Below are 70,628 nucleotides of genomic sequence, written 5' to 3' on the forward strand. Positions count from 1 at the left end.
CTGTGGTTTGTTTTACAGGAATGCCTCAGAAGTATCACAAACTCAAGAAATCATGACTTCTACTGATGGACCTTCTGCCCTCGATGATAAGGTATGGATAGGCTTAACGCATTCTCTTGGCCCTGTTAGTGTAAATTTTTGTTGCAACATGTAAGAGTTAAGCTTGTCATTATGAATTAGTACTGCCACTTAATATTAATTAATGTAAAAGAAAGGCCTTGGGTGTTTTCTCATACTTGAGTTGGATATGCTGTGGATACAAGGTAAAGAAGAACGAAACGGTTGATGAGAAAGTTGAGGCGAACGAAAACCAAGCAGATGACGAACCTTTGGTTTTTGCTACAAAGCAGGTATTAGACAATCATGACTTGGTATATGGTGCAGAATAGCTTTTTTTACCCTTATGCAGGCTATATGCCTTTTACATGATTAAAGTTTACTAATGCATGTTGACTAATCATCTTCATGTCCTCTTAGGAAGCAAAAGTTGCATTCAAGTCACTTCTTGAGTCTGCAAATGTTCAGTCTGACTGGACCTGGGATCAGGTAGTCTCATGTTTATGTTTTTGTTTTTGAAAAAAATCTGTGCGCTTCGTAATTATGGGCGTGTTTAATGCTGTGAATTTTGTCATCAGGCAATGAAGGCAATAGTAAACGATAAGAGATATGGTGCTCTAAAAACATTGGGCGAGCGAAAGCAAGCATTCAATGAGGTAATTTCTCGTTGTTTGCATTGATGTACTTTCTGTGAGCATTGATTAGGTTTCTTTGTCCATCTTTGTATTACCTTTCTGCTAATTTGTTGACTTTTGAGCTTCACAAGCTGTATCCATATTCCGTTCTGACAGTATGGTATGTTGCAAATTCTTAATAGTATTTGGGGCAACGTAAGAAATATGAGGCAGAGGAGCGGCGCATGAGGCAGAAGAAAGCTAAGGAAGAGTTTACGAAAATGTTGGAAGTATGTTGCTACTCTTTTATGTCCTTTCTCTCCTTTTTGTTTGGTTGCGGGGGTTGAGGTAATGATTTGAGACTTAATTTTTTCTCCTTTTTGTTTTGTCCCATAGGAGTCTACGGAACTTACATCATCCATGAAATGGAGGTATGTACTCTACAATGTCTAAACTTTCCCTTGCGTTTGTCAAGTTGCAACAGTTCTGATCAATACAATTCTTAGATTACTATTGTGTACTCAGTTCTTCTGATTAGAGTTTTTTTTTTTTTCCCATTCTGTATGCAGTAAAGCTATTACTATCTTTGAAGACGATGAACGGTTCGAAGCTGTTGAAAAGCCCAAAGATCGCCAAGAGCTTTTTGAGAATTACTTAGTTGAACTAGAGAAAAAGGCAAGTGGCGAATTAGACTTTTTAGGTTTCCCTTTTAAGTTCCATTTTTTGAATTTGGTAGTATACAATCTTTAGTTTGCACTCTGTTCCCATTTTTGATAGGAATATGTTAGTAGCTTGTGTTTTGACCAACTATCTTATAGCCACCCACTCGTAATGAAACTGGTTTTAGTGCAAGGTATACAACTCCACTATTTCAAAAATGTAGCATACACTAAAGGAAGCGTCATTCAATTCAAGACAATATACCATGCTATATGATATTTGAAGAAGATTTTGTGTAATATTCAAGGCTCGAGGCCTTATGGTCCAGGTGTCCATCCGTTGTGAATTTTAGTTTCCTAGGTGAATTAACTCTTATCAAAGGATGAGATTAAATGGGGAATTGTTTTTTTTGTCTCAACTGAAAATTTGTTTCTTCCTTTTGAACTCTTGGTATTAGTGCTCAGTGTTGCATTGGCAAAAATTTTATATTTTATTCTTAAAATTGTACCCTATTACTTCATACTAAAATAACTAAACTTGTGAATAATTTTTTTGAGAAAATGATTGCGGCTCACTAGTTCTTTACTCGTTCGAAGTGTGAACCAAGTAGGTAGCATTCTATAAGCTCACACCTGTTTTTCCAAACCCAATCAAACTCTACCGTGCGTCACTGATGTTAGCTTTGTAAACTCAACGAGTCAACGCATACTAACTGGAGACGTGTGGTCTAGGAGTATATCATTAGGGATATGGAAATGTGGGCACTCTAGTAAACATTAATCCAAGTGGTCTTTTTCCTCATGATGAGGCATGATTCTCTTCCATGAAGTATGATAGCTTTTTCAATGTAGGAAATTAGTCATACTGGGAGTCACTAGACAATTTAGTTAAGAGTTCTTTTGCTCAGTGTTTGTCATTTTATGTCCGACTAGATTACCAGCATGAGTTCCATGATTTCAATAATCAATAAGCTAAAGGTAAATGTTAAGTTAAACTGCTGATGGCTTGTTGTTGCTGTAGTGAGGCCGCTCCCACTTCTGCTTCTAACTAATCTTAATTGCCAAACCAGTTAAACTGTTAGCAAGACCATTTCTATAGCTTGCTAGTCGTTATTTATGTTTCTTGATTTGAAATTTTACATGATTTATGCCTACTAGCAACAGTCTTGCATAATGCATTTGCTTTGTGCATTTATGGCTATGAACGTATGATGAGATTTTCTCCTCTGGGTTCAATGTATGGTGAAGAGAATTTTCTAATAGTTATTTATCACCCTTCAGTTAGTCCTTTAGGAATTTCAAAATATATGTGTTGCCAACAATTTTTTGATGTATATATCTAGTGGCAGTCTTTATTCTCTGATGTTTTTCTATGATTAAGATAAGTTTAGCTAATGTCAGGGCAGTCAGAATCTGTTAGTATAAGGCTAATATTAACATGTCATCTTTTTTAGTGATTTTTTGTTTGTTTTAGTTTTAGCTTTAGGATCTAGTGAATTATTGACCAATTTGATAGAAGCACCATCAATATCTTCTCCTGGTTATCACCTACTTTGCTTTTAGTTTTTTGTCCAAAAACAATGATCATCTAAGTATTTCTCTTATCTTCCCTTTGCTCAACTTTGTGGATTTTGTTGTTAACTTCTTTCAGGAAAAGCAGAAGGCTGAAGAAGAGTATAGGCATAATAGAGAAGAGTACTGGAAGTTTTTAGAAACTTGTGACTTCATTGAGGTGAATTATCTTAATATCCCTGTTTTATCTGCGTGATTTTTTTCTTGTCTCATATCTCAAGCTATGCGATCATTTGGTCTTGATCAGGTGAACTGCTTGTGGCGGAAAGTTCAGGATCGCTTGGAGGATGATGAGAGATGCTCACGCCTGGATAAGATTGACCGCTTGGAAATATTTCAGGTTTTTGGCATATCTTATTTGTGCATTTCTGTGTCCAGAACTTGTATTTAAGTTTTTAATTTGGTAGGATTATATGCGTCTTTCTATTTTTGGTAGGATTATATGCGTTTTTTGGAGAAGGAAGAAGAGGAGCAGAAGAAACTTCAGAAGGTTTGCCTTTTTTTAAATGTATTTGTATTTTGTTTATAAAGTTTTATTTTATTTTTGCTTGCGTTACTCATATATCATACAATTTTTTTGGTTATAGTTTTCTCCGTGAAGTACTTAATTGTATTTTCTAATCCTTGTAGCCAGTAAAACATGTCTGAATTGTGTTTGCTTGCAATCAAATAATTACACCTGTGTAGGAGCAATTGAGGAGAGCTGAGAGAAAAAACCGAGATGAATTTCGTAAGATGTTGGAAGATGATATATTGATAGGTGCTATCACTGCAAAAACAAATTGGCGTGAATACAGTGCTAAGGTAATTCCTGTTCTTGTTAGAAATGGGAGAATGGAATGTTGAGATAGTACCGTGTTATATATTTTAATGTGTTTCAGGTTAAAGAATCTGAGGCCTATTTGGCTGTAGCGCATAACACATCTGGGTCAACTCCTAAAGATTTGTTCGAGGATCTGGTTGATGAATTACAGAACCAGGTATTAGATCTGTTACACTTTGATTATGTCCTATATATCCTTTGTTTTCTCCCTTCAGTGCGCAAGTACTTGAAACATTTGCTCTTGTTGATTTACATTTGTTGGGTCATGCACTTTAAGTGGGAGATTGAGCAGTAAGCCATAGAAGACCAAACCCCAGTTATTAAATTTCCTGAGATAAATAAGAAACATTTTCGATGTTTTGATTTTTTTTATTCGCCGTGGTGTTCTGTTTCATACATACAGAGTTATGTTCAGTTCTACACTTCTACCATTTTGTTGAGCCCTTAGGGCTACTTGTTTACTAAATATGTCATGGTTCTCTGTATTATCCCGTCTGCTCAAATCTCCCTTTCTGCATTTATCTACTCCAGTCTTTTTCCTAGATCTTGTGCCTTTTCTTTCTCCATGATGGCTTTTGCAGTGAAGCATTCTGTAAATGCTTTCTCCACTTGTGTGTTTTTGGTCTTGTGTATTGGGTTGCTGTGCTGGTTGTTTTACCTCCTAAGTATAGCTATAGTTGATTGAAGTGTTCGATGTACAAGCTTTAGTTGTCTCTTCAGCCCAAATTCTTCATGAGTTTTTCTTTCTCTGCAGTACCATGATGATAAACGCCGGGTAAAAGAAGCAATGAAAGTATGCAAGGTAAATTTTCTACTCGTATGTCTGTCCGCAGAGATTTTCTATTTTTCGAGGCAGGCAAAGACCAACTTTTCTTTGGCCTTGCAACTTGCAATGTCACGGTGTAAAGCAAAATGACTCACTAAATTATGTGCGTTTCCAATATTGTGAAATAGGAGTTTCTTGATGCATTTTCATTTTTCTCTATATATGGGAAGTTGGGAACAGTGCTCCTGTGAATGTGCTAGATAGCACACATGTATGATTTTGTACATCAGACCCTCATTTATTTTGTCAGAAGTAAGGATATTTGAGGAGGTGGGAAATTTGGAGAGAAAGGGAAGGAGGGATTTGGTGGGAGAGAATTCCCTTTGTTTGGTTAGCAAATTGGAAATGGAGGGATTTAAAAGAGGGGAAAATGGATTCTTCCATTTCCCACTCCATGGCAAATTACTTCCTTCCAACAAAGGAACTATTTGGAGTGAAAACTCCTCCCTTGATTTCCTCACCCCCTTCCTTCCCTTATCCCTTATCCCTCCCCTCCTTTCCTTCCATTTTTTTTATCCAAACAAAGCCTATAGCTCTAGTGTCATCAGGTTGAGACATGTTTTTCAATTGTTGCAGGTTACTATGTCATCAACGTGGACCTTTGAGGAGTTCAAGGCTTCCATTATGTCTGAAATTGAGTCCCAGCCAATATCAGATGTCAATTTTAAGGTATATGTCTGTTGATTTGGAATTTGGAAACAAACAACCTATAACATGACCGTTTCGTGGTCCCATTGAGCATGAACAAGTTGGATGTCATCTTGTAGAACCATTCAAATAGCAGATTGAGATATGAGACCTCAAGCTGAGATCTGTTAATTTTTTGGCTATATATTTTTTGGCCTTCTTAAACAACAGGATATAGAAGATACTTTTTTCCAGGCTAAATAAAAAATCTAGTTACACTGAATCGCGAAAGAATAAAATAGTGAAGATACACATGGTCATGTATTTTCTGACATCAAACCAGAGAAATTTCATCATGATTTCTCCGGCCTGCTATCCCTACAGATGACACTTTTTTGTGTTCACAATAATGTTATAGTCCTTTCTCAGATTCCAACATTTGCGTCATTGTTGCACACGCTACTGTATTTACTATCCTCATAATCTAGTACGCCTGTTTCATGTTGATGATTCATCGGCTTTTGTGCTTTAGATGTCTAGCTGATTGTCTCTTTGACTTTGGTCTTGCTTTGTCTATTGTAACTTGGTTGTTTGCAGCTGATTTTTGATGAGCAGCTTGAAAGAGCCAAGGAGAAGGAAGAGAAAGAAGCTAGAAAGAGACAACGTCTTGTTGAAGACTTCATTGATCTTCTGCACTCTCTTAAGGTACTTACTGATCCATATGACCTTATAAGATTGCTTTACAGGAACGTTGACAACACCAACAACATATACAACTTTCTTTACTTACTGATCCATTAAAAGCTGTGGATTGGTTTTCACTATCTGCGGCGAGGTAGAGGGGTTAGGTATAGACGACCTTTGTTCTTTTGGGTTAAAAGTGACGAAACATTTGTTTAGAGATTTGGGGTTAAAATAGGGACGAAGTATTTGTGTGGTTATTGCCGGACCCCTGCCTGTTTTTTCTTTTCTCTTATTTTCTGATCTGGTTTGAAGGAAATAAATGCTGCTTCTACTTGGGATGATTGTCGAGAACTTTTTGAAGATAGTGAAGAATACAGGTGCACTTTTGATTGCTTAATGCTTATGCTAGAAATTCAAGACTAATATGATTTTGTGAACTGTAAACTGAATTTTTTTACATCTCCAGAGAAATTGGGGAAGAAAGTTTAGCAAGGGAGACCTTTGAGGACTATATTACTGGCCTGCAAGAGAAGGCAAAAGAAAAGGAAATGAAGCGTGAGGAGGAAAAGGTAAACTTTCATTAAATTTGGATTATTCCATAATAAGCAAGAGTATTTCTGGTCGTATATCTTGATCATGGTTTCTTAATTCTTTTAGTTAGGTTTATTAGATTCTAATTAATTCGTAATTGCTCAAGACTCTAAATTCATCAAGAGATTTGGTCCTTTGATGTCAGATGTTGGGTAACACATTAACCAGGAGTTTGGTTTACGTTTTTAAACTATAGCTGTCCTTTTCTCGAAACTCGATAGGTTAGTTAATTACGAAAATTGTTTCTAGCTCTTGAGATCACTCATGATTGTATGGTAGCAAGGTTTATTAGTAGTTAGTACATGTCAATCACCCATCCAAAAATGGGGAAAGAATGCTGCTATGTGCTTTCAACTTTCTGCTGTTAATGTTTGCCACTATATAAATGCTTTGTAACTCATGTAGGGAAAACACTGAAACTTTTACCATTTTATGGGGTATGTCTTAATTTGACATCATTTTACATGTACTTACCTCAATATACTGCTAGTTACAGGATATCTGTTTAATGTAGTTTTTTTTTCATGGTGTTGTACTTATTCAGGCCAAGAAGGAGAAAGAGAGAGAGGAGAAGGAGAAGAGGAAAGAGAGAGAAAAGGAGAGGAAGGAAAAAGATAAAGACCGCGAGAGAGAAAAGCGAAAGGAACGGTCTAAGAAAGATGAATCAGATGATGAAATGGTGGAAGCAAGTGATGACCATGAATTTAAGGATGACAATAAAAAAGAGAAGGACAAGGATAGAGACAAGAAGCATAAGAAGCGTCACTATGATGGTTCTGATGATGTGAACTCCGACAAGGATGACGACAGAGAGAAGCGTACTCGGAAACGGCACCATGATACTGCAGACGACATTTATTCTGATAGAGATGATAAAGAGGAGCACAAGAAATCTCGTCGACATGGTAGCGATCGGAAGAAATCTCGAAAGGTATGGGTATATTGATCATCTAAGGCTGGGACATCTTTTGAAAGCCATGGATCATATGATTTTTTCTCTGCTATCATTTTTCAGCTTTGTTATCTTTTTTACCTGCCTATCTCTGTGTACTGGTGTTGGTTTCAGTTTCATGTAAATAAACTATATATATCTAGTCTATTTCAACTGCCTGTGATGATTTGTTGTATTCTTTTTCCCTTATCAGCATGAACATTCACCTGATTCAAATGGCGAGAGTAGGCATAAAAAGCACAGGAGAGATCATCGTGATAGTTCCCGAAAAACTAGTGTCCAGGATGACCTCGAAGATGGCGAGCTTGGTGAGGATGGTATGGTCTCATTGCCCTGGCTGAATTATTTAATCTTATTATGAAGGTTTATCAATAGCTTTTTTTTTTTTTTTTTCTGGTGTAACATTTACTCATCTTTGGAATGGCAGTTAAACAATAAAAGTGGAGGCCCATGTAGCTGGGGGCCTGGGGCTGTCGAAGCTGTTTGAATATATCTGAATGGTTGAGGAGACTGCTGTCCTGCTCATGTTGCTACTGATGATACGGATGAATGTAATGTAAGCATTTGTTTAAACTCACATATTTTTTTGATATAGAATGTTTACTAGGATGGTAGATGCTAGTTAGCACATCTGGCCGGAAAAATGCAAGCTCGAAAACTAGAATCAGTCTTTTGATTTGATTGTTATCTTGTCTTGTCGCCCAAAACATATGATTATTATTAGTAGGTCAATGATCAACTTTCCTGAAATCTTTTTATTTCTATGGAAATGGTGGCGACAAAGGCAAAATTCCTTAGTTTTGGATTATGATGCAATTTTCAGCACCTTTTTAATTTATTTATCTTAGTGATAGTTCACAGCACCGTTTAGTTTGGGTTATTCATCTCCGTGTTTCAACATGAGTAATGTTTCGTATATCTGACCCCGCATACTTTTGACCTATTATGGTAAATGTTGATAGTTGATGAAATCAGTTGGTAGTGGATTACTAACTACGGAGTACTACTTATGATAGGGAGGAGGCATCAAAATTCTTGAATCCCTTTTCGAGTTTAAGACAAAAGTAAGAGTGTTTGGAATCACAAAAGGCTTGTCTTTATCTTCCAATGGGTTTTATTTGACCCGTTTTGGAATGTCGATGGATTCTAATTCCAAATGAGAATTTGTGCTACTCATGATAGGGAGGAGGCATGCAAATTCTTAAATCCCATTTCGAGTTTAAAGATCCTTTTCCCGCATTTTTCACAAGTATTGCTTTCTTAAGAACACTTTCAAGAAATTAAGCTCCCGCCATGTTTAGCATGTCGAGAATTTGAGAGTTTTTATGAGTATTTGTTCTTTTTGTGCATCCCCTGAGTTGATACTTTTATGTCGTACTTGTTCTTTGTGTCCTCGTGAGCTGAATTGACCCGATCTATGACCATTCGACTACTAGAGAATCGTTTGACATGACTCAAACAACCTGACAATATATAACCAGAACAGAGAGCCGAAATGGCTTGTTACCCGTTCAAACGGGAAACGGGTTGGTTTTTGGATGTTTAAACATGAGGTTTGATTGTTCTGACCCATGAAAATAACTCAGGTTGGTGTGATTGCAATTTGATGTGCTATGTTTAATGGTGTTATGTATTGCAGAGTGGACCATTACCTTGAATGGTTGATTGAAAAAAGGAAAAGGAAATGATTGTTTGGCCAAATTAGTCTCCCTTAAGACGGATATTAAAACGGGTATATCCGTCTTAATATTAAAACGGGTCAAGTATCATTTTACTTGTGCATATTCGACAAATCTGTCGCTTTTTTCCCTATGAATTTTACTTTTATTTTATTCATAGTAATTGACCCGTTTTAAGTACAAGACAAATATACCCGTCTTAAATAAGAATTTGCGATGTTTGGCCAAGAAAAGATGTCAAATCTTTCATGTATTAGTTGGTGGTTGTGTTAATTGACATCAACATCATCAGAATTATTTTATCCTGTTAGGCTGATTGTGCCTTTCCTTGCTTTGGTAGTGACCTTATGCCCACGCAACCATGTTATTCCGCTATCTTACCAGATTTTGTTGAGGCCACATCGAACCGAGTACTCGTATCAAATAATTAAGAGCAATTATTTTATCTCTGTATAAGATATACGGAGTATATCAAATAATAAATCTCTGTGCTTGGGTGCCACCGGGTGATATATATACATTAGGTCATTACGACTTTGGGGGCTGGTTCAAAGCCCACTTGCGTTTCGTTACTCGTACCTAAGAAGCGATGCAAAAGCGGTTATAAGCCTTTGCAACTCATGTTTGTTCCGTATAGCACGTCGTAACACTTCTCAAATGAAGTATATATACTACTATGTAGCGGGTCAAATAGACCCGACCCGACCCAACCCGACACTCGAATTGAGGGTTTGAACTTGACCTGAACCCAAATTGACCAGCCCGATATGATCCACCGAATGTTTGTCAAGGTTGACCCGACCCGACACTTGAGTTGAGGACCCAAACTTGACCTAAACCCGAATTGACTCAACTCTATATGACCCGACGCCGCTGAATTTGATAAAGTTTATTGTTTACAGGGAGGAACAAAATCAACTCTATCTCTAATTAGCTTTATAATAACCACACAAAATTTTTTGATCCGTGTTTCATAACTCGAATGACCCGAACCCGACTCAAAAAAAAAGTTTGACGAGTTTGGAACCAACCCGAATATGCTCACCAATGATTGACTTAAAGAACATTGCATCACGGTGTGAGTGGTTACAGGGAGGAACAAAATCAACTCTTATAAACAAACAGTTGGTTAGTAATATACTATGTACAAAAACTCTGATCAACCATATCTCTAACAATCTCATCTATAATTTCTTCATATATACCATCTCCAATCTCCTTAACTAATTCGCGCTTCACTTCATCAAATCGTCCCCATTCTTCTTTCCCGGAGCTTAACAAATCCCTCGTCACTAATCTGATTGCGCTTCTTTTCTTACCCGGAAACTGTCCCCATATTTTCAAGTTATTACACATAATTTTACCAATTTCCTCAGGACCCATTAAACCGTTTTCTCGACTGATACTTCTCTGTTTTTTCCCATTGTTTTCGGTTTCAACGACTTCTCTAACACAATCAAATAACAATTGCCTAGTTTGTTGCAGGGCTTTCTTTGAATTCATGTATTTTGTGTATGATTTGCTTCCAAACTTGTTGGAATTTTCTTTCCTTGCTTGTTCTAGCATTTCCCATGATGAGGCCGAGAGTATCGAATCTTCTGACATTCTTTTCGGAAAATTGATTTTTGATGTTCTTGGTAATTCTTCTTCATTTTGTTTTACTGTTTCATCACAGAATGCAAGAGAATTAGAGGAAGAACAATTTGTGCATGTTTTTAATATCGACAGGTTTTGAAACCAGGTCATGAATAGCGAGTATTATCACTCGATGATTCCAAAATTTTGGCTTGATGTTAAATCTTGAGTTATTTTACCGTTAAGTCATCTAGTTATAATTATCGGTAAATTTTTAATACTGTGTCGTAAATTTTATACTTATTGAAAAAAAGGGTATTTCGGGAATAGAGTTTTGAAACCAGGTCATGAGTAACAAGTACTATCACTCGATGATTTCAAAATTACGGTTGGATGTGAAATCTTCGAGTTACTTTAGCACTAACCCATCTGCTTAAAAGATTATCGGTAATTTTTTTTAACTGTGTCGTAAATTTTATACTTAAATTGAAAAAAAGGGTATTTCGGGAATAGAGTGAGTATCAAGTAAAGCTAGTATCTTGAATTATTAGCATGTTAAACTTACCATTAAAAACAGGGATACCCTGAAGAAGATCAATTTCATCAAGGACCGAATTCGGGCTACACTGCTTGTTTTCTTCTGTAAATCTCCATGAACTAATCACTCTATCAGCAATTAACTGTAAATCACAAAACTAACTGTTATAATTTACATAAATAAGTTAATATTTCTATGTTTTCGATCAAAGAGAGACTCTATAGGGTGAAAAATACGCGATAATTCTCATAGTCACGATAAAACTAACATAATCTGTGTGTAATTATCAGGGCCGTCAAATAAATTTGAGAGAGTTGATTCATATTGAAATACAAATATAACAATTCTATGTAATAACTTTGGTTTTTTTTTTTTTTTTTCTTTTTTGCCATTTTGCGAACCTGGGAATTGAAGTTAGCAAAACAACTTATAGCTTCCGCATAAAGTTTAGTCCAATTACTGTCGATAATTTGAGTGTAAATCATCAAGGCCGTCAAATTAGTTTAAGAGAGTCGATTCATATTGAAATAACTTTGGTCCCCATTGTTTTCATTTTAAACATTTTGTCAACCCGGGAATTGAATTCAGCAAAACAACAATTCTATCACTTCTGCATAAAGTTTAGTCCAATTAATTCCGAACAGTAATATAAACATTTTTTTTCTTACCTCGCGGGTAATTCTGCTGTTTGTCGAAGATGAAATGCTTTCTCCATCTGTATCATCACTCTCAGACCAACTTTTCTCCTTCTTCTTCTTCAAACTATGCTTTGGTTTAACAACTCCTTTCACCAAAACAATCTTACTAAGCAAATTTTTCGCAATGCTCGAAAATTGCCCTGAATTTTTCCTTACACTCTTTGTTGGCTCCTTCAAGTTTTTACACCCTCTTTCAAGTAAGTATATTTCAAGCACAAATGGCTCTTGTTTTTCTTCTAAAATCTCGAAAAGCCGCCTTGGAGATGAAGAATCCGAATCCATAGGGTTTATAGCCATAATATACACAATATAAGTACCTATAACAGATGCTGGTTATATACACTGAGTGTAACCCTAACTTTTTCGCAACTAATATGAAATGAAAGTTGTGCAATTTTTTGGGATTATTGCAAGAGAAGAATAATAAAGATGAGGTTTGTATGAAATGAAGAATGGTAGTGCATTAATTGGGATTAGCAAAGGATATCTGTCAGTTTTGACATGACACAAAGAGAAAACAAAGAGAAGGTTGTGGGGTTGGAAAGGTGACCTTGAGTTTATTATGTAGGTTCTATATGGACAATGGACTTCACTTGAAGGCTAATTTAACAAGATTGATGTAATGTTTTGTAGTCTTCCCTATATAAATTAACCTTTTTATTTGAAATAACAGTTGCTCTCACTCAAGACGGTTATGGAGTATACGTTTAAGGTGTAAAGCAGGTTAAATATTGTTCATATAAATAGACGAGAGACGAGTTTGCCATTTTTTAGATATTCTGTTTTTTGGTTTCATCTATCTATTTGACCCGTTTTATTGTTTAAGATGAATGTGTCTGTCCAATCAGGTATTTGTGTTGAAATAATACTTTGTGAATAACCTTTTTATTTGAAATAACAGTTGTTCTCACTCAAGACGGTTATGGAGTATACGTTTAAGGTGTAAAGCAGGTTAAATATTGTTCATATAAATAGATGAAAGGCGAGTTTGCCATTTTTTAGATATTCTGTTTTTTTTTTTTTTTTTTTTTCATCCATCTGTTTAACTCGTTTTGTTGTTTAAGATTGTCCAATCAGGTATTTGCGTTGAAATAATACTTTGTGAATAATCTTTAGAGATATGAGTCAAATAGTAAGTTATAGGTTATTGGTGTGAAAATGGAGCTAATTATTTTGTTTTTATAATTCAAGAGGATTACATATCATGAAATAAACCAAAATCATACATTTAAATATTTGCACTTATTAAATTATTCTCAAAAAGTATGATAATCCAAATATCTACCTATAACACAAGGATAAGGCTACACACTACACACTAGGCCAGTTGAGCTAATAATCCTAATATGTTATTTTTGTGTGTGTAAACCGGGATGTCCAGCCACCATCAAAGTGTATAATCTCTTCACCCCGTATACTCAAAAAGAAAATAAATAATTTGTGGAGTTTGCTCCATTGATCCATTCCCATAGTCAAAAAAGTTGAGCTAATATATGAGGGTGTTGCACCTAATGTTTTGGATATATGTCCTCTTTAATCAATAGTTGGTGAATTCTATGCAATTTTGCTATGATTATATCTCATATTATTGTAAGGTTATTGCATTTGTTTCATGATTTCATCATTCAAAAGAGTAGATGACATTTAATAAAATGAAAATGGTCCCTTCAAAGGAGCTCTTGTCTACTAGTGAAGCATACATACAATTATAAAGATAGCACCATGCTTTAATAATGATGGGTCCATACAATTTGCAAATTGAATATTATATTATTGTTGTTATAAAACTTGTTTCTCAACTTTTTGAACTGAATTCTGTCAAAATAAGCCTTTCCAACACTAACATGAGGGCAATAATTATCACTATTCAACTTTTAAACTTGAATGTTTGTGCAAATTTTTGTAATAATGATGATTATTATCAACTACAAGCACTTAGATCAACAAGTAAGAGGTTGTTCCAATTTAATCAGAAGTGCTGTGTTCGAGTTCATGAAGAACAACTTTACTGCCCTAGTAATTATACCAGACTCGAATCATGAGTAGACCATCTGGTCTACACCAAAAAAAATGGTGATTATTTATTAAGAAATAAAGAATATGGTGTCTAAATATCGTTTACATAGATCTACATATACGTTTACACAGTGACAGTGACAGGATTTACGTTTAGAATAACAAAAAATTTCAGTGAAATGAATAAGTAACGTTACAAGATAAACGGAAAAAAAATTCAAAACCTTAAAGATCGAGCGGGGGAATACTGGCCTGACTATAAAAATTTTAAGAGATTTTGCATTTTTGCATGATGCAGCAAAATTGAAAACTCTACATTAAAGAATGTTTGCCGCACTCACGCCAAATACCTTTTATTTTTGTCTATTTTGAATCACTTGCTCTCCATTTTAGATTTTTTTTTTTTTTTTGACAATCATTTAAAAAAAAAAAGTAATTAGTGAAACAATTAGTCTCCCTTGTGACGGGTTATCATTTGTGGCGGATATTTTGTGAGTTAAAATGGTAACAAAATGGGTTAGTGGAGAAAGGGGACCACATGAATAGTATTGCAGAGAGAGAAAAAGTGGGTACTTTGTGAGGTAAAATGGTATCCGTCACTCAAGAGTGACGGATATGTGCCGTCACAAACAAGAATTTGTGTTAGTGAAATTGAAAACCCTACATTAAAGAACGTTTTGTGGAATTGTGTTGCATGTTATTTATTTTTCACAAATTCTCATTTGTATCGACACTTTTCGTTACAAGCTTGTAGACCTGACAAACGGGTCAAATGTGTTGGGTTCGGGTCAGGTCATTCGGGTCTGTAGACTTCAGGCCGGGTTATTTCGGGTTCGGGTCAGCTATTATCAAGTTATTTGTGGATATAATTAGTTTGCAACAATAAACATTCCGGTTGGGTTACATTGGGTGGATTCGGGGCTTGAGTTCGGATGTCGGTCATGTCGGGCCAATTTTACCCGATTTACAAGTTTATTACCTCTCATAAGCTGTAAACAGGAGACCAAGCGAAAGAGGAGTCACAACTCAGAAGCTCGAGATTTGTTATTTATTTTTTGCCTAAAAATTTGGTACAATTCACATCCAATTTTTTCAGAGATCCTTTGCTCCTAAAACTGAGAAAAGAAGGTTATTGGGCTATGCAAAATCAAAATAACGTGTCCATTTGCATGGGCCTAGGGAAGCCTTGGCTTGGAGTTGGGCTATTTCTCCTGGTCACCTCGACGACTTACCCTTCCACAAGCATACTAGAGCGTGTTCTTTCGGGCTTAACTTCGACTTATTTTAATTCAATTCAACTTTATTCAGTTTAGTTCAGTTCAATTTATCTCTTTACAAATTAATTCTTAAGACACTGTTCATTCTCTTTTAATTTCAGCTAATTTCAGTTCAGTTCGGCTCTATTCAATTCGGTTTAATTGAGTTATTAAGTTCAGTTATGCTCATTTCAGCCGAAAAGAACAGGACCTTAAAGTTAGTAACCCTCTTTAACAACACGTAACATAATTGAATGAGATTAGGCTTATCAAATTCCTCCCCGACCAGAAAACCAGATCCTTTTTTTGGGGTCATGATCCGGAAAATCTCAACCCGCGACTCGTTCGTCCTGAACTCGAAATGACTCGATAATTTAAGTCGACACCCGATCCGAATTTTTTTATACTTACTAATATTTATATTTATATTTTATATTTGAAATAATAATTAAAAAGTACTCCCTCCATTATTCTTTATATTTTATATTTGAAATAATAATTCTTAATTCAGCTATTGGGTTCAGTTATGTTCAACTCCTTTCAACCGAAAAGAACAAGACTTTAAAGTTAGTAACCCTCTTTAATAACACGTAGCATAATTGAAAACCAAATCCTTTTTTTGGGGTCATGATCCGGAAAATCTCAACCCGCGACTCGTTCGACCTAAACCCAAAATAACTCGTTAATTTAGGTCGACACCCGATCCAATATTTTATACTTATTAATATTTATATATATATTTTATATTTGAAATAATAAATTAAAAAGTACTCCGTAATTATTATTTTTTTGGGTAATAATTCGGAGGGAGTATATCACAAGTCTAACAGCCATATGAAAATATATGAATCCGTTTTTAAGATAAAACGGATATCTTCGTTTTAAACCAGACCGATTAGATCGATTTAACTTAGGATTGATTGTAATAATAATTTGAGTATATGGTCACCGTACTAATATAGTTGTGCGTGTGGTATTGGAAGAGGCGATAATAATCACGTTAAAGGCTTTAAAGGGAGTTTGACCAGGAGACATTTAGAAAGCAGTCCTTCTTCATAAAGCTGTATTTTTCATTTAAATTATTATTTAAATATTATTAAAAAAAGCCGTGAACACGTGGGGCAGTAGCTGCCTTGTCGCATCATCCATTACCTTTTGACCATTGACTCATCATTGTAATTTGTGTCTCCTTAATTAATTAAGCTTTTTACAAATTAAGATAAAATGCTGTTTAGTCTAATGCAACAACGTAATTTATCACGTATATTTGAGGGTTTATTCAGTATATACATTAAAAATAACGGTTGTTGGTTTATTAGTTGATAACGTTAGATCTTGCTTAAAACCTTCTTAAGTGAAAAATCTACAGTATTAAAAGTATTGTATCATTTTATTGTTGCTTATTTAAATTGACTGTGAATATGGTCTTAACTCAGTACAAACTTAACTAAGAATTTGTGTAGTTGGTAAGGCTGTAAGGGGGTAAATAAGCCAACTTCACACATCGGGTTTTATAAAAGGAAACATTACTTATTCAATCTCGTATCTTCTTTTTACGCTTTGTCATGACCATAATACTTCTTACTCCTAACCTAGTTCCGAAATCACGGATCTAAACACATCCCAGTTCGATAATTTAGTTTTAATCCAAACCAAGGAACGATTTTTTTTTTCCGCATAATTTCAAACAATTCACAAATCAATTCCTATCCATTCTACTTACTATCTTTGAAAAACCGGTCAAATATAAATCAGAAGATAAATTTATTGGCTAATTTCTATTCATTCTCTTTGAATCCAGATCAAATATATATCGCTAATTCCTACCCATATATCTCTAATTCTTACCCATAAAACAGGTCAAATATATATCGCTAATTCCTACCCGTTCTATCTTTTAAATATTTTTATTCAAATATATTCCGTATCACTCAGTCCGTTTTAATCTTAAAACGGATATATGCAGCGTAAACCCTCAATCTGAACACAAATTCTCATTATAGACGGACACTATCCGTCTATACGTATAGACGGATACCATTTCTCCTCATAAAATACCCATTTGCTATAAAGTGGAAAGCACATGGGGGTGCCCCACCTTGTCCCCCCTACCCATTTTATTAGAGGTCTTTACCCGTCTGTTCGCCCCACCCATCTATACCAAGACCTATTGCAATCTGAAATTCAAATTCAACTAGATTTACCTCGAAGTAAGTGCAGTAAAAATTGTAAACAATTGAAGAGTGAGAAAACAGCAGTACACACTCACACACTACTACTACTACTACTACACACACCACTGCCCTCTTCTTCCCTCCTCCATTAATTCCACTCCTTCTTCATCTTCTCTCTCTTCTTCAATCAAAATCCTCAATCTAATCAAACCTTCCCACATTTCAAATCACTAATTTCAATCATTTTTCCATCTGGGTTTTATCTAATTCACATTCTCCCCAAAAATCACCTCTTTTTACCATCAAAGATTCAATCTTTTTCTTGTTTTTAATCCATTTTTTTCATTATTTTTTCATTATTTCTTCATTATTCTTCATGATAATGAATAATCACTCCCCTTTTTTGCTTAGCCATAACTAATAAAGTAGAAAAGTTGTCTGCTTTTTTTTAGTTGATTGCTGTTTTATTGCTTGTTATTGTCTTTCAAAAATTAGTGTGTTATTATTAAAGTCAAAAATTAAAGTTACCCTTTAATTAAAATTAAATAAATAAATTATATCTTCACCTTTTTTTTCACCACATTTTTAGTACATAGATAGATAGATATATAGATGTATTTTGTGCATTTTCATTATTTTTTGTAATTTTATGCAAATATTTGTTGATTATTTGGGTTAGTTTAAAAGGGTATTTGTGAAATTAGAGGAAAAAGAGATGTATGATTCAAGAATGGGAGAAATAGGGAAAGAAGGGCAAGTAATAGATCTAGAAACAGCAGTAAAAGATGGGATATTAGGAGGATTAGGAAGTAATGTAGGTGGTGTTTCAGTATCAAAAACAATGGAGAAATTGGATCTAAAGAAGATGATAGAAGAATTAGATGGAGTAGATGTACCAAGTGTATTTATATGTCCAATTTCATTAGAAGCAATGCAAGATCCAGTTACACTTTGTACTGGTCAAACATATGAAAGGTGTAATATTATCAAATGGTTATCTTTAGGTCATTTAAGTTGTCCTACTACAATGCAAGAACTTTGGGATGATTCTATTACTCCTAATAAAACTTTACAACAATTGATCTTTAGTTGGTTTTGTCAAAAGTATTTGGTATTGAGAAAAAGAAGTGAGGATGTTCAAGGCCGGGTTTTCGAGATTTTAGATGGTTTGAAGAAGGTTAAGGGTCAAGCTAGGGTTTCTTTGTTGAAAGAACTTAGATTAGTTGTTGTTAATCATTTTTCTGCTAATAAGAAAACTATGATTGATAATGCTGGTATTGCTTTGATTACTTCTTTGCTTGGCCCTTTTACTTCTCATGTTGTTGGGTCTGAGGTTGTTGGGATTTTGGTTAATTTGAATCTTGATTTCGAGGCTAAGTCGAATTTGACCCAACCTGCTAAGATTTCATTGATAGTTGATATGTTGAATGAGGGTTCTATGGAGACTAAGGTGAATTGTACTAGATTGATTCAACTGTTAATGTCAATTCAGGATTTTAAGCCTGAATTGATTTCAAGCTTGAGTCTTTTAGTTGGGTTGTTGAGGTTAGTTAAGGATAAGCGCAACTCGAATGGGGTTCAACCCGGTCTTTCTTTATTGAAAACGATTAGTTCCCATGAAAGTTTGCGTGGTTCAATCATCACCATTGGTGGGATACCTCAATTAGTGGATATATTGCCTGGTTTGAATCCCGAGTGCTTGGAATTAGCACTCGGGATTCTTGATTACTTGGGCAGTGTCCAAGAAGGGAGATTGGCATTACGGGATTGCCCTCGTACCATTCCTAATTTGGTGAAGTTGTTGATGAGGGTTTCGGAGAGTTGTACACAATTGGCATTGTCGATTTTATGGTCTGTTTGTAAACTATCCCCTGAAGAATGTGCTCCTATTGCAGTTGAGGCCGGGTTGGCGGCCAAACTATTGCTAGTAATCCAAAGCGGGTGCAATCCCACTTTGAAACAACGGTCAGCCGAGTTGTTGAAATTGTGTAGTTTGAATTACACTACTACCACCTTCATTTCCAAATGCAAGCTTACAAGAACATTGCAATAACGACGGCTAAATGATGAGAAATGTGGTGTGTACATAAAGGAAAAGATCAGTTTTTCGCACCGGGAAAAGAGTTGTAATGAAGGTCACTAGTGTTGATGAAAGGCATATTGGAGATTCTAAAATACAGGTGACAATTCCTTTGAAAAGTATCCTAATTGAAGGAGATTTTTGTTTGGGAGTTCTAATAATTTCGTCATTTACGACGATAAAACAAAATTGTTGATTAGAGAAATTAGAACTTCCCTTAGGTCAAGGTTAGTCTGTAAAACATAGTCCTCAACATTGTAATTCATGCTAATAATTGCATCCTTTTTTCTGAGAAATAACATGTGAAAGTCTGTTCCTCCTGTTTTGTTTACTATGATGTGTTTCAGTCATTGTTTTCTGCTACATGTCAGAGTATGGCTGTATGGGCATTGTTTGTTGGTTTGGTTGAACTTGAACCCTCTTGTTGATACAGTTGGTCTCCATTGACCGTCTTAAGTCAAAACGTGTCAAATACTGTCCCATATAGGTAGATGAGACACGAGCGTGCCATCTCTAGGCATTCTACTTTTTGTCTCGTCCATTTATTTGATACAGTTGGTCACCATTGACCGTCTTAAGTCAAAACGTGTCAAATACTGTCCCATATAGGTAGATGAGACACGAGCGTGCCATCTCTAGGCATTCTACTTTTTGTCTCGTCCATTTATTTGATACAGTTGGTCACCATTGACCGTCTTAAGTCAAAACGTGTCAAATACTGTCCCATATAGGTAGATGAGACACGAGCGTGCCATCTCTAGGCATTCCACTTTTTGTCTCGTCCATTTATTTTGCTCAAGACGGAAAACAAAAATTAGTAATTGTACATTGGAGTGGTAGAGGCTGCATTTTTATCTGCAAGAACCGAGATTTTGCCCTAACGTCTATGAGCGGGTGGCCAAAATTGAAATTTGATGCCTTGAATGAACGAGATATTTGCTTTTGCCGATTAATTTGGGTGGCGATAGCCGATAGGTTCGGGAATGTGGTGAGAATGCAATTTATGCAGGTGTTTTCATGATGTTCACCTGTATCACATTTCAGAAAATATAGCTAGTAATTCAGGAGAGTCAAAGGCTTAACCAGAAAAGATGAGACAGTTATTCAATGACCCGCTTTTTAGGGACATAGACCCGTTTACTGGACCGTGTTTTATCTCGTCGCTTTCATACTTGCCAGTGCCAGTCACCTCCCTCTCAATCTCTTGCTCTTTTGATCATGACGGTTGCATCAGAATCTACATGGGCAGTAGGGTCATCACAAAATGGAAAGTGTCGTTCCATCTTGACGCAGCTGAGTCATTACTCAATACTCGCTCGTGGATATTTGGGTTTCAAGTGCAAGAAGGTAAGATTCTTTTTACTACTGTTGATTTTTTTACTGCCATAGCTAGAGTATCGATTGTGAAGTGATCTGAGAAGCAAAACTAGCTTCCTGGTAAAGGGTTTCTGATAGGCAGACTTAACTCCGGCATTCTTCACCATTCTTGTTACAGGAAATGAAGAAAGACAAGATCTTGATGACTCTTGAGAGTTATCTCCGACTAGGTTGAGAAGGATGAAGACGAGGGCGAGGATGAACTGGATTATGTGACTGACATTATGTTTACTCGTTGACTTCCGTCTGGTTGGATCTTTTACTGCACTACTGGGTGCTTCTGCGTATCAATGAGCAGCTGTGACTTCGCCTAAAAACAGCGCTCAGATGCACACACGGCACAACTGCACCTAGGCGCGCATTGGTTTTAAGTGCGCAAAAGTACACCTAGATGCGCCTTAAGTGCTCCTTGTTTGCAAATACAGTGGCGTATCGTGTCTGAGTTGTGCAAATAGGCAGTACCGGGATTTTTTCAAAATGAGATGAAGCATAAAACCAATATAGGAACTTGAATATGCAACATGATGTTCAATAGAATTCCGTCTTAACTACAATAATAGACTACAAATAGAAACTTTTTGGTGATTTACTTATTTGAACTTCGTCAAAACGAACAAAGTTACGAGGGTTGATATTCATGACCCGAGTTCAAATCTCGTAAGCAATATATTGTCCGTGTAGCTCCCTTACACTCAAAAAATAACTAGCTTGTCTAAAGTATAATTTATGACTCGATTTGATTGGTGTTGGTTTAACCCACATTTAATCAACCGTATATTCCGAACATAAACCATTTAATAGGTCTACTACTTTTTTTTTGGCAGCGGTAAAAAAAGGTGTCCTACATTTTCATGACCCTTTGTGCGAGGCCATGAGCAATCTTATTTAAACCCCTAGGAACATAACTAAAACATAATCGATGAAAAACATAAGAATGTCTTCAAGGATCCCTTTGATAAGGTGATGTCCAAGTTCAAGCCCGCAATTTGATTAACTAGTTGAAGGCAGTCCAATGCAACCTCGAGATGAAATTGTCCATTGTCACGCGCCCACAGTAGGGCTCTTCGGATACCCAATGCCTACGCTTACAAAGCTGACTCCGCCCTCGTCTTAATACCCCCTTCAATCATAATAACGCCTTCCCTACCAAAAGCAACCCAACCTATAGCCGCATCATAAGAATTATATAATCTAGCATCAACTTTAATCTTAGTACTAAGATATGAGTTAGACCCTCCGACAACATAAAATGGTTAGCCGCCTTCTCTACACCCTTGCTACGTAATTTCGCAGCATTAATAGGTATTCTTTTACACTAACCATTGATAGTTCATGCAACATCATTAGCTAGCCAGTAAGTCTCCCTTAAGACGACATTATCCGTCTTATGTTTACGACGGATCAAACATATCACTTGTATACATAAGAATGCATAGAAAAATGCAATTTATTTGTCTTAGATATACCAGTGGTATCATACTTAACCCATCTTAAACTTAAGACGGATATTACCGTCTTAAATAAGAATTTGTGTTGGCTAAAAAATTAATCTTCCTAAAATCATGTAATTCATACGACCATTGAAAAAATGTGCAACCAAATATGGTTGATTTTAGCTTTATTTCTTCTTACCAAGGACTTTTTTCCCAAGTACATAATGATGACTACTCCCTATTTAGAAATATGTTCTTAAACAATATGTCCTGGTTATAATAAAACCACTTTTATTAGTTGTTTATCCAAAATTTAATGACCATAAAAGGTTATTTCCATTATCGAGTTAATTTCGATATTAGTTATACAATAATAATCAACCATTATTATTAGGTGTGTAATTGGTATCAACTTTAGTATCGTTTCAATTTTGTTTCACTCTCTCATGTGAGACGTTTTTCTAAAAACGCAAAATATGAGTCCTCCCACATGACGAGTAGTTATTAACTTACATTACCTTTTATTTTATTTTTTCTTAGTTTTTGGTGTATTACATGGCACATTTCTCAATAACTTAGTGTTAGACGGTTATCACAACACTTGCTAATTTTGTTAAGGTATAAATGTACAATCACTACTTATCTGAAAAAATTATAACATAAGTGTCCACTGTATGCAGCAGGAGCCAAGGACCAGGCCAGTTCTAATCAGGAGTCAGGCCACAGCCTAAGCCATCCAAGCCACAGCCTAAGCCACGACCTCAACAACAATGCTCTGATAGCAACCATTGCCAAGCCTGTTTTAGAAGGCCACAAGTACCAGTACCTACTTAACCACCAGCTCCCACCATGGCCAACTAAAACCTTGTCTGGCCAACTGAAACCTTATCTAACTGAGCCCAAAAAAGTCCTAAGGAGCCAGGGCAAATTCACATTGCAAATCATAGAAATTCAAGCGAAATCAACTTGTAGAAAAATAAGAGAATGCATAAAGTAAATTGTCATTTCTGGCTAAACACGGAGGGAGCTGTTTGCACGGTCCTTTTTGCTTGTCTTACCATATTTCGGATATAACCTAGAGCCAAGGTCAAGGCCTAAACCAAATCAACGCTCTCAGCCAAAGAGGAACAACAGCCAAGACAGCAGCATGTCATTATCACTGCAATTTTTTTTGTTTTCATTTTAGTTTGCCTTTAAGTTATTTTATGACCGTTTGTAATATATTTTAAGACCTTTGTTTGTATCCTAAGAACTAATCATGTCCCTTAGATGAGATTTTCAGGGTTTATTTGTACTGAAACATTAAGGAGAGGCCTATATAAGGACCTCTACCTCACCTGCATTGAGGCAGACTTTTATGAATGGAAAACCCGAAATTTCTCTCAAATTTAAACCTTTTTAACTTGTGCTTAGTCTGGAGTTAAGAGCCATGCGTGATAACATTCTGTTCTAGGCTTTTGGTGTTGATTACCTGTTAGTGAAATATAGACAATCCTGCTATTTGATTTAGTTTAGGAATTATCTATGCTTAGACTATGATAATTCTTAATCTAAGTTGTCCAAATTGTTAACTTGCTTCCCTGTGAGTATTCTATGAGATTTGAGTTGATAATTACATCCCTTTGTTTGTTTGTTCAACACAAAACTAAAATTGCTCATAATCTGTCAAATGTCTTCCATCAGGTTAACTTTGGTAATTTATTAAAAATACTTAAAGTCTTCTAAATATCTTCAAAATTTAATCAGAGTTAGTTTACTCATTAAAAATAATTACCACAACATTTCATGATTTTATGAGATCAATTTCTATTTTATACAAATTTGTAATCTTTATTGCATTGTGACGGTGTTGTCTAAGCTCTTGTCAGCATTACATCAAATTTCTGTCAAGACCTGAACTTTACACTGCACCGTAATTTATAAAAAAGCGCCTTTCAATTTTGCTAATTACTTTATGTTATATTCATAAAAAATAGGGTTTTTTTGATAATTGTTACCACAAGTAAACCACTTTTTGATAACTGCTACCAAAGTAAAAAAAGTTTAAAAAATGCTACCATAATTCTTGCTTCGTTAAAAATTCAGTACCAATTCATTAAACGAGGTTAAATGAATCAATTTCAGCCATTCATTTCAAATGTTTAGTTTAATTTATATTTCTCATTCCTATTATACCCTTCCCCTATTCCTTATATCATTTCCCTCTTCCTTAATACAATACCTTCTACTCCATTAATGCCTCTTCAATCCCTCAATTGTTTTCCCCCTTTTCTTATTTCATCAATTGGATCTATTCATTCATTCCTCCTCTATTCTATCAGGTAACATTAACATTCAATTCAATTACCCTCTCTTCTTCTACTACATTAATCCTTGTTCAATTGAATCTATTCATTCATTCTCTCCCTCTCTTTTGTATAAAATCTGGGAAAAATTGTAATTTACCACCTATTATGTTTTATTTTTTACAAATTACCACCTATTTAGTTTAACTTTACAAATAACCACCTACTTTTTGTGTTTATCCCACCATTTTCACCTATTTTACATTGTATTGACGTGTTTGTGTAATTTTTGACTCGATTTCAGTTTAACGACTTTCGGATATTTATAATGACCAAATTACCCTTACTCATTTCACCAATCTATCTTAATAACAAAGCCCCCAACCCCTAAACCCAGCAAATAGTCATCTTCAATTGAGTACCTAGGTTCTTCCAAAATTTCTGACCAATTCCAAGGTTTGCTTACTTCCTAAGCTCGACATTTACCAATCTTCTCATAAAACTTGTATTAAAAGGTATAAAACCCTCCCAAGAAATTTCTGCAACATTAAGATGTTAAATGTGATTAAGGAGCTTAATCCTGCAGGAATTTCACCAGTTAATCTGTTGTTTTGCAATGATAATGTGATTAAGTTTTCACAAGTTGGCAAAACGAGGGCGCCTGAGTAGCAGGAAATTGCAAGCCAAATTCTTGTAATTTACCAAATTGTGAATGTAATATCATCATCATTGGGGTATTTTCCATGATGAAGTACTGCAGTGCAGGTTAACCAGTTTGGTCAAACCATCAGGAAAGTTGCTCTTTAGCTTAATTATTGCTCAACGCAGCAAAATTTAATGAATTTAGCTTCTCTATGAAATCAAGCTTTTGAAGTAAACCCAGTTGGTCGATTGCGGTCGGAATGAGCCCTGATAGGAATTATAGCTAAGATCAAGGCCTTGTAGATTCTTTTCAACGTATAATTGCAAAAATTCATCTACGGTTTGCAAATATCCAGCACCATTAAATTGTCAAGCTTGCTTAGTTATCCAATCATTATATATACAAGCCTGGTGCTTGGAATATGAGGGGTCAAATCTCACTGGTGTCGTTAGCTAAGGGCTCTCCTACCATTAAATTGTTTACTAAATTGAAGAGGCTTAGATGTTTTCTTAGAAAATAGTCTTGTGACAAAACAAAAAAATGGAATAAAAAGTGGAGTGATTTTGATAATGTCCTTGAAATTGCCCAGAAATTTAGAAGCAAACTTTGAAATTGCCCAGAAATTTAGGAAGAACCCTAGGTACTCAATTGAAGATGACTACTTTGTTGGGCTTGGAGGTTGGGGTTTTTGTTTAGAAAGGATATAAGATAGATGGGTGAAATAAGTAAGGGTAATTTGGTCATTATAAATATCCGAAAGTCGTTAAACTGAAATCGAGTCAAAAATTACACAAACACATCCATACGATGTAAAATAGGTGAAAATGGTGGGATAAACACAAAAAGTAGGTGGTTATTTGTAAAGTTAAACTAAATAGGTGGTAATTTGTAAAAAATAAAACATAATAGGTGGTAAATCACAATTTTTCCTAAAATCTGGGTTTTTTTTTATTTGAATCTTGGAGAAATGTTGAGGGCTCCTTATTCTGGGGCAATGACAAGGCTGAAAAGTGTGGATGTTGAACACAAGAGAACAATTTCTGCATAAATTAAAAATTCGAAAATTAAGGTTTATGAAATCTAATAAGGAATTCAATCAAGCAATCTAATAAACAATTAACTCAGAAAATCAATGAACATTTTGAATTTGTACTACTAAATTAAAGGTAAATTAAGAACAAAGAGTAAATAAGGATGAATAACAAACCTTACAATGAGTACGAAATGCCGACAAAGGGCTTTTTCAGGTAAATAAAGTTATATGATGCAGGTGAATTTTGTCAGGTTAAATTTTCCAAATTAGTAGGTTAATTTGATAGAGTATGAATGATGAATTTGAAAAGTTAATTGATGAAAATGAATTTGATAGAGTATGAGGGTTAAATTGAGTTTTATGAATGGGTAAGAGTGGAGAAAAGGTTGAAGAAGGGGTAGTTTTGTTTTTTCAAGTCAAAAATTGGGCTTCGGTGTTAATTGGTACTAACTTTTAACCGAACCAATGATTATTATGTAGCGATTTTAAACTTTTTTACCTTGGTAGCGATTCTCAAAAAGTGGATTCTTTTCAGAATAAAAAAAAAAAAACGCTAAAAAATATTACCCATTCCAATATTTTCATTTGCAGGGAAGGAAAAAACATGATACATGATACACATACACCGAGTATATACCCAAATCTCGTCCGGTTAATCGGCTACATTAGCTTCAAGCAAATTCGTTTGGGTCAATTCAGGTTTCAGGTTGGTCCTTAGTTTGAGTATCGAGTTGGATACGGACCGTGTCTTTCGAAGCGGATCAGTTTTATCGGGTTTATACCCAATTCCCATCCGGTTAGTCGGCTACGCAGTACGCACCAATATATTTTTTTTAAAAAAAAAAAATCGAAAGATTTCAAAAGAAAGAGCGTACGAACTACGAACTAGTCTCATTTTTTGCAATTTCTTCTTCATTTCTTTCATCTTCTCATACACGGATCTTCAACCTTTTATTACAATCTTTAAATCTGAAAACATCGTTTTCTTTTCTTTAATTCAGATCTATTTGATTACATTTACCAATATCATATTATTGCGTTGAAAAAAAGCTTTAAAAATGGCAACAATGGAGAGTTTGATTGGATTAGTAAACAAAATACAAAGGGCTTGTACTGTTCTTGGAGATCATGGTGGTGAAGGTCTTTCTCTTTGGGAAGCTCTTCCTACTGTTGCTGTTGTTGGTGGTCAGGTTAAATTCTTCATCTTTTTTTTATTGTTTTTTAAAATTTAATTTATTGTTTTTTGTTTTGTTTTGTTGGGTAATGTAGTTGAAATGTTTAATAGATTTGAAATGTTTGTGAAAGTTTGGAAATTGTGAATTGGGTATTGATCTAGATTGGAAAATATGAGTTGGGTATCGAACACGGTTTTAGATGATGATTCATGTCGGTCGACCCCAAATTGTTTTGGGATTGAGGCTTTGATGTTGCTGGTAATGTAGTGCAATGGCTTTGATATGGTTGTTTAATGATGGAATTTGTGATTTGAGTATTGATCTATATTGGAAAATATGAATTGGGTATTAAACAAGATTGGATTTTGTGAGATGGGTAATGTAGAGACGGTTTTAAATGATGATTCATGTCGGACGACACCATATCATTTTGTGATTGAGGCTTTGATGTTGTTGGTAATGTAGTGTTGAGCTTTGATATGTTTGTTAATGATTGGGTTTTGTGAATTGGGTAGTGATCTAGATTTGGAAATAAGAGTTAGATATTAAACAATATTGGATTTTGTGGAATGGGTAATGTAGAGACGGTTTCAAATGATGATTTATGTCGGCCGACACCATATCATTTTGGGATTGAGGCTTTGATGTTGGTAATGTAGTGTTGAGCTTTGATATGTTTGTTAATGATTGGATATTGTGAATAGGTTAGTGATCTAGATTTGGAGGATAAACATGATTGGATTTTGTGAGATTGGTAATGTAGAAATGGGTAGCCGTGGAGGGTTTGAAATGATGATTTTTGTCGGTAGACCCCAAAACATTTTGGGAGTAAGGCGATGATGTTGTTGGTAATGTAGTGCAATAGCTTTGATATGTTTGTTAATGATTGGAAATTGTGAATTTGGTATTGATCTTGATTAGGAAATATGAACTGGGTATTTTCCATAATTGGATTTTGTTTTGGTAATGTAGTCTAAGAGCTTAAATTGTTTGTAAATGATTGGAAAATATGAAGTGGGTATTTTACAAAATTGGATATTCCTAGATGGGTAGTTAATGTAATTGCTTGTTGTGGAAGGAAACCTGAGAAGGTGTTTACCCGTTTAGGTTGAAAGGTGATTGGAGTTTAAGCTCTGTGTTTGTGGTTAGAATCGCAATGTGGGGATATTTAGTGTTGATGAAGATTAATTTTGAAATAGTCGGTTTATAGATGTCAACAACTCAACATAGTATTAAATCTCGCTAAATGGGGCCAGTCTTGCCTCAAATTGCGGTAAAATGTGTTCACGGTGATCTTCAAAACCTTAACAAAATGGTCGCATTTCTGTGTTTGCGGCCATGATTTGGTCATCATGTCAAAGTAGGAAATAGGAAAGTATGTATTGAAAAAAGGATTTGGTTTATTTTAGTGATTGAATATCTGACGTTTTTGATGGTTTGGTGTGTTGAATGACATTCAGAGTTCTGGGAAATCATCTGTGTTGGAAAGTATTGTTGGGAGAGATTTTCTTCCTCGTGGATCTGGTAAGGCTTTTCATTGATGTTATGGTCTGTGAATTGTAAAATGATCAGTTCTACCAAGTATTACAGATAATCTAGGTTAAAGTTCGTTTTCTTATCATGTTAAGGTATTGTAACGCGGCGACCATTGGTCCTTCAGCTTCACAAGACTGAAAGTGGAAGTGAATATGCAGAGTTTCTCCATGCTCCAAAGAAAAGGTTTGGCGATTTCGGTACGTTACTTCTTTGCAACCTTGTGAATTGTCTCTTAGATGGTAGTTGTTGTTCACTCAACTGTTCTCTTTTACTCCTTTTACAGATTTGGCTGTTAGTATAATCAAGAATTGTGTCCTGTCTAGTTTTTGATGAGCTGTTTCTATTACTATATGCTATTGTAACGGAATACTAAATGAGTTTTAGATAGTCCTTCCAGAGAAGAGTTTTATTCTCAGTGACTGGCTTAGAGGTGTTGATTGGATCTCATAATGATACTTGTCCCGTCCCAGATTCTGTTTTCTGTGTTACCCAGTCAGTTGGATGTCAATTTTTTTTTTTTTTTTTTTTTTTTTTTTTAAATTTGTTAGCAGAGATTCCTTTTATTAGGTTAGTTTGATTAGACACCATCCTTGACCCTAACTCAACGCTTTTACTCGTAACATGCCTCCGTAACGCTGGCTTTTTATAAAGGAAGATTCGTTGGGAATATTTTTGTAAATAGCTTTGCTTTGCCATGCCTTGCCTGCGATGTCATCTGTTGCTTGTAGCTTTACGGTACAAGAGTTCTTAAATTACTACGGTTTACATAACTATTTGAAATTGTGTATTTTAAGACTCTTAACATTTGGTATGAGATACCAGTATGCAAACCCCTAATTTCATTGCCAAGGGTGTTAAATTGGCATCCCTCCCGAGGTTCATCCCATTCTTTTATGAATTTTTTGGTGTGTTTTGTATGTTTCCTCATTGGTGAGTGGATGAATATGGTAGGAGACGTCTTAGGCTGAGACTGTATTTTGTCATGTGACTCAAGTTCATTAACCAATTTCCAACTGCAATATGCAAACGGCAAACCGCGTACCATGTAGCTCCCATCCATTAATTTTAGGTATTGATTGTTTCCAAGGCTTGAAAATCAGTTGCCAAAAGCAATTCGCAGAAAATCCTTCAAGGCTTATTCTACCCTTTATTGACCGAGTAATCGCCGTTTTTGTTCTCTACTATTGTGAGCACTGAGGAGTAATTAAGATCATTTTCTTTTCTCTCATAACAGCAGACATACTACCATGGTATGGACATGGTTCTTACGTGCTCCATAGTCTTGACCAAGCTTCATTGCCACTGATGATAGTAAACAGCCAAACCATCCATATTACAAATTATATATTCATTTCTGATACAAATAGCCATAGAAATCTATGTAGCACATTGATGAACCATAAGCATAGAATTAGACTACAATTTCTGATTACACCAGCAATTAGTTTGAATGGCATGTTTAATCTGAGCAAATTGGTCAATAGAATTTTTTTGGCAATAAATATTCTGAATTGAACTGTTCATGAGTATTTTAAGTTAACATATAGGAGCAAGTTAGGAATGTGATTTATAATACCATATTACCTGGAAGAAAATTTGTCATCAAAATCGTTACCTTAGTGTCTTAAGAGCCTCATCTTTGACGGGGTTAGAGGGGGAGGGTTGTAACTTGTATGTATACGACTTTACCATCCTGAGAATAACTTTTACTTCTGGCTGATGTGGTAAACCTTTTGGGATTAATAACTCTTACTTCTGGCTGTGGCTGATGAGGTAACCTGTGGGCTGAGCCCTTGAGGCACCAGGGTAACATCTTTCTTGTTGTTATTGTATATTTGTGGGTTCATTTTGGTTGGCTATACAACCATTCAATTTACATTTTACGTTTTCTGTTCATCTCCCTGCCTTTGATGGCATTATTATCCGCATTGATTTAAATAACTGTTATGGCTTTTGAACAGTTTGCTTTTGTGGTTATGGTGGTGATAAACATTTGTTTTATGCTTATGCAGCTGCCGTACGTAAAGAAATTGCCGATGAAACTGACCGTATAACTGGAAAAACTAAAGCAATTTCAAATATCCCCATCCACCTGAGCATCTATTCACCACACGGTATGCATCTCAACTGACAGTTGTAATTAATGCATTAACATTGTCTACTGATTTTCAGTGAAGTGCTTATATTTCTCTCAGTGAAGTTCTTGTCCATTATTATATGCGACATTTTAAGACCATTTTTGCTTCTCGGTAGTAGTCAGATAGGATGGGAATTTATTTAGAATTGCTATTTGCTCCTGGAGTCTTCGGTAATGGGTTCTTTTGGAAAGTGAATGGATTAGCCTAGCCCTCTGCTATTCGTCGTCGTTAAAATTTTGTCATTATTCGATTTGTTTCTCTATCTTTACTGATTTTTAGTTGGGTTCTTCTGCAGTTGTGAACTTGACACTTATTGATCTTCCAGGGTTAACAAAGGTTGCTGTAGGTAATTTCCTTGACATTACTCAAAATAGAAGAATTATATCACTTGTCATGTTTGTTGCTGAGATTGCATTCTGATCACCTAATTTTCTTGTAAAAGTAGTTTGAATAATATAATAATGCTTGGCTTTATGCAGAGGGACAACAAGAAAGTATTGTTCAAGATATTGAGAACATGGTCCGCAATTATGTAGAGAAGGTGAGGAAATTTTTAGCTTATTAGGATATTAGGAAACACCTGATGAAATTTGTTTGTCTCGAGTATTCGTGCTCCTATTTGCTGCTGAATTGATCATCTTCTAAAAACTCTCTTCCTCGTTATATTTCTATTCTGAAGTGGGCTATCAGATCTCATGATGCATAGTATGAGCTTCTTGCTTCCTGCTATATCTCGATGAGCAAGGATCAGTTATTCAGATTTTTAGCGTGGCAAATCGTATTTAGTTGGTTCTGTACTACTGACTGTAGTCGCATCTCCAATGTTAAAACTTGGTTTTCTTGTTGGGGATCAAACCAAAAGATATGTTCTATGGATGTGTTGGATCTCCTTTCGCTCCCTGTTCCTCCTGAGGGTCAACTTTCTTCCTTTTCTTCTCATCCCTGACCTTCTTCCTCCTTCCCCGACGACCTCCACTGCTGGCCTTCATCCCATTTCCCTTCTCACAATCTCGTTTCTGACTCCTCAGTTCAACCGAACAAAATCTCAGATTCACAACAAAAAAATGACTTGAGTACAAAAACCATGGTCACCACATACCATAGTATTTAACGGGAATATCTGGTTTAATGTGTGATTGAGACCGGTGGTGTTGTGTCCAGTGGGGAATTGGGGATGGTGATGAGTTTGGCGGTCGTGGCTTTGTGGATTAGTGTTTTAACTTTTAAGTATGTTGGGATAAATCGTAATATGGACTCTATGGTACTCATTTGCCTTATTAAGTTTTATATTCATGTTCATAAGAATTGTGACCGTATATAGTTAGAAGAACACAAAATTATAGGGGGAGTTTTTCGTATGATTCTTTGCTCTTGTGCTCACTTGCTACTGAATCATAACGTGCGATTAATTTCCGATCTTAATATGATCGAATTATTAGTTGAACCAAATGTTTTGCTTCAGTGTTCCTACTTAGCTCTCATTTTTTTTTTTCTCTTTTGCTTTACAGCCCAACTGTATTATCCTGGCTATTTCTCCTGCTAATCAAGATATAGCCACATCAGATGCTATAAAACTTGCTAGAGAAGTTGACCCATCGGGTAACCCAATTTCATTTGTCCTTTAACATTGAAACAACTTGAAAATTTTAACACACCGTCTCGAATCTAGGATTTTAGGCTTGTTATTCACGCTTTCTCTTTCTTCTGCAGGGGAAAGGACTTTTGGAGTTCTGACTAAACTTGATTTAATGGACCAAGGAACCAATGCCCTGGAGGTATGTATACCTCTTGTCGTATGATTATTGGATATTGGTTATTTACGAGGATAGTTTTTCCGCCTCAAAAATAAAATGTTAAATGGATTATGTCTAATGTAATAGGTTCTTGAAGGACGATCATATCGATTACAACATCCCTGGGTTGGTATAGTCAATCGTTCACAAGCGGACATCAACAAAAATGTCGATATAAATTCTGCTCGTAGGAAGGAGAGAGAGTATTTCGACTCTAGTCCAGAATATTCTCATTTGGCTCATAAGATGGGTTCTGAGTATTTGGCAAAGCTTTTATCTAGGGTAAGCATTGTCCTTTGATGTACCAGCTACTTTTAATCTGTTTTCGTTCGTGCATTTATATTCCTTAAATTTTATAAATTGTTCATTGGCAAAAACTGATGTTGATGGTTCATTTTCTTTTCAACCAGCATTTGGAGGTTGTTATTAGACAGAAAATACCTAGTATCATTGCCCTCATCAACAAGTCAATTGATGAAATCAATGCTGAGTTGGACCGTATTGGCAGACCTGTTGCAGCTGATGGAGGGGTAACTTTGCAGTTCCACATGATTTAGCTCTCTATTAATGGTGGTTTGTATATTCATAAACTAAAATTTCTTTCCTTATATATTCAGGCCCAGCTTTATACCATATTGGAAATGTGCCGTGCTTTTGATAAAGTTTTCAAGGAGCATCTTGATGGAGGGTAATTTTCTTGATCTTTTTTAGTCAACTTATGCTGTAGATGTAAATGAAACGCCTTTCGTCAGGTTCTCCTTAGATTGTATCACTTGGTGATGTCAGTTTACATCTTAAAGTACTATAATACAGAGCAGTACTTTCCACAACTTGTGCTTTTCGACTCTCATGCCCAGTGTAGATTAATACTCAGTGTAGCTCCAAATAAAAGATTCTCTCTATTACTGTCTTGAAATCTTCAAACTAAAAACTCTTTCAGGCGGCCGGGTGGTGATCGCATTTATGGGGTTTTTGACCACCAACTGCCAGCTGCTATGAAGAAGCTCCCTCTTGACCGCCATCTTTCAACATCAAATGTCCGAAAAGTTGTAGCAGAAGCTGATGGTTACCAGCCCCATCTGATTGCACCCGAGCAAGGAATCAGAAGACTCATTGATGGGTCTCTTGTATATTTTAAAGGCCCAGCTGAAGCAACAGTTGATGCAGTAATTCTCCTAACTTCTCATTTTCTACATGATAATGGAAATGTTATGATTTTTTACTGGAATATTTTGCAATAGTGGTAGGATTTTACGTAAATAAGAGGGGGAATAGCTTTAGAAGAAATATTTTATTTGAAACTCCGGGTAACTTATCAGTTGAGATTTACAGACTAATCAAGTTTATCCACTAATTAGAATATACTTTGTATAATTACTTAAGATTCTTGCTTATGATACCGTTTATATTTACCACGGAGTTGTGTCGTGTTATAATCTTATGCCCAATAAATGGTTTACATAGGAAGCCTGTTGCTAAATTTTGTTTTCGAAGTAAGAATGTGTGTGTTACATATCATTTGCCACGAGTAGGGCCATTTACATGGGTTTGCTATATTAATTGCTTCGAAGCTCTTGTGCTACTTGAAGATAACATCGTGCATATGTGTCCTTCACAGGTGCACCTCATACTCAAAGAACTTGTGAGGAAGTCAATAGCTGCAACACTGGTGAGAATTACTAAAAACCTTGTTTGATTTTTAGCGTTTCTTTCCAATTCTTCCTATGTTGGATGGGTTAGAAATGTGGATGGGAGGGAGGGGGAAGGGACAGGAAAGGGAGCCTTGGTGTTTCTTCGAAAATCATTCCTATGCTTGCGGTAGTTTAAGTTGGCGTATAGGGCGAAAATGGATCCATTTCCCTCGAACCTAATTTACTAATCAAACAAGGGAATATGTTCCTCCCGCGTCCCCTTTAGATCCAGCCGCATCCAAGCAATGCGTTTTTGGTTATCGAGACACCTCAATAAGTCTTTCAGGGCAGAGAGTCAGGGAGAGTAGCTCGACATGCTGAGAAACTCTTTTTAAACATCGTAAGAATTGTTTCTTCGCAACACTACCAAAGGTTCTGTCTAACTGATATTTTCTGCTAAATTTTAGGAGCTTAAGAGATTCCCATCTCTCCAGAGTGATATTGCGGCTGCTTCAAACGAATCTTTGGAAAAATTCCGTGATGAAAGCAGGAAGACGGTGCTGCGTTTAGTGGAAATGGAGTCTACTTATCTAACAGTGGAGTTTTTCAGGAAACTTCAGATGGAACCAGAAAAGACCCCTGGTAATCAACCAGGACAACCAAGTCCAAATGCAGATCGTTACACTGATAATCATCTCAGAAGGATCGGTAAGTTTGCTGTTCTTGAGAAGGAAAACAATCTTAAAGTTTCTTGAGTGTCAGTAATGATGTATTTATTGCCTTTCTTTAACGGTGGCAAACGACCAAAAGCTAGCTCATGTGTGCATTCTGTAAACCCTATGTTCTTCCGAAACCACCACATCAAGTTAGCCACCTTTATTATCAGGGTGATATGCTCGGATTAGGGAAGCATAATGTAAGGTGCAATTGTTCCCGCAAGGGTTTGAAACTACGGCCAATGAGTTATTAGTCTATGCTTTAACCAACTGAGCCAATCCTATCCCGACACTTTTTAGTTTATTGTTTTCGAACTATTGCAGCAATTTTTTTTTTTTTTTTTTCGCAAATTGGTCTTCTGACATAAATAACATGAACAATGTAATATGGCTGTGTTTTGTTTTTCAGGTTCGAATGTCTCTGCTTATGTCGGCATGGTTTGTGACACATTGAAGAATTCAATTCCGAAGGCAGTTGTTCATTGCCAAGTCAAGGAGGCCAAAAGAGCACTTCTTAACCAATTCTATGTTAACATTGGTAGACGAGAGGTAATTATGCAACCAATTAGTCTCACTATAGACGGATATATCCATCTAAAGTGAAAGACGGGTCAAATATGCTTAATGTGGTGACATTTTTGGGCCCCACCATGCAACTTGTTGCTTGTCTTATGCTTAAAGTGGGTGGATATTTGGCTCGTCTATAACTATAGACGGATATCTCCCGTCTATAATGAGAATTTGTGTTATGCAACTCAGTTTCAATTTTTGTGATCGGTTTCTTCCTTGTCCTTTGTTTGCGTCTTTGCTTTATTTGTACCACGTGCTGCTGTGTCCTCGTTTTGTAACAGTAGTACATGTAATTCTGCTTATATGCAGAAAGAACAACTTAGTGCCATGTTAGACGAGGATCCCGCACTGATGTCCAGAAGAGAGTCGTTAGCAAAGAGGTTAGCTTTGTACAAGTCTGCAAGAGACGATATTGATGCAGTGGCATGGAATAAGTGAAAATAACAACGGGGATTGATTTTAGGCCACGGGTGGACTCATCTGCTGTTCGCATAGTTTTGTGCTTTACGAGGTTCTCATTCTACTGATATTTTTACGATTGTAATTCTTTTTACACACAAAAATGACTCTTTCGACGCTTCTCTTATGAAGAAGACGTTTAAAGAAGATATGAGGTAGCATTATTTGTGACTGTTGGCAGAGTATTTTCTGCGATATACGACACCATGTTCACAGCTTGTAATGATACAAAAGATTTACCAAGTTAAAACCAGTTGATATTTAGCCAGTTTGGTGGTAAGTCGACCTTTACAGCTAATACCTGTCTGATGCGCGATCTTTGCTAAATTATGAAGTTATCTGCTAAATTGCAGAAATATCGAATGGACTGAGTAAACTGAAATGTCTGTCATTACTAAATAGTCGAGATACGACTTCTAAAGCTCTCCCATGTCAAACCTTTTTCTATATAATCGATGTTGGTGGGATCGAAAGGACCTCTAATCCGGTCTATCGACTTGATCACAGCTCTTTGTGGCAGCACACTCTTGGATAGGTCTGGTGATGTCCTATAGCTCAAGCATGATGAATAACCCTACAAAAATACCATTGTAATTTGTCATTAAGTTCAAATTATCGTCACATTTTCACGTCTCATCTTGTATCACACTGTATTCTACTTTTGACACGTCATCCACTTAATATAATCAACACAATTTTTATACTTCTGAACGATAGATTATATAACACAAGATGAAACGTGGAAATGAGACAGATGATCTGCCCTCGTTATTTATTCGTATTCTACTTTTGACACGTCATCCACTTAATATAATCAACACAATCTTTTATACTTCAGAACGATAGATTATATGACACAAGATGAAACATGGAAATGAGACAAATAATCTGCCCTCGTATTCTACTTTTGACACGTCATCCACTTAATATAATCAACACAATCTTTTATACTTCAGAACAATAGATTGACACAAGATGAAACACGGAAATGAGACAGATGATCTGCCCTCGTTATCTATTCGTATTCTACTTTTGACACGTCATCCACTTAATATAATCAACACAATTTTTTATATTTCAGAACGATAGATTATATGACACAAGATGAAACACGGAAATGAGACAGATGATCTGCCCTCGTTATCTATTCGGAGTTAAAGAAGAGGTGGATAAAAGATAATGACCTTAAAGATGAGGACCTCAACTTCTTGATCATCAACCAAAGCAGTCACAAGAAGAGCTTCTTCTCTATTTGACTGACTATATAATTCCAATATCCCAATTTCTTCATTATAACCAAAATCTTCATTTTCATCCTCAATATCAATTCTTGCTCTTCTTCTAGCTTTACAACAACTTACGTCGATTCGGCTTTCGAAACTACTAATGACCTTCAAATTATTCCTCCTGATGCAATGCACTTGTGCATGGGTGGTGGTTGTTGTTGTTGTTAGAGGTGAAAAATGAAGAATATGGCATAGCTTGTAAGAATAATTGAGCAACATAAGGCAAAACTATGTTAAAATAGATGTGATTAAAATGCTGTGTACCTAATTCCACTACTTGTGTGGTTCAAAAAAAGAAGATAAGTTTTTGGTGGTTTGTTTAGTTTATAAAAAGATAGTATAGTATTTTCTCATTATTAAATTGGGTTGGATATCGAAATAGGTGAAAAAAATGGTTTATTTTTTTGTGTGTTATTTGTCCCACATTGAAAAATAATGTAGGTGTGGTAAATATACTACACATAAATAGTTGAATTATCCCAAATCAGAAAATTATCATAAGGTAGGGTATCCTAAAAATTAAATAATATTTTTTGATGTAAAAAATAAAATGGAGAATCTTTTAATTATTATAATATTTATTTCCTATATTATATTCAAGTGATGTTTCTAATTTTTATAAAAAAACTTTTACATTTCATTTGGCAAAAAAATATCGTTAAAAAAAATTATGAAAATAACATAATTTGATTCGTGGTAAAAATATTATCATTAGCGTAAAGATTTCATATAATTTGTATATATATAAAATTGTGTACCACATTGAAAAAGAATGTCCACATCGAAAGATTAACATAAGATGTGGTGGTCTTATAATTATAAATATGAGGCATCCTTGAACTTAGATATCAACCCAACATCTTTTGCGTCTCTTAAATAAGATGTTTTGACTTTTGATCATATCTAAATAAATGATTAGACATAAGATAATATTAAGACCTTATAACCATTTTTGTTACTAAGTTAATTTCCTCGTTGCAACGCACATGCATTTAAACTAGTTTCACATGAAATGGTAATTCATGTGAATTGCATAAAAAGTGTTTGGTTGACATATGGGCATTGAAATTCATGTTGGAAGTTATGTGGGAATTGCCACTTACCTTGGGGGCTAGATAAGTGACTTCCTCCATAATGGAGGAACTTAAATTATATGGGAAGTTCCATTTTCCAGATTTTGGCAACCAAACAAGTACATTATATCGCAATTCATGGGATTTTCAAAATTCCATGAATTTAAAGAGTAACCAAACAAGCCCTGAGTACTCTAATTTGTTGCTAATTCTCTGCTTTGTCTTTCAGTTTAATTTTCATCACTACGACACATGTTAGAAACCTGAACACATGTTAAAAAACACAGTTATTTTAATTAAGTTATGTTAATCCCATTGATTAAGCTAACATATGTAATCATTTGGTTTGGCCGAGTAAGGTGAGAATAAGGTCGAGTTTTAAATCCATTTTGATAAGAGCATCTCCAATGGTTTATGTTTAGGGACTTGCTTGCAATATTTACAAAATTATAAGCATGTAGCTTACCATTGGAGTGGGAAAATTCAAGAGTAGTTTGCAAGCATGTAGCTTTGTCAAGCTACATGGCTTGGTTTTTAAAGAAAAAAGCTAAATTATCCTATTGGATGAAAATAAGAATGTGGATCCATGCAAGCTACAAGATGTTGTAGTCCGTCATTGGAGCGGTACGTAGCTGAAAAGCAGCGTAGCTTGAAAAATCGATTTGGCAAATCAAGCTACATCATATTGTAGTTGTCCATTGGAGTTGCTCTAAGGAGAGACTCAAATGACAAATATCCTAAGAGGATATCTAATAAAATCAGGCCGTGACGTCCTTTAACCGCTTTCATCTCGTTTTTTTAGTAGATCTCCCTTAAAATGGAAATAAGTTTATATGAGAAAATTTCAATATTTTGTAACAAAAAGTGACCAACTAATGATAAAATCTTAAAAACTAAAGAATAAAACATTGACGGAAATGATCACATTTTATCGTAAAACGGTCACATTTTATCCGTCTTATTGTTAGGTCTAAAACAATAATTTGACTTTGGCGTATAGTCTTCCAAAAAACTCTTAGGGGTTGTTTGGTTGTCACTTAGAAAACATGGGCATTGGAAAATCCCATGATTTTGAAAAACATGGGTTATTTGATTGCCATAAATTTTGGAAAATGTAGGAATTAGAACTTCCCAGGAACTTCCAATGTCTACATGATGTAGGAAGCTGCTTACCTACTCTCCCCCTTGGTCATTGGAAGTTTTGGTAAACGCGAGCTTTTCAATTTTGATGGTTTGTACTTTGTAGGATGGGCCGGGAATAGAACACAAAAAGAGTAAAAGCGAAGAGATGATTAAAACTTTACAACGACGGAAAACCTCCATAAATGGCACTCAATAACTAAATTGTAGTACCAATAATTCAACAAAAGGTAGAAATTTCAACCTCTCACATTAAATGGTTTTGTTTGCCTATTATATTTTGGTTTTCACAAATTCTCATTTGTGACGGCTGATATTCGTCACAAGCTTGTGACGGGTCAAATAAAACTTACATGACTTAATAAGATAAATCATTTGTGATTTCCTATGCACTTTAAAATCGAATACCTGATTGGTAGGTTGAAAACTGATTCGAATCAGACCCAAACTCTTAAGGTTTGTTTTCGAGTTTAAATCATACTGGTTCTGCTAAAAAGTATAATATGAACACATTTTCCTATATTCTGTTGTCTTAGCATAATATATATTTGCCTCTTTGTTTAATAACCAATAATATTATATTCTTTTTAACTTTTTTTTTTTCCAAATGATCTACATCCTAATTATATGACTCGTAGAGCAACGCTTATATATTACAACTAGCTTATAACCCGTGCAAAATTGCACGGACATGTATAGATAATATATACAGTAATATACGGAGTATAAGGGTTTTTCTATCATGTGCCCAATTGGAAATGATAATGAGTCATTTAAAGAAAGAATTACACCCAATATATAATTATAGTTTTAAATTAAATTATTGTAATAGCTTTTGTCATCATTTTATATGAATGATTTGAGGAGTACTATCGAGGTCCTCTTTCGAACGGCCGGTCCCTTAGAGCATGTTCAACAAAGACGCTTAAAATCCCCCTCTTATTTTTCTCTTTCCTAGTATATTTTGTACAACTCAGCTTTTCTATCTTCCCCTTTATTATTCTCTCTTCGTTCCAGTTTTTTAATTTGTTTTACACATTGAAGAGATATCCCTCTTCTCCTAAATTGACCCCACCACTGATCATATTGTTACACATTATAATAATCCTATAATACAAAACCAGATAAAAAAATAATTAAATGGCACAAAGGCCCAAGGACAAGTTCCCTTCAAGTAAGATGAGACCTCTAGTTAAGGGGAAAGGAAAAAGGAGAGTACAATGAAGAAGGCTTCCTTTTAGAGGACAGAGAAATTAAAAGGAGAGTATTTCCCTTTCATTGCTAATGCTCTTAAGATCATCCGCATCAGTGAATATTCACTCTACACTTTTTCATCTATTTTCTCATCAATTCACCATCCACATCATCTTTTCACTCACCACCAAAATTCACCAAAAAAATCAAAAAAAAAACCACATCAAAAAATACTCAACTTTCCTTCTCTTTCATACTTTACTATACCCCACACTATCCACCTCAACATTCCACTATCTTACACTATACTTCCTCCATTCAACTCCACTCTACCACTTTCTTTTTTCACGTTTGCCAACGCGTGTTTTACGCGTTAAATATCGTTAGCTACGTATTTGCAAAAAATATAAAAGTTAGATATTTTTAATATACTCGTAAAGACGAATCAAACAAGATCTCACATGAATATATTTCCACTTACGTATCGAGAGAAAATCGAAATTGAACACACAATTGTGAATAGTGTACGAAAGGGAAATAGGTAGAGTGGAGTTGAATGGAGGAAGTATTTATTTTTACTTCATTTTCATTATTTGCAATCATATAAAATTTTCGATTTTCGATTTTATAATTTATAATTTTTATTGTTATTATTGCAAATTCGATTTTCTTTTTTTTTTAACGGTTTTTTGCATATAGATTAAGTAGAGAGAAAATAAAAGAAGAAGTGTGACAAAATATATGGATATTAGGCTCATTTTATAGAGGGTAAAAAAATATGAATTATGATTATTTTATTTTTTTAGAAAAAATAAATTATTTGTGGAATATTACCGTTGTAAATTTTGTGCAAATATAGCCATTGATAATGAAATGTATGGTTGAGAGAGTTGGGGAGAGGGACACATGTCAAATTCTAAGTGGCTAATTGATTTAATAAAGAAAAAAAAGTGAAATGCAATGATAATTCTCACCAAATTTCGAACAGGTGAAAATTTCGCCAAAAATTGTGAATAGCCTATTGTGAGTGGTCTAATAGAATCACAAAAATGGTAACTTGTAGAGTCACAGAGTCACAGCATGCCACATGAGAATTTCAAAATAAGGAATATAGACATGGGAGTGATGGGACCTCCATTCTTTTTTTTTTCCAAGTGCCCAACTTCAATGTTTCGTCGGAAATGAAAAACTACCAAGTCTGTACTTCTGAAACACTTTAATCCCGTAAGGCAAAGGAAACAGTCCATGTGCCTTCAATTTTGATGGTTTGTACTTTGTAGAATGGGCCGATAATAGAACACAAAAAGAGTAAAAGCGAAGAGATGATTAAAACTTTACAACGACGGAAAACCTGCATAAAGGGCACTCAATAACTAAATTGTAGTACCAATAATTCAACAAAAGGTAGAAATTTCAACCTCTCACTTTAAATTGTTTTGTTTGCCTATTATATTTTGGTTTTCACAAATTCTCATTTGTGACGGCTGATATTCGTCACAAGCTTGTGACGGGTCAAATAAAACTTACATCGCTTAATAAGATAAATCATTTGTGATTTCTTATGCACTTTAAAATCGAATACCTGATTGGTAGGTTGAAAACTGATTCGAATCAGACCCAAACTCTTAAGGTTTGTTTTCGAGTTTAAATCATACTGGTTCTGCTAAAAAGTATAATATGAACACATTTTCCTATATTCTGTTGTCTTAGCATAATATATATTTGCCTCTTTGTTTAATAACCAATAATATTATATTCTTTTTAACTTTTTTTTTTTTCCAAATGATCTACATCCTAATTATATGACTCGTAGGCAACGCTTATATATTACAACTAGCTTATAACCCGTGCAAAATTGCACGGACATGTATAGATAATATATACAGTAATATATTATACCCGTGCAACGCTAATATATTATATACAGCAAAATTGCACGGACATGTATAGATAATATATACAGCAAAATTGCACGGACATGTATAGATAATATATACCCGTGCAACGCTAATATATTACAACGCTTATATATTACTATATATTATATATTATATACTATATACTATATACTCCCTCCTATTCACTCATTTTTTCCCCTTCCATTTTGCACAAGAAATAAGAAAATGATTTTGGGCCACACAAAACACTTTACCCCACATACAATTGAATTTTGACCACACAAAACCTTCCAAAAAAGGAAAAAGGGAAGAAAATCCGACTATCATTTAAACGAAAAGAGGGAAGAAATGAGTGAATAGAAGGGAGTACTATATACTATATACTAAGTATATACTATATACTATATACTATATTATAATAATTAAAATATTCTCCACTTTATTCTTTACATCAAAAATTATTATTTATTAAACTTTCCTAAATTGATTTTTGATGATGTGGACAGTTTAGAATCGCTCGAAAAAAGCCTCTTTTATAAATATATATAGATAGATACTTCGCTTCGCGTATCTTCCATCTTCACACATCTCTACTCCACTTCATTTCAAACTCAACTTCTTCACTTCATTTCACACTCAACTTCTTAACTTCATACAATGGCTGGCAACCCTCCACCTCGGACCGGCGAACGTGGGCCTGGTTTGGTCGGCCAAATGGGGGGCGGGCGGAAAAGGTGGAAGTGGCGGATTAACCACAACTCTTTAAATGCCTTCCCTTCCCTTCCCTTATATAAACTGATAAACATATACGGAGTACTTCGCTTCCATCTTCACACTAAACTTCAATTTCACACTCACACTCAACTTTAATTTCACACTCACCCTCAACTTCTTCTGCACTTCATACTATGATTGACAACTCAACTTCTTCTTCAGTTCATACTATGATGGCTGACAACCCACCTTAACCAGTCAACCCACCTCCACCTAAGAGAGGTGGTCGAGGTGCGCCAGGTGGTCCAGGTGGGGAATGTGGTAAGGAGGGAACGAGATGTGCAGGTGGAAGTGGAGGAGCAAATTATCCCGGGGGCGCTGGTGGGAAGGGGGGACCGGGGGGTCGAGGCGGCAAAGGTGGCACGGGAGGAAAGGGTGACTAAGGCTTCATCAGTGGCACGGGAAGGAAAGGCGGTGCTGGTGGCTACGGGGCGCATGGAGGAACCGGTGGTGCTGGCGGCAATTGTTATTGAGGTGAAGGCGCGCGGTAAATTGATGTTGTTCATCCTATAAATATTAAATAATTTGGTAATTGTTATTGCCGTATATTGTTGTATGTAGTCATCAGGTTAATGGGTACGAGTTTGTGATGGGTTTTGGCTGTAATTCATAGTGTGATGTTTATTAGGGTTTTATATGTGTGATTGTTGGGTAGTGTGAGATGATTTCTTTGTTTTTTTGGTTTCTAGTCATTCGTATTACCCAGCTTAGGAGGTCAATGATGTAAAGATTAAGTTGTTATGAACTTATTATCGTTCTTGACAACTAATTGTCGTTCTTCGCAAAGTTGAAATATGTTATGTTAACTAGCCACTCCATGAAAAAGAAGTGCTAATATAAGTGTATTTGTTTATTACATACCATTACCAACAAAGCTCAAATCGCAATGGACAAACAAGTATATTATCTGTGACTCAATTTGTTGAGTTATGCTGTCAAAAGCTTGTTCACACCAGACGGTTCGGTTTTCTCCAACTTCTGGATGATCTTAATCACTAAAGACTTTTAAGTGGTTGTGATATATAAACCATTACAGCATTACTGGTTTTCATGGGTATTATTGTCCTAAATCCGTGTCTAAAAATGAACATTAAAAAAAATTTAAAAACAAATTCAAACGCCAAAAGCATAGTTAAAATTACAATATTCAATAAAATAGAAGCCAGATGGGGAATTGAATAACAAAGGCTAGCCAATAGAGTATGCAATAGAAAATACAGTAGAAAAGTGAAGATTTAAATAGCATAAAGAGAAGTCAAAAGGTTAAAAACCCTACACTTAAGATGACAGTTGTGCACTTCTAGAGAGTTACTCCGCCAATAAAGTAGATGCGTTACATAGTTTTAATTCTGTAAACCGGTCCCCAGGTCTGAACCGATTTTCTCCGGGTAAGACCGGAGACCGGCAAAAAGTAAGACCGAGGACATAGTCAATAATATAGGCCTGGTGCTCAGCACGTATACTCAAAGGGTTTACCTAGTGCATACCGGCACTTATCACTACGATACAATGTCGTAATTAAAATCAATACTCTATTTGGATCTCCTTAAATTGAAGTCATTTAAGGATCCTTCTTAATATAGAATATGGAGTAAGACATTATAATAAATTATTTCAGAGGCCAGAGCTATTATTAAGTGCATGAAACAATTTACCAAAGCTACATTAATTCATGCATCACATGACAAGAATTCAAAACTTGCATCAAAGCTTTCACATGGTTATATATGTTGGCTATCATCAAAATAGTAAGAAAAGTGAGAATAAGGGAAAAAAATAAAGATCCTACTTCAAGTAACCATATATGAATGACCCCTTATATCGTAATAAATCGAGGAAACTGTAGGGTTAGATCCGTATAAAACCCTCTCTTTATAGGATTATAACGCAAAATTCATATGTATTTTATGGTCATAAAACGAAAAACAAGATGAAAGCGATAAAGATGTAGAAATAACCTTCGGTCCTAGTGCAAAAGGCAATGAGAGATTAAAGTAAATCTCCTCCTAAACGATGCACCCAAGATAGTCCGAGTAATGCCCTTGTGCTAGATCAATTCCTCTAATTGCCTTAGCAATATTGAGAGGATAGTTTTTGTGAATTGTGTTGGATGTGAGATCCGAATTTTGGGAGGCACAATTCCCAAAACCCTAATTCTTTTTGTCAAATGAATATTAGGTTAGACTAAGGAGAAAACTCTCCTTTTGTCTATGTTATACTCGGCCAAACCGAGTGAGAGGAGCCCATATGGGCTTTTCTTATTCTCTTCACTTAAACTCGTGGTCCGGTCCATAACTCGCTAAGTGTATACGACGCGGTTAATTATAAACTATTATCGGTTATCGGAAATTAAGGCATCAACTAATATCACGGGTTAGTTGAATTATTAATACATGTCCGACAAAACAGTATTGTATAATTATATTCAATACACATTTAATTAAATATAAAACGCTTATATTTAATTTTACGAATTAACTGGTTAATTCGCCTTTAGCCCATGATATTTAATCCGTATTAAATATAATATCTCAACATCACATTTTTGACTAATTATTAGTCAAATAACTCAGACTAACTGGTTAGTCAAATTTGGCATCTATATGACTGTATTCTCATACCGTCACATCACTCAAGACGTATCCTATAGGTGTGACTTTTAGGGACCAATTGATCACCGCCATCTGTATGACAATAACGTCAAACTTATCTAGCAAGCCAACCGTTATTGATAAACGTGGATCAACTGATTATAATACAAAGTATACCCTTTGATCCTTTTAGAGGTTTATAAGTCCTTGCACTAACTGTTAAGGACACCAACCCCAACAAGCTCCCACTTGTCCGTACAAGTGTATGTGCAATGACGTTATCCGCACTAACTGGAGGACACTACCTCCAACAAACTCCCACTTGTCCGAACAAGTGTATGTGCGATAACCGATTCTCATATTCATTTAAAATTTCTCCCACTCAATGTAAAACAATTTGCGCTTCGGATCCGCAAAGGTCGTATTTTACAATCGATCTGGATCAAGAGTGGTTTCCCCGACTAGAGAGTAACTTAACCGATAAAACGAATCCGTATCCGAGCATGGCCATGCATTTCGATTCTGACTCCTCGAGTGGCCCTGAGAAATATCGAGTACCCGATAAAGGCTGAATATTTCCTTCAACTCGAACTCCTTCCGATCTAAGCACAAAGATGAAATGACCCGAAAAAAATCTACTTGGCCCCTGTTACGGATGACCGTGAGAAAGAAACCAAAGTCACCCAAAATCTGCCTTAGTCTCAAGAGACAAATCGATAGTCAACGAATCGACTCTTAGGATCATTATGGATGTCCTATCCACGACCGGGCACCGAATGTTGGAAAACATTTAGGACTCCATGTCGATGTCACAATTGTGTCCTACGAAATATCCGTATAAAACGCCTCTGTGATTGGTCGGTCAACCTTGTTGACTTATGGCTAGTTGAACCCACCATCAACCAACGTCACAAAATAATTGCCAGAGTTATCAGCTCATGTGGGCAATTAAGGACTAAAAAAAATATAATGTTTTTGCAGTTCACTTTGTGGTGTTCAAAATTTGTCGTACAAATCCACATGAAAAACAAAATATATATATAAATTATCAAAACGATGAGGTCGTATAGAGTACAAAAGCGAATGAATCTAATCCATAAAAGAGTACTACAACTTAGGAACACGTTTAATTCCCATGGAATTAACGTGCCCTTCATGCTTATCTTGTCGTAATGCTTTAGTGAGAGGATCTGCTATGTTGTCATCTGTAGCAATCTTTTCTATCACTACTTCCTTTTGCTCCACGTAATCTCCGATTAGATGAGCTTTCCGTTGTACATGTCTAGACTTGTTGCTAGACTTTGGCTCCTTAGCTTGGAAGATGGCACCACTATTGTCGCAATAGATGGTGATCGGGTCATTCGAACTAGGCACTACAGATAGCCCATGTAAGAATTGACGCATCCATATCGCTTCCTTTGTAGCTTCGGACGCGGCATAGTACTCGGACTCGATCGTAGAATCTCTTTGTGGCTTTGTTTCGAACTCTTCCACCGATCGCAGCGCCATTAAGAGTAAAAACGAATCCAGACCGAGATTTCGAGTCATCACGATCCGTTTGGAAGCTAGCATCTGCAGAATCCTTGGGTTCTTGCGCATAGCTTTTGTTCGCCTCCATAAGTCAAAGCCCAATCTTTAGTCCTCCGTAGGTACTTAAGAATGTTCTTGACAGCCAACCAATGTGATTCACCTGGATGTTGTTGGAATCGACTTGTCATACTCAATGCATATGCCACGTCGGGACGTGTGCATATCATGGCATACATGATAGATCCTATTGCCGAAGCATATGGTATCCGTGCCATGCGCTCTTTCTCTTCCGGTGTCTCTGGTGCCCGAGACTTGCTCAAATGCACCCCTGGAGACATAGGAAGGAACCCCTTCTTGGAGTTAGTCATCTTGAATCTCTCTAGGACTTTGTCTATGTAAGACTCCCGATCGAGAGATAGCATCCGTCGTGATCTATCTCGATAGATACGGATGCCTAGAATTCTTTGTGCCTCTCCCAGATCTTTCATCCGGAAATGGTTTTTCAACCATACTTTCACCGAAGTTAAGAGAGGTATGTCATTCCCAATCGGGAGTATGTCGTCAACATACAATATTAGGAAGACAATCTTGCTCCCACTCGACTTGATATATAGACATGGTTCCTCGACAGATCGAGTAAATCCATTTTCTTTTATCACTTGGTCGAAGCGATGATTCCAACTCCTTGATGCTTGCTTAAGTCCATAAATGGAACGCTTAAGCTTGCACACTTTCTTAGGATGTCTTTGGATCGATAAAACCTTCGGGTTGTACCATGTACAACTCTTCCTCCAAAAAGCCGTTTAAGAAGGCGGTTTTTACGTCCATTTGCCAAATTTCATAGTCATGAAAAGCGGCAATCGCTAAGATAATCCGGATGGAACGCAACATGACTACGGGTGCAAAAATCTCATCGTAGTGCAAACCTGGCACTTGGGTGAAACCTTTAGCAACTAGTCGTGCTTTGTAGATATCTTGTTGACCTTCCACAGAATGCTTTATCTTGTAAAGCCATTTGCATTGAAGGGGACGAACCTTAGCAGGTAAGTCAACAAGATCCCACACGTTGTTCTCATACATAGAGTCCATCTCGGATTTCATGGCCTCAAGCCATAGTTTCGAGTCGAATCTGGTCACGGCACCTTTATAGGTTGCGGGTTCACTACTCGTTAAGAGTAGAACGTCGTCTATATCATGTTCCTCGACCATACCAATGTATCTGTCTGGAGGAATAGAGACTCTTCCCGACCTCCTAGGTTCCTCAGGAATATTCACCGCAGCCGGGATTGAAGGAATAGGTTCCTCCAATGGTTGCTCGGTGTTTGGTTCTGGAATCTCCGACAAGTCGAAGGTTCTATCACTCTTTGCATTCTCGAGAAATTCCTTCTCTAAGAATGTCGCACTAGCCGCAACAAAAACACGTTGTTCGGTTGGCGAATAGAAGTAATGACCACGTGTTCCTTTAGGATAACCTATAAAGTATGTCTTGACCGATCGCGGGCCGAGCTTATCTTCAGGTCTCCACTTGACATAAGCCTCGCAGCCCCAAACCCGTATAAAGGACAAGTTAGGGACCGTTCCCTTCCATAGTTCATATGGAGTCTTGTCAACACTTTAGACGGACTTCGGTTAAGTATTAGAGCGGCCGACAAAAGAGCATACCCCCATAATGAATCCGGTAAAACCGTGTGACTCATCATGGATCGAACCATATCAAGTAGTGTTCGATTTCTCCGTTCGGACACACCATTCAGCTGAGGTGTTCCAGGTGGAGTTAACTGTAGGGCAATCCCACCGTCTTTAAGGTGTTGATCAAACTCGTGAGAAAGATACTCGCCACCACGATCTGAACGTAGTGTTTTAATCTTTCTACCAAGTAGGTTCTGTGCCCTATTTTGGTATTCTTTGAATTTCTCAAAGGATTCACTTTTGTGCTTCATTAAGTAGACATAGCCATATCTACTTAAATCATCCGTGAAAGTGATGAAATACCTGTAGCCTTCTCGTGCGGTGATTGACATAGGTCCACATACATCCGTGTGTATGAGTCCTAATAGGTCAGCAGCGCGCATTCCAACACCTTTGAAGGAAATACGAGTCATTTTACCGATGAGACATTATTCACACGTGCCAAATGATTGAAAATCAAAGGCCGAGATAGCTCCATTTTTAATGAGCTGTTTTACGCGTTCTCATTAATGTGTCCCATGCGGCGATTGCCATAGATATGTTTGATCTTTATCACCTACCTTTAATTTTTTATTCATTACGTGTAATATTTCGGTCGTCTGATCTAAAACATAAATTCCGTTCAAGGAGACTGCCTTGCCATAAATCATATTGTGTAAAGAGAAAATGCAAGCATTATTTTCTATTACAAATGAAAAACCAAGTTTGTCAAGTGCAGAAACTGAAATAATGTTTTTGGAAAGACTAGGAACATAATAGCAATCATATAATGATAACTCAAATCCGCTTGGAAGCTGGATTACATATGTCCCCTTGGAGATGGCAGCCACTCTTGCTCCATTCCCAACACGCAGTCAACCTCACCCTTTACGAGAGGTTCGAGATTTCGAGGCCCCGCACATGATTACACGATGAGAACCACAACCAAGTATCCAGACCCAAGTTCCGTAACTTGCATGGTTAATCTCAATCATATGAATAAAAGTAGAAGAAGAAGACATACCAACAGGTTTAACGCGACCCGCTTTTATGTCCTCATGATAAACAGGACATGTCCGCCTCCAATGCCCAGTCTTGTGGCAGTGATGGCATTCCATGTTTTCGGTTTTGCTCTTTGTCGCGCCTGATGAGTTACTCGCCTCACCAGGACCACTCTTCCCCGAACCCGACTTCTTGAACTTCGCCTTACCTCTTTGTTAGGTTTGCCGGAGCTTTGCCCTTCCCTTTCCCTTTGTTTGACACAACGAGAACATCCTGTTTTCGAACTCCCACTCGAACTTCATGTCCTTCTCGGTCTGTACGAGGAGGGAGTGTAATTCATGGGGAGTTTTCTTCAAATCATTCATATAGTAATTCGCTCTGAATTGCGAATAACCATCGTGGAGTGAGTGAAGAATACGGTCGATAACAATATTCTCGCGATGTTACGCTTAAAGGTCTCCGGTTTCTCGACATTCTCAATCATGCTGAGAATGTGTGGGCTAACCGGTTGGCCCTTCTGGAGTCTCGCATCAAAGAAGCGAGTGGTATGCTCATAGGTCACGATTCTCGGTGCTTTCGAGAATTCCTTAGTGAGCGTGGTGAAAATCTTGTTTGCACCTTGGGCTATGAAGCGTTTCTGCAAATTGGGTTCCATTGCAAAAATGAGTACGTTCTTTACCGCACCCGCTTCTAAAGCGAAATCGTTATACTCGTTGATTTCGTTAATTCCAGCCGTGGGGCCTGGGTTTAACGGCATGGGCTCAAGCGATATCCGAGCTTCCCGTCGGCGGCAAGATTCCGTAATCTTTGCCTCCCGTCCGCGAAGTTGGATCCGTCATTCTTCGATCGAGTAGACGATTCATCCGACTCATGAAGATCCTAAGCCAGGACTCACGGTCCAATGTGGCACTTGGCATTGGGTTATCACTTGAACCAGCCATTTGTTGTTTAGCGCTTTAAAATCGTGATCTACACCGAAAAAGAAAGAAAAACAAAACGAAATAAGCAACTCATCGAGGTGATTTAAGTCTATTTTAAAATTCATTTTAAAACATGTAGACTCTCGCACTTGCATAATTGATCTCCCTCAAGAAAGATACAAGTGATCCCAAGACTCAATTTCTGTAAATTGATAAGCCAACTGTTTAGCTAATTCTTTCGGAAGAACTCTTGGTCGATAGATTTCCGGAAATCCTATCTATTAGTCCACCATAGTCACAGGATCGTACGAGTGACCATAGTGTTGAGATAAAATAAGTCAATCGGTTCCAATTTACCCGACGTAGAAGGGGTCATAGTATGCCTACCGACGAAGAAGGGAGTCCTTGGAGTTTGACCTATAAAGACCGTTCTCAATTTTGGTTTATACGAGGAAGATCCCATCAACTTAATTATAATTCATTTTAAGTGAACGAAAAACTAGCGTCTGCGTGAATGAATCAATTTAGGTGATGGCTTAGCATGATCGTGTGACATACGAATGTCAATGAAAACTAACTCGTGACCTCTATATGTGTCAGTTTTCATGCAATAATTAGGTGGTTTGGTTTTAGGCGGAATATGATGCAAGCTATCGTTACAATAAGATAAATAAATTGAATGCGATACGTAAATAAAATTCCTAGTGTGGCCTATCCTAGTAAAAAGAACAATATACAACTTTGTAATCCACCGTTGGACCCGAAAAGCTTGTCTTGGTGTTCCATCTTGATCCATGTAGCGGGAGTGAGCATCCGGTCTCCATCTTTAGTCTTCTCAAGAATTACAATTTAAAATTTACAAATATAAACCTATTTACATTCTAAATAAAAACTGTAATTAAAAGAAATAAAATGGAGATACGAGATCTCAAAATACAACCAAGACCGTGTTCCATCATTACGGTAACACGTTCTACTAAGGCCACACTAAGTTACAACCGTTTGCAAAATAAATAAATACGTAATTAAAAGGCATTCAAAACATTCAAAATATAAAAAGAACGATAAATAAAATGCATCAACTAAAATAAATTAATTCGTGACATAATTCCGTAATTATGTTTAATTTATCCAAACCACCAAAGATAATTAAAATTATGTGACAAAACCGCTTCATCAACTTAATTTTAATTCGATATAATCCGTTACAATAAATTTTTAAAGTAACTTTAGTTTTCGTGGGTGAACCGTTTCACTAATCAAGCGAGAGCATAAAAAAAACGTTTTATGCATTAAAAAGGCCGAAAGAAAAAAAACAGAAAAATTTTTCTTCTGTACTGTTCACGTGAACAGTACCAGGGGCCAAAAAAAAATTTTTTTTTTTTTTTTTTAAAACCGGCAGAAATGCCGAGAGGGTCTTTTACCCCAAAAAAATTTACACGGCTCAATTTGTGAGCAAAGAAAGATCAAAACAAAACGGTTTGATTTAAACACAATTGCAATTTACTCTAATCCGGATTAAAATAAAAATACAATTGACATGTTCTTCACATCTTGTTGTAATTATCGATTAAAAACAACAATTCGCTAAGAACAACACTAAAACAAGAGATCGAACGATCTAACAAAATTGTGTGGCACGCAAATTAATGTAAAATTCAGAAAACAGGCCGTGAACATTACAAGCCTCACGGTTTTCAAGAACAAAATGCCGAGACAAAAATTTTTTTTTGTGCAACACGAAATTTTATGCAATGATTTTAACCGATCTTTAACATATAGCGATGAATATCGATTACATAGACAATACGCAAAGATCAAAAATTAAAACAAGGCAATCAACACCGTGTAAACTAGACACGGTTTCCAACAATCACAAAAAAAACGCAGCAATTTTTTTTTTTTTTAAAAATGCCGTGACAAAAAAACTGGCAGCCGAGACCAATTTTTGAACAAAATTCATCGTTTTCAAAATCGTTTAATGAAAAACACATATAAAAATATACGTGGCCTCGCTCTGATACCACTTGTAGGGTTAGATCCGTATAAAACCCTCTCTTTATAGGATTATAACGCAAAATTCATATGTATTTTATGGTCATAAAACGAAAAACAAGATGAAAGCGATAAAGATGTAGAAATAACCTTCGGTCCTAGTGCAAAAGGCAATGAGAGATTAAAGTAAATCTCCTCCTAAACGATGCACCCAAGATAGTCCGAGTAATGCCCTTGTGCTAGATCAATTCCTCTAATTGCCTTAGCAATATTGAGAGGATAGTTTTTGTGAATTGTGTTGGATGTGAGATCCGAATTTTGGGAGGCACAATTCCCAAAACCCTAATTCTTTTTGTCAAATGAATATTAGGTTAGACTAAGGAGAAAACTCTCCTTTTGTCTATGTTATACTCGGCCAAACCGAGTGAGAGGAGCCCATATGGGCTTTTCTTATTCTCTTCACTTAAACTCGTGGTCCGGTCCATAACTCGCTAAGTGTATACGACGCGGGTTAATTATAAACTGCTATCGGTTATCGGAAATTAAGGCATCAACTAATATCACGGGTTAGTTGAATTATTAATACATGTCCGACAAAACAAAGATTGTATAATTATATTCAATACACATTTAATTAAATATAAAACGCTTATATTTAATTTTACTGAATTAATCAAGTTAATTCGCCTTTAGCCCATGATATTTAATCCGTATTAAATATAATATCTCAACATCACATTTTTGACTAATTATTAGTCAAATAACTCAGACTAACTGGTTAGTCAAATTTGGCATCTATATGACTGTATTCTCATACCGTCACATCACTCAAGACGTATCCTATAGGTGTGACTTTTAGGGACCAATTGATCACCGCCATCTGTATGACAATAACGTCAAACTTATCTAGCAAGCCAACCGTTATTGATAAACGTGGATCAACTGATTATAATACAAAGTATACCCTTTGATCCTTTTAGAGGTTTATAAGTCCTTGCACTAACTGTTAAGGACACCAACCCCAACAGAAACTATGGCGGTTAGATTATTTTATGATTCCAAAGAATTAACACAACACCCGTTTACACAATTGCGCAAATGACAGACTTGACCGTCTTAAAAAAAACTAATTGACTTTCGATCTTAAGGTTCTTGTAAATATATAATCATAATTTATAGTTATAATTATGTTAGTTTAAATATAATATACTCCGTATAAATAATTGACAATACTAATATCTTGTACTCCCTCCTATCTTTTATTTTATTCCTCTTTCTTTCTTGCACAAGAAATAAGGAAATGCATTTGGACCACACAAAACACACTACCCACATGCAAATGAATTTGGACCACACAAATTTTCCAGAAAATGAAATAGAGAAGAATATTGAATAGCCCCTTTTAGAAAATTAATAGGGAAGAAAATAGAGGATAGGAGGAAGTATCTTTTAATATTTATACTTGCCTAAATTAGGGCACTAATTAATGTTGCATATTTTAGGGTTAAATTTCGCAAAATGCTACCGCAATATAAATATTTGTTTTGTTAGGAAAATATTATCTGTATATTGGTTATATTTTGTCTACAAACCCGACAACATAAGAATTAAAGATACACATTACGAAAAATTTGAGATTTATTATAACTTACTTTAAAAAAATATATTATACATGCACTTTCCATATTTCTACTCTGTATAATTATCATTGAGTATTACGGAGTATAACTTTCTACTTCATTTCCCTATATATAGGGGCATCTTAACAATAATATAGGCCCGGTGCTCAGCAATAAAATGAGGCCCTAAAAATTACATTTGAAACTTTACATAATCAATAAACATATTGACTAATTGACTAATTTGGACTACCGAAGATGTTTTGGCGTAGTGGAAAAAAAGAGGCATAAACATAATGCATAATAAGTCTTGGTTCTCATTTCTCATCACCTCATCACCGATATTATAATGTTCTTATGGCTCATTTGACACAAAAAATAAAGTCATTAATCCGGACCCAACTTTTAAGTTGGACTAACACTATGACCAAGTGTTGGACACATACGACAAGCCCAAATGTTGGTAGCCCAACTTATAGTTTTCAAATCTGAATAATTTCAGTTTAAAACTCGATGTTTCATAACGGGTTTCTCTTGATTTTTGGACTCATTATGTAGAACGGTTTTATAAGAGAGTTTCCGTTGCAGCATAACTTTAAACTGTAGTAAGTCATGCAGGAAATGAAAGCACAACTCAATAAACATCCGATCAAACAAATACTGAACTGCACCGCAACTAAGCCCGAACCAATAATCTGAACATACTCCGTCTCATTTTTGGAAATCCTAGTATTGATTGTATAAATGTGACGAGTATTTTATTTTATTCAAATGGTAGGAATCCAAATAATGAGAGCGAATATGTTTTAAACAGTCGTTCTGCTGAACTAATGGTGTCTTCAGTCTTCCATAGCTTATCTCTTCCCTTCCTCTCCACTAATGAGCCACCTGCATTCCGGTCATAATACACACGGTTAATTAAAACGGGCCAATGAATTAACAGCACATATGATTGCTTCAACAAGTCCAGGTAGCGGAATTAAAATGAGAACTGTTCCGGGTGTAATTCGGAGCAGTATTTGTTACCACGCAGGCTTTGTAGAATGATGACTTTGCTTGACTCTTCCTTTCGACCTCTCCTGAAACAATGAACAAACTGAGGGCTCGACTTGGCACCGAGCGTACTCACTCCGACGCTCAAGTCAGTTAACTTAAAAGGGATTAAGTTGTGTGTAACTTGGCAAAGTATATTGTAGAGAGATAAGGGAGTTGATACCAGATTAGTGTATTGTGAGATGATTAGGTTATATTTCGGATCCTTTCCTCAATGAGGGTTGAGGAGTATTTATAGACTTTCACCTTTTGTCACGTAGTGGCCAAGTGGCCAAGTGGCTAGTAGGTGGAAAGACTGATCTACCCTCGGCCGAGGTACCCATGGCAGGCCGACGGGCCCTGTTGACTCCATGCCGAGGGGTCTTGGATATGAGTACGCGGATATGTGCCCCGGCTGGCTAGTTGTCCTAGCCGGGACCCAAGTGCCAGGCCGACGGGCTGCGTCGGTTAGGCTGTCTAAGTCGTTGACTTGTTGTGGATGTCTTTGACCTTGGTCAATATGTTGACTCGGTCAGCGGGTGCAGAATATGCCCCATCAATTTGCCCCCAGCGTAGTCTATGCCGTGGTATGGGCTCCGATGTGTGTTGAGCGTATATTCTGCGCAAGTAAAAATTTCTGCCCCGGCTAATTTATCTTCCTCGGCTTTCTTCTGCTTAGGCGCCAATTGTTCCACAGACGGCGCCAATTGTTCCGGGTGTAATTCGGAGCAGTATTTGTTACCACGCAGGCTTTGTAGAATGATGACTTTGCTTGACTCTTCCTTTCGGCCTCTCCTGAAACAATGAACAAACTGAGGGCTCGGCTTGGCACCGAGCGTACTCACTCCGACGCTCAAGTCAGTTAACTTAAAAGGGATTAAGTTGTGTGTAACTTGGCAAAGTATATTGTAGAGAGATAAGGGAGTTGATACCAGATTAGTGTATTGTGAGATGATTAGGTTATATTTCGGATTCTTTCCTCAATGAGGGTTGAGCAGTATTTATAGACTTTCACCTTTTGTCACGTAGTGGCCAAGTGGCTAGTAGGTGGAAAGACTGATCTACCCTCAGCCGAGGTACTCATGGCAGGCCGGCGGGCCCTGTTGACTCCATGCCGAGGGGTCTTGGATATGAGTACGCGGATATGTGCCCCGGCTGGCTAGTTGTCCTAGCCGGGACCCAAGTGCCAAGCCGACGGGCTGCGTCGGTTAGGCTGTCTAAGTCGTTGACTTGCTGTGGATGTCTTTGACCTTTGTCAATATGTTGACTCGGTCAGCGGGTGCAGAATATGCCCCATCAAGAACAAAGAGCCCAAAAATGTGCAAGAAATGGCTAGTTTTAAGTAAGAAGACCAAGTAGGCAAAGAACTGAGATAATATCCAAGCCTAAAAACCTCGATCATTTACCTACGTTGTTTATGGTTAAGTTTGGTGATTTATGGAATTTTATTGCTAATAATTATCATATTTTGAATAAAAACAGAGTCTAAAAGCTTAATTTTGGTTAAAAGTTAACTAAAATTAGTTGCTTATCATTTATGGCCATGAAAATTTTATGTAGTCACACATGCATAGTTTACTTAGTGTAAGTAAAATTTCGGAATTAATTAGTTAATTTTGCATGTTTATTGAGTTTTATATGATAAATATCGATAATAGTGATAATTTTTGTGAAAAATTATAAAACGAAATTTTCAGGGGCTAAGAAAATTATAAATGGTCGCATGCATATTTTAATTTTTATAAGTAAAAATTTAGAAATTAATTTGATTAATTTTGATGTTTATTAGTTTTTATTCGATAAAAACCGATAAATTGTTATTGTTTTTGTCTCAAAATTTATTCAAAATTTTTGGGTCGTTTTTTTGCCATAATATGGTTCTGGAAATTGTTCCAGAATGTTAAAAAAATTTATTTTAATTTTTTCATAGTTTTATGATTAATTTGGAATTAGTTTATAAAAGTTGTAAAAAATGCGATTAATTTGTCAAATTAATTGAAATCAGTTTTGTGAGCAACATTTTCGAAATTTTTATATTCTTGGAAGTGTTCTAGAATATACCATAATTTCATTTTAAATTTATCATGAAGGTTATGATTGGTTTGGGTTTATTTCATAATAGTTGTGATTAAACCGATAAAATTAGCAATTAGAATCAAATTAAACTAATTAGTAATCAATAATTAGTGGGGACTAACTTTTTAGTTCTAAATAAGTTTAGATAATTAGTTTGATTAGAGACGGATCTCGGGATCATTTATATAATTTAGGTGAGAGGTCATTATATAAATGCTTAACTAAACTTGTTTAAATATGTTTTTCAAGAGTTTATTTACGATGAATGTTATATTTCCCATTTAATCCGTTGTTTTATTTATATCGCGCAATGACTAGTATTTTAACGCTCCTCACTCTATAAAGTTAGAACTCCATTCTTTCACTAAAGGGTTTTTCTAGAATTTCGATTGTGCGGCTTTTCTCCGAGAAACCACTATAGCCAGGGGCGGATCCAGGATTCAAATCTACGGTGGGCTAACAAATTTACTCGTTGGAAAAATTTTCTTTCTAAAATGCTATATAAGACTCGGAATTGATAATTATACGTGGTTTACCCTAAACTGCTTCATTTTAACATATTTTTCGTGATATTTGAAGCAACAATAATTTTAAAATTATGAGATTTTTTGAGACATTATACTACGAATTACTTTAGTTTTTGTGCATTAAATAAAGTGACTATGAGTATGGGGTACTGGAGAGGACACTTTGTATAAGAAGTATAAAAACCTCTAACCCAAGTAGCAAGAAATGTAAGGATACCATCATACAACTACTACAGTCTACAACAAAAAATAAGTGTAAAAATAAGATAAGTATAAATACAAACAAAAAAGTTGGAAATTTCTCCCTGTTGAGTTTCGAACCTACAATCAAAAGAATAGGAGACAAGTATTCTACCACAAGACCAAGTGTATCTTCATGCTTTTATGTTACACCTTGTTATATATATTTTTGTTTCTTCAGAAAAGAGGTTGGGCTCCAGCCCATAGAGCCCTTGGGCTGGATCCGCCTCTGACTATAGCTAAAGATAAATTAATTTTTCTTTTTGATCCTCCTTAATGCCGTTGTAATAGTTTCTTATGAAGAGTATAAATGGGAGTTATGCTTAGTCAGAAAACGTTTTGATTATAGCAACAATATCTTCTTTACAACCACGATACTTCGATCTTATTGCTCACGAGATACATTTGTTATCACATACTTAAATTGTTTGAGTGCGTAGAAACGTTGGAAAGAATTGGTAATTTAATTTGTTAGAAATTATGATTGACCAATTATCACTATCACTTCATGAATGGTTTAACCCTAATGAGGGTAAACTAAGAATAAAATGAAGAATAGTCTTCATGAAATTCATTGTCTGCTTGTTTAAGCAGAGACTCTTAGAAGTGAGTGGGAGCTCTAAGAGAGATGTATTACTCTTAATTGTTTAGAATAGGACGAGGTTCAATAAGGAAACTGGTTTGGTCATGGTATTGGTACATGACAAGGGTAAAAGCAAAGCTATTGTGAATAGCAACACCTAACGCAAGAAAGGTTCCAATCCCGACCAATATTGTTTCTAATATGAAAGTGTTCGACAGTGGATGAGAAACTACCCCATATATTTTGAAGAATAAGGAAGTTGGGTGTGTGACACCTAAAAGTACCTTCATCTCTAATATCTATATGATTGACATTAATTATTCTAAGACCACTTCGTCGATATTTGATACCAGTGGTGGTTCTCATCATTGTATTTGATACAAGGGATGATGATCATGTGACGACTAGTCGAAAATTAATGTCGACTTTCACATAAAAAATGGAATTAGAGTAGTTGTCATTTCATTAAGAGATATATAAATGTTAGGGATATTCTACATGACACTCCTTAATTTTTCGACTTTCTACATGGTACCCCTAGACTTTTTAAAACATACATGGTACCTCTAATTGTTGTCATTATATTTAGTTAAGTCTTGTTAAACCCTAATTTTGGGAATTGGGGATTTGTATTAGTTTTGTGTGGTTAGTGATATATGTAATGTTATGTTAGGAGGAGGATTCGTAGAGGAGGCTTTTTGTTAACAGCTGTTGAGATCGTCTGACTGTATTGCTTTCCAGGTAGGGTTTTCCCTACTCAGTATTAGTCCCATAATGTGTTGTGGTGATTTGTGATTGTTGAATATTATCATACTCGTATTGTGACGGTTGTTGGATTTGGTTGTTGATAGTAGTTGTGATTGATTGTATCTGTCTGTGTTCTTCGGGGTGCGTCCCTGGCTGAGTGGAGTCACTTGCGGGAGTGGCTTCACGCCCATGATTCGCCTTCTGTGGAACCCGCCACAGAAGGGATGTGCACATTAATGGATTTGGGTTTATCGCTCGATGGAGATGAGCGGGGCTTAGGTGGGAACGGCTGCGGTCCCCCACTGGCGCTGAGGAGTAACCTGTTGCGATGGGTACTCTGGCAGGGCTACACACTTTAGTGTGTAGTCAGTATGGTGGAGTTGATGATGAAGTTCGGAGTATATCTGTGACGATTGAGCTGTGTTGTTTGTTGTATTGTTGAGTTATATAAATTGTGTGATTAGTACTGACCCCGGTTATTGTTTTAAAAACTGTGGTGATCTATGCGGAGATGATGAGCAGTTATTGAGCAGGTATGAGTAGAGAAACGTGGGATAGCTGGGATGTATCACCTTCAGATGATAGAGTCTTCCACTGTAGCTTGAGTAGTTTGTCAGACATTTCAGTTAGTTGATTAGACAGTTGTTTTGAGAATGTGTAACCCGTATTTTGGGCATTTGGTTTTGGATTGTATTCTTTCACTAAATTTATATTATTTAAATGTTGTTTCGTTATTGTCTTATGATTATCATTGCCTCGGGAAACCGAGATGGTGACATCTCTATACCTAAGTGGTCCTGGTAAGTCACTTGGAATATGGGGGTGTTACAGTTGTGGTGGTAAGGGAGGCCGTGGTGGTAACGGCGGCCGTGGTGGTGGTGATGGCGGCAATGGCGGTGACGGTGCCGTGGTGGTGACGGTGGTTGTGGTGGTGACGGAGGCAATGGCGGTGACGGTGGCCGTGGTGGTGACGGCGGTTGTGGTGGTGACGGAGGTGACATCGTCGTTAGGGTGTATTGACAATCGATTTCATAATAATTATATATGACTATTTATTTGTAGGGTTTTATTTCCATGTTTGTAAGCTCATCTCTAATTTGTGATTTAGCCGTCGAAATTCCTAATCAAATCAAGTCTTTTTTATACATCTGTAAGCTCAAGATTCTATCAGTTAAGGTAGTTTAGTTTACGTGGGCGTTGTTCAATGCCGGTACTTCCTCCTTTCAAGTCATTTTTATACGTTTATTCAGATGTGTATTTTGATATTATTCAAATCGCAAGCTTATGCAAATTCTCCTACAAGTTCATTGTTTATTTTCAATTTACTTTAAGAATGTAGTTTTTTAGTACGTAAGCATTGCACTAGGATTCGGTCTAGGTTATGCCCTAGGACTCACGCACTTGCTAACTTTTGCCCATTCACGGCTACATATACAGGTAATACGGCCTACAGCTAAAACAATGGGCACACGCTTCTATCGAGAAAATTCTTAGGTACATCTAGTATACGTCTATAAATGCAATAAGTCAATCGACCATATGACCCAACTATAAAATGCATACAACGGCTTTATATGAGTTTTTGTCCTCGTCCAAAATCTGGACATGTAGTAATACATACAGTTAAAATTTGGATTTCTGCAGTAAGCCGTCGTACGGAAAAAAATAGTAGTCCAAGAATGCAAGATGAATATTTGCAATTTCAATTTCATGTCAGATTACATGATCGCTACTTCAATTTATTTTTTGGTGAAAATACATGATCCAAGAACACAATATGGTGGAAGTCATGAAAGCCATGACCGAAGAACAAGTTTAACAGTAGCTGTCAAGTGCCAAGATTAGGAGGCAAAGCCGAGAAAGAAGGACCTCGAGAATATCTCCATTGGTCGCAAGCTTCGCATTTGTCTAAGCTAATGCTATTTTGTAATGTACAGAATCGACAATTCCAAAATTTATATTTCACTGTCACATCGTCTTTTGGCTTCAGAGTTTCACACGCTTCACATATTAGAGCCAACGCCTGCAACAAAGAAAGATATTCAATGCACGCTGTTGAATGATGAGTCTGTCATGTGTTTTACAAGAGAATAACTGTTAATAATAAGGATCACTTACCGGATTTAACAGCGTGCATTTTTCACAAGTCCACATGACAGACTCATCATTCTTGTTTTCAGAAATATGATTGCCACGGGATCTTTTGCTCAGCTCTATTTCTTCAACGTCGCTGGTTAAATCTATAAAGTTGCCGTCACCATAGCTAGAATTACTCCTCCTTTTCCGAGATGTCCTACTAGAGGAGGAACTTGAACCAGGGACACTTTGACTTTCCCTATCCAATGCTGCTATCGTTTCAACATTTAGTCCTCCGTTAGAAGCAGCAGATGCACACCATATTTCGTCCTGAAATCTCCTTTGAGCTGCCATAGCAGCAGCTTCAACGGGACTTAACGCGCTCATTATGCTCTTATCACCACCAATACGTCTGCCTGCGCCAATTATCCCCATCCCAATCAACTCCTCACATTCCTGCATTTCACAACAGAAAATCCCGTGGGCCGGCCCATTAGGCCCGTTTACTATTTAATATATAAACTATAAACAGCTCAAAATATAACGAAAATATTTATATATTGGATACTCTTATATATTTTAATTAATAAAACATCTAAATTGAAGTTTCGTGTTACAGCCCATGGGCCCGCCCGACTTTAAACAGGTTAAAATATAACGAAACTATTTATATACACAAATTGTTCTATAGGACCATTTTTAGCAAAAGACTAGTCTAATGACACAAAGCTCAATTAAGTAAGTTAATAAATGTGTAAAAAAATTGTTTATTTTTGTAACATAATACTTTATCTTGATAACTTGCATATTTAAATATGTCGGTATTCATTATAAGATATCGCGTAATCAAATAGGATGCTCCTATAGGAGAGTTGCTGATTTATATATTGCATACCTTATATATTTTAATTAATAAAACATCTAAATTGAAGTTTCGTGTTACAGCCCATTCGCCCATGGGCCCGCCCGACTTTTGACTAAAGGATAATTGGCCCATTATTAAGGCCCGGCCCGCCCACTAAGGTCTTAACGGGCAACTTTTTCTTTCACAGCCCGGCTCATATTCGGCCCAAACCCGCATTTGAACAGCTCTAACGCAAAGTAAAGGTATGGCTAATACATACGGAGTACTTGCCCTACTTGGTACCTGTCTAAGTTGATCCAAAAGGTTATAGAAACTGGCATTATGACGAGAATAGGCATTATGGCATAGTTCATGTAGCATTATATCTACAACTTCATTATATGGGTAGAATTCCAACTCATCTTCAGGCCTTCGAATCGACAACTTCACTTCACTTCCAGCACCAACATTTAATCCCATAAGGTCCATTCTCTTAGTACTGCAAACAATCCAAAGCTACATTATGCGACACGCCAATTACTAAAATTCATATAAAACCGTCTTACAAGACACTTACTAAAATTCGGAGAGGAGTTTGACATGCCAATTATGTTTACGCATAATGGGTTGCACCTGTTTTGCAACCCGCTCCAATATCTTCTGCGCTTCATCGTGTCTTGGTTTTTTTTTCAGCACTTTTATTTCCCACACTTTATTCAAATCACCCTCTTCCATTTTAACACTAAATTTATTTGATTTATTTTAGGGTTTGATTGCGAGATGAGTTTTGATTGATTTGGAAGAAATTCATAAAACGATATTTGGTTCAAGGTTTTGTGTATATATACTAATAGCCGAAAACCCTAACAGTCCTACACTTAAGGTAACTGAATATACACCAAATAATATCGTTATTTTTGTTTGAAGGGGGCATATATATATATCGTTATTAGCTATTTATAGAAGACGATAAACATCATCAAATATTCATATGTTTATGTTTATATTATGCTACATATTTAGTATTCTATTTTTGTTATTAACCATATAATATTTGTTGTTTGACTACAGGCCTACCCTCCAATTGCTAAAAAAAATTTGTGCGATTACGACAATTTTTTAAATCTTATTTAGTTATAATTAAGATATAATGTAAATAATAACTATTTTATAAAAGTTTTTACTAACCGTTTTGGTGAAAAACTAAACTTAGAAAGATAAATTAAAAAAACATGGAAATTAATAATGACTAAATCAACCTTTGCGAAAAAATTTATCGAATAAATTATGGTGTAGCCGGTTAATGCATTAGCGGGGCGGGTACGGTTTTATATTTCCACCCGTTGTGGCGGAGATGGTTTTAGAAACTTGTAGGGTCTTGTACCCGTCACAGGTGGTGGGGCGGGGACGGGTACGAGTTTTTCTTGGTGGGTATGGGTACGGGGGAGCCTATATCCACCACCGCCCCGCCCCAATGACATCCCTAATATTATTACCCATTACTTATTTGCCTTCTTCTTACCCTTAGTTTCTTACATGCTTGCATTTAATTGTTTGGCTTATAATTTTGAAATATTTACCATATTAGATTGCGAGCACATTCACATAAGTCGAGGATAGTTGAGTGATTATTTACAAAAATATCATTTCACATAAAGTTGAGTTTGAGTGCCCCGTGAGAGTTCATAAGTCAAAAGATCATGCAAGAGTTTAAAAGTTCATTCAAAGTCTTTCATGCTACGCCGTCGTGTAAATCTCATCCATGTTCTTACTTTATTCCATTGCCCATGTTGACTCGGGTTTTAAAATCATTATGCTTAGCTTGTTTTGGGATATTGCATTAGATGAGATATGGTTTCTTGCTTGAGGACAAGTAAGGGCTTAGCTTGAGGGAGTTTGATAAGTCCAAATTATATACATTTTAACCTCTAATTTTAGCTCCATTTTATATGACATTATGCACCGACCTTAGTGACTTTGAGCTAATATTGCTTCCTAGTTGTATTTTGCATGCTTTGTCACATTTTGTAGGTTCATGAGCTTTTAAGAACTTAATCCTACACATTTGTAAGAAACTAGAAGAAAGCTAAGTTAGATAGCAAGAATGAATGCATGGACTTGTATGTGCAAATGCTATGGACTAAATTTTCCCAAAGTTTATTCTTAAACCCGTCTCATTGTATGTTTGTGTTGAGCAATTTTTATAGCACAAATTCTTATTTGTGACGGATAATATCCGTCACAAGCTTGTAACGGGTCAAATAAAATATCACTTGGGTAGATAAGACAAGTTATTTGTAATTCTCTAGACACCATTGTTTTTATCTTATTTACCCCAAGTGGGTGATACTTAATCACAAGCTTGTGATGGATATCCCATCACAAAGAAGACTCATCGTCCGGATCGCATTTGGACAACATCTAACGGTTCTAAATTTACACATAAAGATAAAGGAAAATGAAAATAAGAGGGAAAATTATTATTTTAAAGAGATTGTAAGAGAAAATGGAGAGAAAGGAAATGAAGAGTATCCGTTTCCGTTTTTTTTTTTATACTTGAACCGGCAAAGATTAGTCATCGTCCCTAGGATTTGACCCTCGCTTACTACTAGTTGCGATTGCGAAGTACTTATTCCAATTTCTCGAGACGAAAGAAAAAACCCGATAACAATGGCGATCTCTCTGCGAAGAGCAGCCATGAAAATACCTCGAATCAATGTACCTTCAATCTTATCTTCTAGATCCTTCTCTTCGAATTCCGACGCCATTGTTGAGCTCCGAACCGGTGAGATCGGTAGGGTTTCCGGCATCCCCGACGAACACCTCATTCGCCGTGTATGACTGTTTTTCTCTTTTTTAATTTCTGTAAAATTCATGTATTTATTTGTTTGTCTACTGATTGTTAATTGATTCATCGATTATGCGCGTTTCAAGTTTCGATTACATCTCATTTTTTAATTAGTTGCGTTTTAATTGAGAATTCTTAGTTTAGGTTTTTCTACTAATTGTTAATCGATCGATTAATTACATTTCGAGTATCGATTATAGTTCTTTTGTTTCATGTGTGAATTCGTTGCCTATTAATTGAGCATATTCTTTGTTTTCTAGTATTGATTGTTGATTGATCGATTGTGCGCGTTTCGAGCTTTGATTTTCAATTGCAGTTCATTTATTTAGTGTGTGAATTGGTTGCCTATTAATTGAGCATATTCTTAGTTTTCTAGTATTGATTGTTGATTGATCGATTGTGTGCGTTTCGAGCTTCGATTTTCAATTGCAGTTCATTTATTTAGTGTGTGAATTGGTTGCCTGTTTATAGAGAATGGCGTAATTTTATTTGTTTCAAGTTTGAACTACAGTTCTTTTGTTTCATTTGTGAATTATTAGCGTATTAAAATGAAAATGGCGTATGTATTGTAGGCTTGTAGTTTGGCATTGCCGCGAGAATATGCATTTTGTTAATGATGACCTATTGACCTCCATTATTTGTGAGCTGAGTTTAGGGTTTGAGGTGATTGTGTGGCTGTATATAGGCATCGAAATTGAAATAACCTAAACACCTCGAGCTTTTGGAAAATCTGACACATATTGCTTTCTTTGATTACATGTACGCTGTACATGTTTTATTTTGACCTGATTTGTGTAGATTTAGTTTTTAATTTCTGTCTTTTGGAAAGTCTGGCCTGGTTTGCGAGTAATCGTTGCTGAAGTAACTGTTTGCGCACGACAATCATGGAGCCTAAGTCCCGAAAGAATTTGGGTCGCTTCGGTAAATCCAACATGAACCTTTGTAAGGAATAGTGAGAAAAGTTGACAAGATAGGAGAAAATAAACGAGTCAAATTGTTAAGGAAGAATGATGATTTCAGTAGGTAAAGCACGAGAGTGATTGGGTGAAATAGTTACAAACTCCCTCACGATGTTCAAATAATTTCTATACATGCACTCTCTCCGCCCTATTCAATAGCAATATTCTCGCCAATCCTAAGTAGACCATGTCACTTTAATCGCTTTCATTCAAGTATTATTAGATCTCCATCTACCTCTTAACAATGCTTTAATTTCTCCGCCCTCCATCCTCTTACCTGATGCATTACGTGGTTCTCGTTTCACATGTTGGAATCAACGTACGAGTCTTTGTCCGACAACCTTTAGTTCCTAATTCAAATAAAAATTACTTCACTCTTTAGATTATGTGGCCAATGTTATCACATTTTAGATAATAAATACTCACTCCATCTCAATCAACTAGCTCCATTTTTCAAAAAAACTTCCTCACACAAAATAGCAAATGACGCTAATTAAGTAGGAATAGGAGAGAGTATTGGATAGTAACTTTCATTCCTGGCCTCCCGCTAAAATACTCGTACAGCTACTTCACTATAATAGCAAAACTGGAGAAAAAAACACAATTCAAAGATTGATAGAAGAAACTCAGTGATTCACTAACTTTCTTCAGCCACTGTACTAAATTTGTAGGAATTTTTGCAAGAATCCTCATGTTGTCTAATAGATACATCCAATCACGCTCCTGTTGGCTGTTGCCTAAGAACTTTGCCTCGTATAATTATTGTTTACGGTTTTTTTCAGAAAACAAACAAACATCTTTGTGACCTTTATGTCATCAATATGTCAGATAAAGAAGTAAAAACATTTTAGATGTAGAATTCAAGTGTGAAAGATATCTCAGTTTTTGTTAATTATTTCAGTTAGCTTCTGCACTTACATTGTGGTAGAAATGCAGACTCCACGGTCATATCTGGGGGAATGGTGATGTGGTGATTCCGAATTTTAATATCATTTCTCTTTGGTGTTTGGCTTTGGGTACGATTTAGGATGGGTAAGACGATTTTACACCTTTAGGGCATCCTATCTTAATCCTCTTACCCCTTGGCGATGTATGATTACGTCTCATTTTCAACTGTATCCATGGCGTAAGATGTTTGTCAGCTTTATGATCATTTTCTTCTTGTTTTCTGTAATGTTGAAACCATCTGGTGGGTTACCTACATGATTATGATGGGTTTTTCTACTCATGGGAATGTATATAACTAGTTTTATCTTTATTTCATCACGGGGTTATCATTACTGCCATGTTGGATCTTTAGCTTTCTATGTTTAAGTTTCAGAAGGAATTTTTTCTTCCTGAGTGTCCTTGAAGGTTTTAAGAGTACTTTTTCATATGTCTTAAATTGTGAATGCAGGTTGTGATTTATTCACCTGCTCGTTCTGCATCGCAGCAAGGTGCTGGGAAAGTAGGGAGGTGGAAAATTAATTTCCTTTCCACACAAAAGTAAGTGGTTTGATTTATTGTTATAGCCTACTACATAACTCGTTTTATTAAGGAATTTATATATTTTCTTTTTGAAAGAAACCATATTAGGAAAGACATTGAGCAACATGTTTTTTTTTTGTGTAGTTTTTGTGTTTGTTGGGTGGTGTATCTTTGGCTGGATTTCTGTGTTGAAGGACAATAATTTATATCTTCTGTATTGAAAATATTTAAGTAGAGGGTCTAAAAGTGTTCCTAGATCTCTAGCATACCAGTGGCAGATTGACGTCTGATTCTCTTCGTGTATCCTTGTTGAATGACGTTATAGATGGGAGAATCCGTTGATGGGGTGGACATCCACAGGAGATCCATATGCCAATGTTGGTGAATCAGCACTTACTTTTGAAAGTGAAGAAGCTGCGAAAGCCTTCGCTAGGAAACATGGATGGCAATATGTGGTATGTTGGTCCTTCCTTGACCATACATCTGAAATGCGCTTTTTTCTGTCCAATATGATAATTTCTGTTGGTCGATGTAGTATGCCTTATTAGTAACTTTTTTGATAGGAAAAATAGTATTTTTCTTAAAGAAAATAATCATCAGAAAAGGTGATTTCATTGTCTTGTTAGAGACGAGTGTGCCGTTGCTCATTTTTTTTCTGTTCAAGTCCTGTATGGTTTCTTAGCGTATTGTCAAATTCTGCAAAATGGAAGGGTTATACCGCTTAGACGTGCAATTTTGATATATAATACCAGAAGGAATTTTGGTTAAAATGAAGAGTTGGAAGCATAATGAAGTATTTTGTATGGACTATAGAGTATGACAATAGTGGCTACTGAGTAGTGTTCTGATTTCCATGTTAGGGAACACGGGAGAGTTGAACTAACTTATTTTTGCTATTTATAGCTTGTATGTTGTATGTGGAAGCTCTGAGGTGGTCATTCAATGTGTGAGGGACCGAGTAACTTCAGCCAATCAATATTATAGGGCATTTATATGTATTGTGAGGTTAATGGGATCGTTTTGGAATATGTATGTTTTGCATTGTCGTACTTGTGGTTTCATGCAAGTATGCAACATATAAATATTCTGACACGTGTATTTTTAACCATTTGGCTTTTATGTTGTAGCACGATTGACATGCAGTATTCGATGATAAACCTTGAGAATTTGAACAAAGGAGCACTTGACTAGGACGATACAATAGTTTCATAAAGTAGTTTCATAAAAATTTCTTCATTTCGAGAACACTGTCTAACAGCTCAAGAGATCATATTCTTCACTGCTAGGTTGAATAAATATAGTATTAAGTGTGGTTTTTAACCTGAAGTTGACTTACTATCTTTAAGCCCCAAGTATTAACCATTCAAATGATGTAACCTCTGTATCGTGAAATATAATAGGTTAACGGTTCTGGGGATATGTTCCTCTTTATTAGTGAATTTATCTCAGCCTCCTCTTACATAAATTCTAACTTGCCCTCGCAACTTTTAGTTATAAGCTTTTATTTGTGCATGGCTGATTGTGAGAGCTTGCAACACGTTGACATAGTTAATTTGATGAATTACATTGTCCTTGGTGAACATACATCTTTCACTTTTACTGCTTCTCTTTGGATTCCCCGAGTTTGACTGATACTTGATCATCTGTGCAGGTGAAGAAGCGTAACACGCCTCTTCTGAAGGTGAGATGATTATTACAGCAGCCGATAAATTCTATTTTCTATATCCTGCTATTTTTGGGAAGACTTTGTTCTCTACTATAGTACTACGATATCCAGTCCTTGTACTTCATCTTATTGCGACATTCTCTTATGTTTTCTTGCGCCAAGCATATGAGATTTCTAATTACACCTGAGGACCATAACTTTCAACAAATTAAAAATGTGATGTAGTTATCCTGTAACTAAGATCAATTCCATCATACTTTCCCTCTCCGAAAACCATGACAGTTTATTGACCCGTAAATTTTGCATTTCATTTGCAGCCGAAGTCTTACTCTGACAACTTCAAGTGGAAGGGTCCCCCAATGCAGTAATTTTAGAGTTCGGAACTCTACTGTCTTGGTGAAAGGCTTTGTTTTTATCATTGTTGTTTGTTGTAATTGTTTAGTTCCCTTTGCTGCAATAATTTTACTGCATTGCTATTTACACAGTGCAGCAGTGAAAGATCGCTGACATTTCTGTTGTACCCTTGATCGATTATCTACAACTGACGAGACATTTCTGGGTAATTCCCTTTCTCGAATGACATAATGTGAATTTATGAGCATCCAGTGACATTTCTCTTAATTTTCTACAAGTGGCAAGACATTTCTGATTATTTGCGCCTTT

At 36.1% G+C, this 70,628-nt stretch overlaps 7 protein-coding genes across 8 annotated transcripts in view; 4 read left to right on the forward strand and 3 right to left on the reverse strand.

Moving 5' to 3' along the window:
* LOC141604663 (pre-mRNA-processing protein 40A) overlaps positions 1-8,213 on the forward strand; it is a 14,987-nt gene extending 6,774 nt beyond the window's left edge. For both annotated transcript variants that reach the window (XM_074423107.1, XM_074423108.1), the window contains 20 exons: positions 19-91; positions 264-350; positions 478-546; positions 636-713; positions 875-961; positions 1,068-1,102; positions 1,241-1,346; positions 2,982-3,062; positions 3,150-3,242; positions 3,339-3,392; positions 3,590-3,706; positions 3,784-3,882; positions 4,480-4,527; positions 5,128-5,220; positions 5,776-5,883; positions 6,175-6,239; positions 6,329-6,431; positions 6,998-7,384; positions 7,599-7,722; positions 7,833-8,213. In XM_074423107.1, coding sequence (XP_074279208.1) covers positions 19-91; positions 264-350; positions 478-546; positions 636-713; positions 875-961; positions 1,068-1,102; positions 1,241-1,346; positions 2,982-3,062; positions 3,150-3,242; positions 3,339-3,392; positions 3,590-3,706; positions 3,784-3,882; positions 4,480-4,527; positions 5,128-5,220; positions 5,776-5,883; positions 6,175-6,239; positions 6,329-6,431; positions 6,998-7,384; positions 7,599-7,722; positions 7,833-7,843 — 1,918 coding nt within the window. In that variant the 3' untranslated portion in view covers positions 7,844-8,213. The remainder of the gene's footprint in view (positions 1-18; positions 92-263; positions 351-477; positions 547-635; positions 714-874; positions 962-1,067; positions 1,103-1,240; positions 1,347-2,981; positions 3,063-3,149; positions 3,243-3,338; positions 3,393-3,589; positions 3,707-3,783; positions 3,883-4,479; positions 4,528-5,127; positions 5,221-5,775; positions 5,884-6,174; positions 6,240-6,328; positions 6,432-6,997; positions 7,385-7,598; positions 7,723-7,832) is intronic.
* Positions 8,214-10,163: 1,950 nt separating this feature from the next.
* LOC141604664 (uncharacterized) lies at positions 10,164-12,442 on the reverse strand. The gene is made up of 3 exons (XM_074423109.1): positions 11,866-12,442; positions 11,225-11,339; positions 10,164-10,745 (listed from the first exon to the last, which is right to left on the reverse strand). The coding sequence occupies exons 1-3, from the start codon at positions 12,190-12,192 to the stop codon at positions 10,225-10,227; spliced, it is 963 nt and encodes a 320-aa protein (XP_074279210.1). The 5' UTR covers positions 12,193-12,442; the 3' UTR covers positions 10,164-10,224.
* Positions 12,443-17,440: 4,998 nt separating this feature from the next.
* Positions 17,441-19,752, forward strand: LOC141604665 (U-box domain-containing protein 30-like). The gene has a single exon (XM_074423110.1). It carries the CDS (start codon positions 18,057-18,059, stop codon positions 19,392-19,394), a length of 1,338 nt encoding a protein of 445 aa, XP_074279211.1. The 5' UTR covers positions 17,441-18,056; the 3' UTR covers positions 19,395-19,752.
* Positions 19,753-26,992: 7,240 nt separating this feature from the next.
* Positions 26,993-36,478, forward strand: LOC141604666 (phragmoplastin DRP1C). Its single transcript, XM_074423111.1, has 16 exons — positions 26,993-27,382; positions 28,828-28,891; positions 28,996-29,100; positions 30,916-31,017; positions 31,337-31,387; positions 31,521-31,582; positions 32,550-32,640; positions 32,752-32,816; positions 32,922-33,116; positions 33,245-33,364; positions 33,452-33,522; positions 33,775-34,000; positions 34,453-34,503; positions 34,933-35,173; positions 35,591-35,730; positions 36,061-36,478. Exons 1-16 carry the CDS (start codon positions 27,251-27,253, stop codon positions 36,187-36,189), a joined length of 1,845 nt encoding a protein of 614 aa, XP_074279212.1. The 5' UTR covers positions 26,993-27,250; the 3' UTR covers positions 36,190-36,478.
* On the reverse strand, positions 36,351-37,811 carry LOC141604668 (uncharacterized). The gene is made up of 2 exons (XM_074423112.1): positions 37,395-37,811; positions 36,351-36,784 (listed from the first exon to the last, which is right to left on the reverse strand). Exons 1-2 carry the CDS (start codon positions 37,713-37,715, stop codon positions 36,605-36,607), a joined length of 501 nt encoding a protein of 166 aa, XP_074279213.1. The 5' UTR covers positions 37,716-37,811; the 3' UTR covers positions 36,351-36,604.
* A 23,900-nt stretch (positions 37,812-61,711) lies between these two features.
* Positions 61,712-63,858, reverse strand: LOC141607013 (DNA-dependent metalloprotease WSS1-like). Its single transcript, XM_074426390.1, has 4 exons — positions 63,603-63,858; positions 63,329-63,524; positions 62,224-62,637; positions 61,712-62,128 (listed from the first exon to the last, which is right to left on the reverse strand). Exons 1-4 carry the CDS (start codon positions 63,758-63,760, stop codon positions 61,934-61,936), a joined length of 963 nt encoding a protein of 320 aa, XP_074282491.1. The 5' UTR covers positions 63,761-63,858; the 3' UTR covers positions 61,712-61,933.
* A 1,697-nt stretch (positions 63,859-65,555) lies between these two features.
* Positions 65,556-70,586, forward strand: LOC141604669 (NADH dehydrogenase [ubiquinone] iron-sulfur protein 4, mitochondrial-like). The gene is made up of 5 exons (XM_074423113.1): positions 65,556-65,860; positions 68,229-68,317; positions 68,625-68,754; positions 69,951-69,980; positions 70,283-70,586. The coding sequence occupies exons 1-5, from the start codon at positions 65,696-65,698 to the stop codon at positions 70,331-70,333; spliced, it is 465 nt and encodes a 154-aa protein (XP_074279214.1). The 5' UTR covers positions 65,556-65,695; the 3' UTR covers positions 70,334-70,586.
* Positions 70,587-70,628: the final 42 nt, after the last annotated feature.

Source organism: Silene latifolia, chromosome 10 (genome assembly GCF_048544455.1).
Source record: "Silene latifolia isolate original U9 population chromosome 10, ASM4854445v1, whole genome shotgun sequence".
NCBI classification, from domain to species: domain Eukaryota; kingdom Viridiplantae; phylum Streptophyta; class Magnoliopsida; order Caryophyllales; family Caryophyllaceae; genus Silene; species Silene latifolia.

Coding starts and splice junctions, on each gene's coding strand:
- LOC141604665 (XM_074423110.1), top strand. CDS start 18,057: ATGTATGATTCAAGAATGGGAGAAATAGGGAAAGAAGGGCAAGTAATA.
- LOC141604668 (XM_074423112.1), bottom strand. CDS start 37,715: ATGTTGCTCAATTATTCTTACAAGCTATGCCATATTCTTCATTTTTCA. Junction 36,785..37,394: donor TTGAGGTCCTCATCTTTAAG/GTCATTATCTTT, acceptor GTATTTTTGTAG/GGTTATTCATCATGCTTGAG.
- LOC141604669 (XM_074423113.1), top strand. CDS start 65,696: ATGGCGATCTCTCTGCGAAGAGCAGCCATGAAAATACCTCGAATCAAT. Junction 65,861..68,228: donor ACGAACACCTCATTCGCCGT/GTATGACTGTTT, acceptor TTGTGAATGCAG/GTTGTGATTTATTCACCTGC. Junction 68,755..69,950: donor AACATGGATGGCAATATGTG/GTATGTTGGTCC, acceptor TCATCTGTGCAG/GTGAAGAAGCGTAACACGCC.
- LOC141604666 (XM_074423111.1), top strand. CDS start 27,251: ATGGCAACAATGGAGAGTTTGATTGGATTAGTAAACAAAATACAAAGG. Junction 29,101..30,915: donor GAAAAGGTTTGGCGATTTCG/GTACGTTACTTC, acceptor ATGCTTATGCAG/CTGCCGTACGTAAAGAAATT. Junction 31,583..32,549: donor TCCGCAATTATGTAGAGAAG/GTGAGGAAATTT, acceptor TTTGCTTTACAG/CCCAACTGTATTATCCTGGC.
- LOC141604664 (XM_074423109.1), bottom strand. CDS start 12,192: ATGGCTATAAACCCTATGGATTCGGATTCTTCATCTCCAAGGCGGCTT. Junction 11,340..11,865: donor ACAGCAGAATTACCCGCGAG/GTAAGAAAAAAA, acceptor TGTGATTTACAG/TTAATTGCTGATAGAGTGAT. Junction 10,746..11,224: donor GGGTATCCCTGTTTTTAATG/GTAAGTTTAACA, acceptor GTGATGAAACAG/TAAAACAAAATGAAGAAGAA.
- LOC141607013 (XM_074426390.1), bottom strand. CDS start 63,760: ATGGAAGAGGGTGATTTGAATAAAGTGTGGGAAATAAAAGTGCTGAAA. Junction 63,525..63,602: donor AAACTCCTCTCCGAATTTTA/GTAAGTGTCTTG, acceptor GATTGTTTGCAG/TACTAAGAGAATGGACCTTA. Junction 62,129..62,223: donor AATGCACGCTGTTAAATCCG/GTAAGTGATCCT, acceptor TCTTTGTTGCAG/GCGTTGGCTCTAATATGTGA.